At 37.2% G+C, this 72089-nt stretch overlaps 1 protein-coding gene across 2 annotated transcripts; it reads left to right on the forward strand.

Annotated features, from left to right (window-relative positions):
- Nucleotides 1–11092: 11092 nt before the first annotated feature.
- On the forward strand, nt 11093–42273 carry HDAC2 (histone deacetylase 2). 2 transcript variants are annotated; one of them, XM_011970599.1, is made up of 14 exons: nt 11093–11617; nt 22932–23044; nt 24368–24485; nt 26445–26519; nt 26987–27125; nt 29712–29853; nt 33546–33638; nt 33716–33824; nt 36865–37005; nt 37523–37631; nt 38588–38718; nt 39483–39638; nt 41230–41287; nt 41900–42273. In XM_011970599.1, the coding sequence occupies exons 1-14, from the start codon at nt 11566–11568 to the stop codon at nt 41928–41930; spliced, it is 1467 nt and encodes a 488-aa protein (XP_011825989.1). In that variant the 5' UTR covers nt 11093–11565; the 3' UTR covers nt 41931–42273. The 2 variants fall into 2 exon arrangements, with proteins under 2 accessions (XP_011825989.1, XP_011825988.1); XM_011970598.1 differs by lacking the exon at nt 11093–11617 and adding an exon at nt 11755–11989.
- The last annotated feature ends 29816 nt before the right edge of the window (nt 42274–72089 follow it).

Here is a 72089-nt window from a genome sequence, read left to right on the forward strand (position 1 = left end):
AAAAAAAAGAAGAAAAAAAGTCAACTGTTGTTTCTAAGTGGCTCTGGGATAAAGTGCAACATTAGGGTCTTTTTTATTTGCCTTTGTTCTCTTTGCTAACATGACTCACAGGAGGGTGTCACCCCTCATTATCTGCTGCACTGCACGGTGGCAGCAAGAGGCACATGAGACAACTGGGGTCCAACAAATTCACTGGATGTTAATCCCAGGGCTCTCTTGAGAATGCCAATCTTAAGAAGGTTCACAGAGGCCTAAAATTAAGCAGACTGGACACAGAGTGGGAGGGGTGTTACTGCTGGGAGTAAGTGGCTATGATTCAGTAGGCATGGTACTGCCCAGTGTGGCCAACAGAGCATTTCGAAGATGGCTGCAATAATCCTTTCAATCTGTAATGTTTTTCTGAAATGTTGCCTTGACATTGGAGTAGTGGGCTCTATGTCCCCCCATCTTAAATTTGGGTGCACCTTTGTGACTGCTTCATCCAAGAAGGGCTGTAGAGGTAAAGTTATGCGACTTCTGAGGCAAGATCATAAAAATGCCACCTTCTTCAACTCTGTTGGTACATCCATTCTTAGAAGCCATCTAACCATTCTTTGAGGAACACTAAGGAACCACATAGGGAGTCTTAAAGTCTATTACCACAAATAATTTATTTACAAAGCGGTAAATGAAAACTACGCAGTGGAAAAACCTGGTAGACACCACCTTGACCTAGTTTTCAAAGTTAACAAGACCGACAGACAAGGAAAATAGATTAATGCATCTCTTGTCATGGTCACTAAGGACACATCATCACTCCTGTGGTATTTCTGCAGACATCACAGCTAAGTGTAATATATGATCCTGGATTGGATCTAAAATTAGCAGAAAAATTAGCTGTAAAAATATACTGGGATAGTTTGTAGGAATTTTAATACAAACCCTGAATTAGATAAGTTTTATATAGATTTCCTAATTTTGATGACTTTATCTGATTATGTAAGGGAATGTCTTAGTTCTTAGGAAATACACACTGAAATGTTTCCAACCTACATTTAGGAAAAGCAAAAACAAAAACAAAACGTGTGTGTGAATAATTGGCGAATCTGGGGAAATGGTATACAGAAGTTTCTCATACTATTGTTGCAATTATTCTGAAAGTTAAAAATTATATAAAAATTGAAAGCTCTCCCCAACCCTCTAAAAGAAGGTAAGGACTTAAGCATTCATGGGATAGGGCTGGTTTGGACATTGGCAATACTTACTCCTACATGTTTCTCTGGATCTAGCAACGTTCACAGGCTGGCTGTGTTTTAGAAAATAACAGATGATCCTCAGGGAATGGGAATGAACTACAGAGGGATGTTACTGATATTTAGATGGGGTTTGGACCAGCAAGGGTCTCCCTACAGCAGAGGGTGGCCAGTCTGTGCAAGCTCTTCCTTCTGTGACACCTTGTGGCAATGAAGAGCTATTGCGGACCTCAGTGCCATCTGTTCACAGGACAGACCTGCTTTTAATTCTGTCATCTCCTAGAGTTCTTCGACAATTTGAGAGGAAAGATGTTTAGGAAGGGATACAATCCTTCCAGTTAATACGGCATGTGAAACTTCAAACTAGAAATGGGAAAAATAAGAGATGTAACAGTGCTTGTGTCCTTAGTTTATAAAGCAATGCCAATCATATTTCTGTGGCTTTATTGTACAACAATTGTGTCAAAAACTATGCAAGTTCTAAGATATAATGACAAAAGTATGATTGAACAGTTCTCTCCAATGCGAAAAGTGCAACTGCAAAGCAAAGTTGTGTAATAGTGTCTTTGCACATTAATGTGTTCTTGAAAAGCTGAGTAAACTGAACTTTCATAACTGCAACCATATTTTCACTGCACCTTGAGCATTTAGAATAATATTATAGGACGAAATTTTGAAATGTGAAGTCATAGAAACTTTTTATTTATCTAAATATTCAGTATCTGAAAAAAATCATGTTTTGCTAAAGTACAGTATTCCTACAAAGTTAGATGTTTACTTAGTTAGAAGCGAGTGATAAATCATGTAAGCTTAAGAGCTTACATGTTTAAAATTGTGGACCACATAATACGCAATTAGTTTGTATAACTGTTAATTTACTGATAAGAAGAGTGAATTTTTGTATTTTATTTTGAATTTGCATTATGTAATAATAAAAGCTGTTTGGGTTATAAGTAAGAGAGATACATATCAACTAGTTCAAGCAAAAAATGGGAATTTATTGGTCCATATAACTGGGGAGTTTAGAGGCAGTGCTAGCTTTCAGGCATGGCTTAATTCAGGGGCTCAAATGTTTTCTTTCTAGCTAGCTAACTAGCTAGCTCTCCCTCTGTCTATCATCTGTATCTCTTTACTTCCCTCTATATTTTTCTCAGTTCCTCTTTGTACAAACAGGCTTCTCCTTAAGGTCAAGGAAGACAGCCAAAAGCAAATAGAATAAGTTTCTCCAGTTTGCTCTGTCAGCAATGTCTGGGGAAAATATTCTGGCCCAATTTGGATTACAAGCACACGCCTGGAATGGGAGGATGGAGGCTATGTGCTTTACAACCCTACCAGGATCCTGGCCCTGGATGAGTGGCCAAACAGGATGTTAGGAGTTATAGTTCACCCAAAGAACCAGAAGATGAAAGAAAGGAAAAAAAAAGGTAGTAAACAGACAAAAACTATAGTTACCACTGTCCCCTATGCTTCAATAATGTACACTTTTATAATTCTAATGGACATAGAGATAACTATGCAGCAAAAGCTTTTTAAGCTAAATATTGGACCAAGGCATGAAGACGTATTTTAACAGATTTAAAGAAAGCACTATTTGAAACAGCCAAAAGTTTTTTAATCTAACAGGGTTTAGTTAAATCTTAATTTATGCATGAAATGTTTTTGCATGTATTTATACAGAAATGTATTATTGAGAGGTGAAAGGCAAATTTAATACATTATGTATTTATAAGACAGCATATAAACAGTAAGTCCCAATTTTTGTTTTACAACATATATCCTCACCTGCTTACATAGACTTATGTGTATTTCTTTTTTGTTTGTTTTTTTTGAGATGGAGTTTCACTCTTGTTACCCAGACTGGAGTGCAATGGTGCGATCTCGGCTCACTGCAACCTCCGTCTCCCAGGTTCAAGTGATTGTCCTGCCTCAGTCTCCCAAGAAGCTGGCATTACAGGCAGGCGCCACCATGCCCGGCTAATTTTTGTATTTTTAGTACAGATGGGGTTTCACTATGTTGGTGAGGCTTGTCTCAAACTCCTGACCTCAGGTGATCTGCCCGCCTCAGCCTCTCAAAGTGCTGGGATTACAGGCGTGAGCCACTGCGCCCGGCCAACTTATGTGTATTTCAAAAGTAAGGAAGCGTCCGCGACAAAATGATATTAAGGGCTGGGAAGAGATGCATGATAAAAATTTATTTCCTTTTTGTCTGTATTTTCTTATTTTCTATTAAATGACATATAAAACAAAACTCAAATTCCCTACAACTCAAAGTTTTATGCATTCAACCTTAGCTACACATATAATCCGTTCCTGGCCAAGTGTGGTGGCTCACGCCTGTAATCCCAGCACTCTGGGAGGCCAAGGTGGGCAGATCACCTGAGGTCAGGAGTTCAGGACCAGCCTGGGCAACATGGTAAAACCCTGACTCTACTAAAAATACAAAAATTAGCTGGGCGTGGTGGTGAATGCCTGCAGTCCCAGCTACTCGGGAGGCTGAGGCAAGAGAATTGTTTGAACCCGGGAGGCAGACGTTGCAGTGAGCTGAGACCATGCCACTGCACTCCAACCTGGGTAACAGAGCAAGACTCCATCTGAAAAGTAATATAAAAAAAAATAAAAATAAAAATAAACAAATACTAATCCATTCCAAACTATCATGGTGCCTAGTGGCAAAAGGCAGAAGTCAGGTCCCACTAACTTACCCAGTTAACATGAGCGAAATGATTCAATTTATAAGAAAATTTAAGCTAAAAATCTAAGTGGGCTACACTGATGTGCAGAAAATGTTTAGATACCATGCATTAGTCAATGAGTGGATCTCGGCTCATCGATATCAGAATTACTTTGAGAAGTTTGTTAAAATGCCGACTCCCCACATCTCAGTCCAGAACTTCCAATTCAGAAATACAGAAGGTAGGTCAAAGAACTGGCATAATAAATCAATTCCCAGGGGGTTTTTATATACACTGAAGCATGAAAACTCCTGTTTCAGAAATGATAAGGTAGAAACAGTATAAAAGGGAAGTGATCGGTCTGCCAAGAGAGACTTCCCTACATCATTTATGTTACAATCATTATTAATAGCAGAGTTGCTTTGTATAACATTTTGACTATGAACATTAATCAGAAAAGTATAAAGTTGTCATTAAACATTTGAAAAATAGAGTAATTTTATTACATGTAGGGCTCAACATTTTTTTTCCCAGTAAAATACGCTCCAAATTTTTAGGGATTAAAATTCATAAAATTCACAAAATTCTTACTACAGAAACCATCCTAGGATCTCATCTATGTTATTAACAAAAGTCTTGAAAATATGATTGTTCTTGGAAAAAAAAAAAAAGAAAAGGCATGTAAAGAGGGAGGGAGGAAAGAAAGAAAGAAAAACTCATCAGAACTTTGCTGGGCACCGAAAGAGAACTTAGGGAAAGCACTTTTAAAGTCATAAAATTCCATCAAGGGTAGTCTCTAAATGATTTAAAATATAATTTTAATAAACCAAATTTCAATTTACAAATTAACTTATGGGGAATCTACAATTTTAGGGAATACCTACTATCCTAAAATTTTAAGATAATAAAATGAAGAAATAAAATGATCCAATTAAACTTGCTTCAACCCTCTACCTAGCTAATGTGCATTTGCAAGTATATTGTAATGGAAAGCAGTGAGTAATAAAGGAAACAATTAAACGGAAAATTTTTGTTTAGTAGAGTAAATGTGTTAAGCTAAATTCTGGTAAATCTTTATCATAAAGACACTGAATAATTTTCTATTGGGAAGAGCAAAAGTCTTCATTGCTTGCTATAAGTATTTTTAAAGTACCTGGAAATATATTGTAAAGGAAAACAGCAAAATACAAAAATTAAGTGACCTTTTCAGTTATTTCCTTCTTTAGTGTCTATAGTGTCACAAGAGTTGAAAGAAAATTTTTAAGATGGGAGAGCTGCAGTGTACCAAACTGCAGTTATGTAGCTCTCAGTTTATTCTTAAGTGACATAGTACTGATGCTTTTACTACGGTTGCATTAGAAAGGGTTCTCCAGAGAAACAGGACCACTATCAATCCGATGGAGTTTTCTAGTTAAACCTATCCAAAACTTATGTAAAATTTCCTAGGAATTTTCTGTTTCCCACCTATGATCAGAAAGAATCTAGGAGTCATCCTAATTTTGATATTTTATTCATTCAAATTAGGATGACTCCTAGATTCTGTGGGTTTACAGTATAAAAAAATTCTCATTGCTTACAATGCTTTGGCATTACAGTTGCCCTTGAACAAAACAGTTTTGAACCATGTGGGATTGCATTTCAACCAAATGCAGCATTCCCTGGATGTAAAACCCATGTATATGGAGAGCCAGCTTTTTTTATACTGTGGTTCCGTATGATCAACAGTGGGACTTGAGTATGCATGGATTTTGACATATGCAGCAGGTTCGAGAACCAATCCTTCACGTTTACTGAGGTAGGGATGACTACATTTTGTCATGAACTGTAAAGCATTTAAGATTTTACCCTTCTTGCAAGCTAATAATTAATCTGCTGGTTTCATGGATGCTGGCAGAAGTCACAAAAATTCTAGTTAGGAGACAAAGTACTTTATTGCTTATAGCACAGAAAGCAGCATGAGCATCAGCATATTTGTCAGTTCCTCTTGCCCCCAACTCCCACAGGGAATATATAATGAACCCAAATGCCCCCTATACACTTAGCGGGTTGCACTGCAAAAGAGAAACCCAGATCCAAGGGTCCAAACTTCTCGAACAAGCAGCAAACAAGCCAATCTCCCTTACCCTGATATTGAGCAGTTTACACAAGAGTCATTTTACAGTTACCCTGACCCACTTAATTGTCTATGTGTCTAGCTGCAAAAATGCTCAGTCTCAGGAGACAGGTAAAACTTGCAATCTGGCATACTTAGCAAGATTATGCAGGGACACTCAGGACCAAGACAGATCTTCCTCTTCTAACCATCCACCCTTACACGTTCTTGGCAGAACTCAAAATTTCATATGAATATGTGACTCCATTGACCACTGTGATTTAACCTGATGTACAGAGGCTTAATTCCATTTGTCTCAGATAGCACTTAATTAAGGGACTATCAACAATACCCAAGCAGCAGGACAAACTGTTGACGTTAATCATGACACCCAGAGTTCTGAATACCATAAACCAACAGAGTCTACCTTGGAAAGTCAGTGGCTTTCTCCTTAAGACTCTCATTTGACCCTTCTACTTGGTTTGTGGCATTAATCCAGGCATAGCTGGATGTTTTAGGGATGGTTCAGAATCTGACATCTGTTGCAATTCTATCATCTATAACAATTCTGCTCAGTGAGTTGAGTTGGAGCTGACTGCCTTCTAACGCCCAGGTGATATCATTAATCACTTCAGCTGAACTCAGTGACAAACTCACTCTGTCGCCAGGCTGGAGTGTGGTGCTGTGATCACCGCTCACTGCAACCTCCGCCTCCCAGGTTCAAGCAATCCCCCACCTCAGCCTCCTGAGTAGCTGGGACTACAGGTGTGCGCTACCACACCTGGCTAATTTTTTGCATTTTAGTAGAGACGGGGTTTCGCTATGTTGGCCAGGATGGTCTCAATTTCCTGACCTCATGATCCGGCCATCTTGGCCTCCCAAAGTGCTGGGATTACAGGCGTGAGCCACCGCGCCCAGCCTCAGGGACAAATTTCTTACCACTTTTCTAATTATCTGACTCCCATTGTTGGGACAACCAACCACAAAGTGCACACAAATGAGTCTGCTTTGCCGCTGGAAAGTTCCTCCAAGTAACTAGGGTGGCCCTATTTCAGAGAGCTGCCCACAGTCATCTGAGGTCTATGCAGTCTATTCCAGGTTCCTTAAACAATCTGAAATTTTACCCTATTTGCAAGCTAATAAGCTAGCCAGCTACAGTTTCATCATGCTAGTATTAGACTCAAGACTCCTGTGTTAAGGGATAATTTATTACTCATGGCAATAGCAATGACCAGAGCAACAGTATTAATTTTTGTGCTGCTGTTCTGAACCCCAATTCCCATATGCCAACATGAAGATGCCACATAATACTTGTACTGGCAATGGACTGCAGTATAGTATAGTATAGTATAGTATAGTATAGTATAGTATAGTATAGTATAGTATAGTATAGTATTAGTATGGTCCAGTCCAGTCCAGTCTAGTACTTAGAGAACCTGATTCTTTTATAATGGGTAGTAATCATGCTTGTTCTTCTCTCCAGAGGGAGTCATTTTTACTATCTTGGAATGCTGTTCACTACACAAACATCACTGAAAAGATAGTTTCAGACAAAACCAGCACCTCTGTTCTCAAGATATTCAGAAACCCAGAAAATTGTCTCCCAAGGGAAGCCTGTAGTTGGGAGAAATTACGAGAAACCACTAACTTCTAATTCAGATTTTGCATGAGTTCGGATTATATTCAGCTACATATAACAAAATCTCAACTACAGTGGTTTACCTAAACGTGTTTTTCCATTTGTTTCATTTTTTTTTTTTTCCTGCATGTCACCACAGTCCAGGAAGTACACAGTCCAGGTCTGGAACGGCTACATATGAGGTCATCAAGGACCCAGGTCCCTATCCTTCTGCTCCACTATTCTTGTCATGTGGCTTTCCACCCCATGGTCACAACATGCATACGCCACCTCCATCTGTACGGTTCTGGTGGTAGGTGGAGAAGAATAATGACTAGATTTTAAGGAAGGTTAAAAACACTAGGATAGGAGGCCAGGTGAGGAGGCTCCTGTAATTCCAGCACTTTGGGAGGCTGAGGCGGGTGATCACCAGGTCAGGAGTTAGAGACTAGCCTGGTCAACATGGTGAAACCCCACCTCTACTAAAAATACAAAAATTAGCCTGGGGTGGTGGAGGGCGCCTGTAATCCTAGCTACTCCGAAGGCTAAGGCAGGAGAATCTCTTGAACCCGGGAGGAGGAGGTTGCAGTGAGCCGAGATCATGCCATTGGGTTCCACTCTGGGCAACAAGAGTGAAACTCCGTCTTAAAGAAAAAAAAAAAAAAAAAAAAAAAGACCCAAAACACTAAGATAGGAAAGAGGAAGAATTAAGAAAATTAAGATACACATGTAGGGTGATCAGGAGACACTAACAAGTTAATTTTCTCAGATGCAGTGTGAGTATAAAAATTAGAAAATTTGAGCAAGTGGGTGGATTAGATCAAAGTGATAGTTTCGAAGGTCATCTGCAAAGCATTAGTTAACAGTGTAACATGAATGCCTTGAAAGGTTTAATGTAACAGTAATTTAGTAGATAAGTTATAGTTCAAAAATATATTTTTAATGTAAATGGGTAATTTGAAATTTTGTTACACAAATGCACAGTTCAAAAGTACTATAATCTCTCATTGTTAGATGTTGCTATTCCGGTTTATGAATTACAGCTTGTAGTACTGTGTAAAGATAGGCACTATGCTTACAAGATCAGAATTCAGCTTGAGGCTGTTTGAGTTTACGACAACACTCTAGTGTGCCACTGTACTTCTCTACCTTCTGTATCACCGTATGGAACTGCTACACAAAATTAGCACTAAGAAACCTAAATTTCCTTAGAGTAGAAATAAGCTTATATGAATAATTCTCTTACAGGAATTAAAAATTAAACTATCTGCTGCAGTTGTCAGCAGGGTTTAATTTTTAGCATAAGCTGAGGCCATCAGTTTCTTAACAGTCCTATTCTTAAATAATCATTTATGTTTAAGAGATCATTTTACTGGACAATTTCAACGCACTAAATATCTTCAAGATTGAAAAAATAAGCACCTAGAGATGGAGCAGAAACTAAAGAAAAACAATTTAAGGAAAAAGACAGTCCTTAACTATGCATGCATCCTATGAATTATCCATGCTTTCAGTTGGTTTCCTTTTACTGCATGCTGTCTAAAACTCCATATTTAAAAGGGTTTGATACAGAAAAGTTAGAATGTGGTCAATGAAATTTGGAGCTTATCAATGGGTTTCAATAACTGATGCCACTTTTAGCTCTGCTAACATAGTAGAGATTATAGACAGAATTCTCTTGGCCGACTCCTATCATTGGATAAAACTCCTTCTCCCACACCAGTTTCTAAAGGTAATACAACTTGCTTCTATTGGTTTAAATTATTAAATAACAAATAAGTTTCTCAGCCAGTCAAAAGATATGTCCAGGCTCTTCTTACAAGTTCAATGTTAGGTGCTGTGGATGCAAAGAGTAATTAGTAATTGTCACTGTTATTATAGTAATCCTAATAATCCCTTATTCATATAGTTCTTCATTTTTAAAAAGTATTCCATATTAATTTTCTTATTTGAGATTCTCAATACCACTCTCTAAGTAATACTGCCCCATTTTACAGATAAGGCAATTCAAAAAAAGTTGTAGTGACTTGCCCTAAGTCACAGACACTAGAGAAACTATTATATGCAAGATAAACCTGTTCCCTTCACTTATGACACTTTATTCATAGTGGGACATTCAGACAAGTTGTGGGCAACTGCAACACGGTTAAGTGTTGAGCTACAGCATACAAGGTACATGGAATGGAGAACAGTCTTGGCTGGAGAGGGGTCAGGGAAGTCTTCCCAAAGGAAACAAAGTGTCATTTCAGACTTCATTGTGTTTGCCCTGGGAAAGAACATTCACTTCTACTAAATTCACTTATTCTGTTCTCAGAATCTTCCAAGTTGATTTTGTACTTGATAGAGCACAACTTAGAAGGTCAATTAACTTTACCTCTAGGCCAGCGCTTCACTCACCGTAATTTCTCTAGCAACTTCATCAGTCACCTGGGGTCTTGTTAAAAATACAGAGGAGGGGGCAGAGGGAGGGCAGGGGCCACCCTGGACTTTTTCTAAATCTCTTGGGGGTGAGGTTGGGAAAAATTGCTGCTTTAAGCATGAACACTTTCGGGATTTTGAAGTAAAACAGCAAAATAAAAAGGGTATTTTTGGTAGTGGCTCTAAAATTCCAGCATCAATACAGCTTTTTTTTTTTTTTTTTTTTTTTTTTTTTAGAGGGGTGTATTGTGGGGGAGGGGGAATCTTAAATTATATAATCGGGATGGGTGCTATGAAACAGGCTGTTAGCCTCTAGCCCTCACCTGCAAGGTGGCTGGCTTAAGGTAGGTGCTTGATAAATGTGTATTTACTGAACACAGGAACACATATATTCATAACTTCCAAGAGTTTCGAAAGTCTTTCTGCTCCAATCTTCCAGTGTCTAGGCAGCAGCATCGCTGCAGAGTGGAACAGCAAAGGTGCGTGGAGTTTGCAGAATGAGTTCAAACCTCCAGACATATCAGTTAGCAGTAAGAACAAGTTCCTTAATCTGTCTCCATCTATAATGAAGGAGTACAATTACCACTTACCACCTAGAGTTGTTGGGAGCCTTAAATGAGATTATTATAAATAGATTATCAATGAAATATAAATTTAAGTGCTTAGAACTGTATCTTATAAATGAGCTCCACAAATGCTTATTAAAATCCAAGCGGTACCCTCTCCCCTTAACAGCAGTGATAGGTCCCTTTATACCTCATACCCATTACGGGCCAAAACAATAATAATAATAAATAAATGAACAAACGACAAACGAGAAAACTAGGCTACCAGGCACTGGGGCGATGGGCCGCAGCCCGGCGCGGTCGTGGGCCCGGAAGGGGCGCGGGAGTGGGCTCTCCCCGCCGGGCTCCCGGCACGTGGTCGGCTCGGGCGGGAGCTTCGCGGCAGTGGGGGAGGGGAGCAGCGTGGGACGCCGACAAGGGGTCCAGACCGCCAAGGCTACGAGGCGCCGACTGCGCAGGCTCGGGGAGGGGCGCAACCACTGCGCGTAGACCTGAGGGGGGGCGAACGTTCACCCGGCTGCAAGCTCCCTGGATCTACTTGCGCAGCGAAAGCTTGTCTTCTTCCTCATTTTAAGACTGTGTATGGCGCCGCCTCGCGCAGGTTGTTCACCCTCAGAGGGCCTCTAATCTCGAGCCCGAAGCGGACTCCTTCTCCAGCCGTGCCCCTTCCTCCCCCGCGGAGGCCGCAGTGGGCGCGCCCACCTCCCTGCGGCCTCCGGAGGTGGTTTGGTGGCCCCCTCCCCTCTCCAGTGTCGCTAGTTGGTGCCGCTGCCACCCCCGGTTCCGAGCTTTCGGCACCTCAGCCTTCCCGGCGCCCCCTCCTCTCCTCCCACCGACCTGCCCTTCCCCGCGGGACTACCGCCCCCACGTTTCCCTTAGCCCTTTTCTCTCCCGGCCGAGCCGCGGCGGCAGCAGCGGCAGCAGCAGCAGGAGGAGGAGCCCGGAGGCGGCGGTGGCCCGGGAGTCCATGGCGTACAGTCAAGGAGGCGGCAAAAAAAAAGTCTGCTACTACTACGACGGTGAGCTGCGGGGCCGGTGTCCGGGTGGGCGCGCGGGCCGGGCGCTGGGTTCCGTGGACGCCGTCGCGAGTGGGCGCCGGAGCTGAGGGGTGGGAAGGAGGAGGGACCGACATTTGGCCGCATCTTAACCCGTTCCCGGCCCGGCGCGGTTAGAACGAGACCGTCTTCCTCGCGCAGCACCCGCGGCTCCTGCGGGCGGGAATCGGGGGGCCGCCCCGCTTGTCTCCTGCCTCTCCCCCTTCGTCCGTGCCGTCCGCAGCCTCGAAGGTGGCCGCTGCTGGGGACGGCGCCGGCCTACCCCGCCTTGGTGGTGGCGGGGAAGGGGGCGGCCCATTCTCTCCTCTCTCCCTCCCACCATTCGTGGCAGCGCAGGTTTGGGGTGCCCGACGTAGGCTTTCTATCCCCTCGACCCGTCCCCCGCGAGGCAAAATTTTTACCCCGGCCTTGACTCTACACAAAGCCCCGCGGCCGCGAGAGCTCCGCCCCTCCCGTCCCCTTCCCCCCTCCTCGCCAGCTCGCCTCCCCTCCCCTGCGTTGGGTCTGGCCGGAGCGTCTTCTCCTTCCTCGGCTTCCAGTCTTTCCCCGGACCCCTCCTCCCGGGTGGACGCTGGAGAGTAGTTACTGAGGGTGGGGGCTCAAGTCCGGCGTGTGGCTTTATCACACCCATGTTTTGCGTGGGCTCCAACCCTCTCCTTTGTTCGCTGGATTCTTTGAGCGCCTCTTTCTCAGGATTCAAATGGAAGGGCTCCACTTCCTCAATAATAGTTCGGATTTTCCAGTTTCAGGCAGAAAGCCTTCGCAGGAAGTAAGAGGTGGTAGGGAGATGTGGAACTGCTCCTGCTTGTGTTGTAGATCACACTCGATGGGTCCTGGCTCGCCTCTGAGAGAGGTGGTTACCACCCACTTCTTTGTTGCTCTTTGTTCGATCGGGAAATCGACCCTGCTTTGGGGATTTAGAGAGCACTGGTATCTTGCAAAGGCTGTTCCTAGGTGGTGGGCATCCTGGTGTGGGAAAACTTTGAGAAGTGGGAGAAGTGCAGAAGTACTAAATATTCTAATAAGGTAAATTTGAGCTCACCGTGTAGTGAATTACAAAAGTCAGATAATTTTAAGCATTCTATAATTTGGAGTATGAGCAGTAATATTAAATCTTCGAATCCTGTTTCCTTGCTGAATGGAGTAGTAACCTGTTTTACAGATTTCACAAAGGCTTGGTAAATAGTTTCTAGTAGGTTACTCTTGAGAAAAGGGATTCCAAAATTTAATAGAGAACCTATCCTAGGCTCCTTGACCTGAAAGTCCTGATTTGTATGAAGCAATACAAATTTTGGAAGCTGTTTCCTGCATTTGGTGTATTGTAAATCACAGTATCTTAGAGAGGTAAGACCCTAGAGCACCAGCTTAGAATAAATCTGCCTTTAACTTGTAAATGGCCGTACTATCTCTTTTTAGTTAAAAAGGATTAATCTTTTAATGACTCTTACATATAAAATAACGACCTGTGTCATTTGGAGAAAATCTGAAATCTTACAGAATAAATCTGAATTGTCTGATCTGCGATAGCTAGGACAGAATAATAACAGCCCTACTTTTAAAAAATGATTTTTCAGAGGACCAGATATGTGTTATATAAATTGATTTGAAATTATGCCATCGTGGAGGGGTGGAGATGGAAATACATTTTAATTTCAACATGATTTACATTGCATATTTTGGGTTATTCTTGCCTTGTATTCCCTAATCAAATTGGAAAGGAAGTAACCCTGTGTGTAAATTAATTTGTAGAATTACCTTGTTTATGAAGTTTAGAGATTTATCCTTGTCAAGGGTTGGAGTAAAGAGGAAAGGTTTTGGGTAGGGAAAGTGGTACTGAGGTTCTTCTGGAAGCTGTCAGTTGCTGTTGGTAGTGATGGGCTCTAATGAAGGAAGCTGCTTGTAATTTCTTGTCACCACAGTGGAACCCTAGAACCAGGAGGGTACACTTGAGTAGCAGTTTCTGAACAGCTCTCTTGTCCTGGGTCCATTTGTGATAATCTTTGTTGTGTGAATGGGAGCAGGCACTGGTCCCCGGGGAAGGATGCAAGCTTGATAAGTAGAGTGGAAATATTTGTCTTGTGATTGTGACTTAATATAATACTTTATTGTAGCCCGTTCACCTGCTTTACCTGATGGCCAGCAACCAAGTGAATAGCTGATAGTTTGGAAATCTCTGGTGGGTTATTTTGTCTTTTGTCTGTGACTCACTTTTTTTTTTAAAGTGGAGTTCGTAGTTGCTTATATTTCACATAATCTGAATTTTTGTGGGAGGGAGTTAAAATATTTTGCAGAGATTATTAAATTTTATAGGTATTATGCTAATTATTAATATGTGATAGCGTGCCGACCTCATCCAAAAACTTACATTTTTATTACCAGAGAACACTGTTTTGTCAACTTATAAAAGCGGCAATACTAATTCTTTTTTTATTGTGAGAAAAGAATGCAAGGAAAGGAGCTTCTGTACCTATGTGACTTTAAGGTATATAACATGAATTGGATTGGGAATGGGTTATATCTGTAGTAATAGGGTCTGAATTATCTGCTAGCCTAGGTTAGATGGTTTTAACTTCTTGGTAAAGGAAGTAGAAGGAAGAAAGTGAGTGAAAAAGAAAAGGAGGGAAGTAGCAAATTCTATAACCATAGGAATCCTACCTTTAGTCTTCCTGGGGCTGTTAGGCACACTGAGCCTCTTGGCCACACAGAATGTCTGCCACTGAGGCTGTTTGCATCTTAATGAAAGAACTTTTAAAGATCTACATATTGTTCTCTGCACACATTATGTAATCTTCAGGTGACCGTTTAGGTCACTGAAATGTTGGTCCCAAGGGAATCTTCAGACATTGATGGATTAGGTATCCTTAAACCTTTGAAGAAAAGTAAGAGAAGTTATTACTTCTCTGACTGTAGCTATTGACCCATGCCTCCAAATTCCCAAAAACATACTTCTAAATCATGTTCATTCTTTATACACTAGATCATCATCAACAATCTGTAAAATGATACAGCGAATTAGATAGTCACTAAGATCCTTTCTGGGCCTTAAAACGATGTGATTTTTCTCTACTTAAATATAATTAGCAGCCAAGCTGTGTTAGGCTCTAGTTATAGTACTCACATTTTTAATACTTTATCTAGACATGTTTAACTATACTTTGTTTTGAATTAATCTTGAGGCCAAATATATTTAGTGCCTGTTTTTATGGTGTATGCAGTATAATAGGGTTTATATACCTAATTTATGTAACTATACACAAATTGCTCTGTGTTTTAGTTTTTACTACTCTGAGAGGGATGCATAATCAGATTTGGAGACAAGTGGTCCAGAAAAAAACACTCGAAGACTGTATACAGATAAAACTATATAAACATAAAAGTTGTCAAGATTAGGCCAGGTGTGGTGGCTGAAGCCTATAATCTCAGCACTTTGGGAGGCCGAGGCAGGCGAATCACCCGAGGTCAGGAGTTCGAGAAGAGCCTGGCCAACATGGCGAAACCCCGTCTCTACTAAAAATACAAAAACTAGCCGGGTGTGGTAGCAGGCACCAGTAATCCCAGCTACTCGGGAGGCTGAGGCAGGAGAATGGCTTGAATCCAGGAAGTAGAGGTTACAGTGAGCCGAGATAGTGCCACTGCACTCCGGCCTGGGCAACAAGAGCGAAACTCGGTCTCAAAAAAAAAAAAAAAAAATTACCAAGATGATACCTCCCAATGTACTCCTCCTTTAGCAAATTATAGAAATTCTACTTGGCAGTCAACGGTTGTCAGATTTTCTTAGACTTGTATTTAGGAGTGGTCCAAAGTCTTTTGCCGAATAACCTTTAATACAACTGCATAGATTCTTAGCTGTAGTATAAATCTTTATTATCCGTGAAATAGGTAATCATTTCTTTGGAGGCAAATAAGTGCTAAATTAATTACAGCAGCAGTTCATAAATACCAATAATACTAATTGCACAATAAAATGTGACTAAATAAGACTGAAATTTTCCTGTACTTGTCTTTCCCCCAGAAATCTTTTGCCTCTCTTTTCTTTCAAATTTTACCTTATCAGAGATGTTTTCTCCTATTACCTAAGTCCCTGTTACTGCCTTATTTTTCTTCCTTGCGGTTGTACCATATAACTTTTGTCTTTCTCCTCACTGTAACATAAGCTTCATTAGGACAGTCTGTCTGTTTTGCTTGTGTCTGTATCTTTGCCAACTACATTTAAAAACGTAGCTTTTTTTTTTTTTTTTTTAAATTGTGAAGAATAAATGATTAATTCCTTATACCTTTTTTTTTTTTTTTTTTTTTTTTTAAATTGGGGTTGAATAAATGATTAATTCCTTATACCTTTTTTTTTTTTTTTTTTTTTTTTTTGAGATGGAATTTTGCTCTTGTTGCCCAGGCTGGAGTGCAGTGGCGTGATCCCGGCTCACTGCAACCTCCACCCCACTCCCAGGTTCAAGCAAATCTCCTGCCTCGGCCTCCCCAGTAGCTGAGATTATTACAGGCACATGCCACCACGCCTGGCTAATTTTTGTATTTTTTAGTAAATACGGGGTTGTACCACGTTGGCCAGGCTGGTCTCGGACTCCTGACCTAGGTTGATCCACCCGCCTCAGCCTCCCGAAGTGTTGGGATTACAGGCGTGAGCCACTGCGCCCAGCCAATTCCTCATTAGAACACTTTCATATAACGTTCCCTCTAATTCTTGGAACTCCTCTGGACTACATTTAGGTAGGATGGGTGGCATTTTGGCATTTTTTGTATTGTTTAGATGAAAACAGATTCACATTTCTGTTTGGTGCAGTCTACCACTTTTCCTTTTCCACATTGACTCTAGTTTTAATGTCCAAGGAGAGATCAACATCTGGAATCTTTATTTTTCTTTTCTCCTTTTCAAAGAGTTTCCTCTGCTACCAAACAAACAAAAATCCTTAACAAAAACTTTAAATGCTTCTGTTGACAAGTCCTTAAAGGAAAACACTTGGGATTGGAGAAGGCATCTCTTAGGGAATGTTAATAAATTTAAACTTGGAAGAATTCAGATAAGTCTAAGAATTTTTTTTGTACTGATGAGTAAGCCTTATTCCTCTGTATTTCAGTAGCAGTCTGCTTATAGTTACTTGTTCGTTAAGCCAGCTTTGGGTTCAGACATATCAAATAGGCTTAAAGTTCCTACTGTGTGCCAGATAGACAAAAGATTGCTCAAGTCCTAAGAAGGAAATAAAAGACTGCAGGTATAAAGTAAGAGGAGGGCCGGGTGCAGTGGCTCACACCTGTAATCCTAGCAGTTTGGGAGGCCGAGGTGGCAGATCATGAGGTCAGGAGTTCGAGACCAGCCTGGCCAACATGGTGAAACCATGTCTCTACTAAAAATACAAAAAAAGGTTAGCCGGGCATGGTGACGGGTGCCTGTAATCCCAGCTACTTGGGAGGCTGAGGCAGGAAAATCGCTTGAACCTGGGAGGCGGAGAGGTTGCCGTGAGCCGAGATCATGCCATTGCACTCCAGCCTAGGTGGCAAGAGCAAGACTCTGTCTCAAAAAAAAAAAAAAAAAGTAGAAGAGAGGGGACCTTTAATAGGGTAATCAGAAAAGGGAAGGCCTGAAGGAAGAGAATGGGCAAGCCTTAAAAAGAGTTACTACATAAGGTATTACAAATAGTAAAGCCAGATAGTTATTAATAGAACTTGGTGCACTTAATGGGAAGGAAGATGAGGAAAATGTGGAGTCCCATGTTGGGCAGTAAAAGGTGGGACTGCACAAAACTGTGTGGTAAGAAATTTGACTTTACCCAGAGGTGGAAAGCCATTGAAAGTTTTTCAAGTACAATGCAATTATTTCTCTTCAAATAATTGGTAAGGAGTTGTGGACTATAGGCTGGAAGCAAGAATTGAACGCATATTAGTTCATATAAAATGTAATGGTTGCATTTTAGATAGAAATAGACACATTTAAGAGAGATTTGGGCCTCAAACCAATAGAACTTTTTGATGGATTAGAAATGGAGTTGGAGCTGGGGGATGGTGGTAGAGAATAAAGCTAAGTTTCTGGATTGAGCAGTTAGGTGGTATGTGGTACTTACTCACTAAGGTTGGGAGTACTAATAAAGAGCTGTTTTGAACATCTTGTATTTGGGATCCTTATTGAATTCAAGTGAAAAGACTGAGAAGAGAGTTAACCTCTGTGAGTTTATAATCCAGAGAGGAGAGTCTAGACATAGAAATTTGGGATTTCTCAGTTTATATCAGGTGAAGTATTGAGACTGAAAAGATACAGCATAGACAGACAGCTGGTCCCAGGACTTAACTATTGTTCACTGATGAACCCAAACACTTAGAACAATACCTGCTTGGCACATGGTAGGCTCTTGATTTATTAAATGAATGGATGCACTGAAAACCCTTGATCTTTAAAGGTTGATGATGGAGTGGCCTTGGGCTAGGAGTAAAATCCAAGAAAATGGTATTATGGACGCCAAGGCTCCAAATGTCTCAAGGATAAGTGACTTCCTTGAAATATGTATTAAAGATGTGTTAATATGTGTAAAAAATGGATAGTGGGCTACGTAGTCTGGAAGACGAAAATAATACACTTTTTTCTTTCTTCTTGTTTTTTTCTGAGTCTTTTTTTGCAGTCAACTTATCTTTGGGTCTAAAGGTACATTTCACAGTTCCGAAATCCAAAATGAGCTGAAAATTGAAAAAAATTTTGGTAACTCATTTGGAATCAAAATCTTAACCTGAATCAATGTGACGCTATTTATGATCTTTATTCCACTGTGAATACTGTAAATATTCACACTTTTTTGCTGCAGAAATATTTATGTTTGATTATGTCATGCCCCCCAAACTCTAGGCTATTACGTAATATATGGCAGGTGTACCATATCTCTACAAAATCTGAAAAAGTGTAAAATTGGAAACATACCTAATTTTAAGGAATATGGATAAGAGATTGTGGACCTTAGTAGACACTTCCATTCTGTTAGCTTCTTGAAGAGTGAGCAATTTGTAAAAGTTTGCAGATAAATAATTCTTTACAGTAATTTCTTTGCATTGACAAAGTTTGTTGTGTTCAAGGAACCACCTTGAGCTGATTTTTCTGGATATTTATTTTATTGGTAAAGTATTTTTATGTAAAGGTTGAGTATCCTTTATCTGAATTATTGGGACCAGAAGTATTTCAGATTTGGTGACGTTTTACAATATTTGTAATTATTTACCAGTTAGCATCCCTAATTCGAAAATAAAAAATTTGACATGCTCCAGTTAACATTTGCTTGACCATTAAGTTGGTGCTCAAAAAGTTCAGATTTTGGAACGTTTTGGATTTCAGATTTTCAGATTAGGGATAATCAAGCTGTATTTTGACGAAAATCAGTAACATTTAAAATGCCCAAATTATTAATACATTACTGACCATGTAAATGATGAATAAAAATTGTAGGGTCTTAAAACTTGTTAGCTTTTTTATGCTTTATGCAAAAGTGGGCCGGGCACAGTGGCTCATGTCTGTAATTCCAGCACTTTGGGAGGCCGAGGCGGGCAGATCACCTGAGGTCAAGAGTTCGAGACAAGCCTGGCAAATATGGAGAAACCCCGTCTCTACTAAAAACACAAAAATTAGCCAGATGTGGTTGGGGCCCTTGTAATCCCAGTTACTTGGGAGGCTGAGGCAGAGAATCGCTTGAACCCCAGAAGCGGAGGTGGCAGTGAGCCAAGATCGTGTCACTGCACTCCAGCCTGGGCAACAAGAGCGAAACTCCATCTCAAAAAGAAAAAAAAAATGGATGCCTGCAAAGTAGCCATCTAGAGAATTGTGAGATACAGAATTAGTGGGAAAAAGTTGGAGATGGTTATTTTATAACCCCTTTGTATTTTAGAATTCTTTTTTTTTTTTTCTTTGATACAGAGTCTCTCTGTCACCCAGGCTGGAGTGCAGTGGCACAATCTCAGCTCCAGGGTTCAAGTGATTCTCCTGCCTCAGCCTCCTGAGTAGCTGAGACTACAGGCACACGCCACCACACCCGGCTAATTTTTTGTATTTTTAGTGGAGACGGGTTTTCACAGTGTTGGTCAGCATGGTCTTGGTCTCTTGACCTCGTGATCTGCCCGCCTCAGCCTCCCAAAGTGCTGAGATTTCAGGCGTGAACCACCGCTCCCAGCCAGAAGAATTCTTGGTTAACCAAATAATTATCTGTAGCTTGGCTGCCCTGTATACATGTATCATTCAGGTTCTTTGTGTATTCTTTGTGGGACTGGGGTCCCTAAATTTCAACAGAGAAACTTGTTGAAAGCTATGCATATTCGTATACAATTTGAGGACCCTATTAGTAAAAAGTAAATTACTCTGATATATTAGGTACATAGTTTCTTGTGTTGGTTTTCTTTAAATTAACCAAGATCCGAAGCCTTTATTTAAAATATTTATATTTCATATTATGTCTTGTTTTTTTTCAGCCTTCACCCTGCCATTTCTAGTGAATCTATAAGTGCCCTTGGCATTCCGTGTTACTACTTAAGAACATTAGCTGTGAGCTGCCTTGCCGGAGTTTGAATCTAGCTCCTTCACTTGCTAGCTATGTGACATAGGCAGTATTACCTGACTTGTCTGTTTCTCATCGTTCTTTACTATTATACAATAGGAATAATGTAATAATACCCACATCATAAGTTTATTGATAAGATTAAAAGATATGTGAAGTACTTAGAATAGTACCTTCTCGTAAACTCAACAAGTGTTAATTACTGTTTTTTTGGTTTTTTTTTTTCCCAAATACACTTGCTCAGAAATTGCTACTGTAGTCTCCAATTACTGGGGCCTGGGGCTTTTCACTGGATTTTCAGTGTGCGCATAACTAAAGTATTTGATGTTATGACGTAGTAGATGTTAGAGACATTTGATTTGGGTAATTCTTACGCAGAGGCAGATAGATGGAAGTTAGTGTTTAGTTTGTGTCTTTTCTATTTTAGGTGATATTGGAAATTATTATGGACAGGGTCATCCCATGAAACCTCATAGAATCTGCATTTCTAGTGAAAACTAGAATTTATTTATTTTTACTTTAATGATTTCTTTAGTAGCGATAACTAAGAAATGCTTTCCCTTGTATTAACTTAATTACATGATGCTTTATAACACTAGTGGGTTTTCCATATCTAAGAATTGATGAGACCAGGCTGCTTTCAAGGAATTGTATGTGCCTTATATTGTCACCATGTAAGGTAGAGCTTTATGGTAGATTCTTTCTTAATAGGTAGTTTATTTTCTGCATTCATTGCCTCTTAATTATAATTGCAGAGGAATGTTGCAAAGGGCCATGGCTCTGCTTTGCTAAAGTCTATATTGTTTCTTAGCCTTGTTGGCACCTGCATTTGAAAAGGTGGCTTTCCCTTTAAAAGGCCTTGTGTATATGAATTGTTTTGAGAAGAGAGCTGTGTTGAAAATGAAGTTAGGTAAAATTAGAGGTATGATACCAACAAAAGCAAATATTTGTGTTGTTAGAAGCATGGATTTTGTAAAAGCTGATTGCTTATCCTGGACTGTTATCAAATATGTAGAAGAGAGGACAAAAAAGTTTTGGGGTTGTTTCCGTTAAACAAACAAAAGGTGTATTTAGGGAGGACTTTGAAAGATTTAGTGGATAAATCGCATTCTTTATCCTAGCTTTTATTGTAATATATAAATCTATGTTGAAATGATAGACTTTAAACCATTAAAATAGCTTGACTCTCCTGACCCTGTGGGGTATTAGTTCCAAGACCTCCACAGATAGCAAAATTCATGGGTGTTTAAGTTCCTTAAATGAACTGGTATAGTATTTGCATATAACCTATGCATATCCTCCCTTATACTTTAAATCATCTCTAGATTACTCATAATACCTAATACAATGCAAATGCAGTGTAAATAGTTGTTACACTGTATTTAGGGGAAGATGATAAGGAAAAAAAGTCTATACATGTTGCACACCACCATCGATTTTGTAAAAATATTTTCAGTCCTCAGTTGAATCCACAGATACAGAGGGTTGACTTTATATATTTAAAAGACTTCTTGTTATTTACTATTATAAGAAACACTGGAGCTTTACCTAGACGTATTAATTTTTTTTTTTTTTTTTTTTTTTTTGAGACAGAGTCTCGCTCTGTCACCCAGGCTGGAGTGCAGTGGCCGGATCTCAGCTCACTGCAAGCTCCGCCTCCCGGGTTCACGCCATTCTCAGACAGAGTCTCGCTCTGTCACCCAGGCTGGAGTGCAGTGGCCGGATCTCAGCTCACTGCAAGCTCCGCCTCCCGGGTTCACGCCATTCTCAGACCGAAGCCTACCGAGTAGCTGGGACTACAGGCGCCCGCCACCTCGCCCGGCTAGTTTTTTGTATTTTTTTTGGTAGAGACAGGGTTTCACCGTGTTAGTCAGGCTGGTCTCGATCTCCTGACCTCGTGATCCGCCCGTCTCGGCCTCCCAAAGTGCTAGGATTACAGGCGTGAGCCACCGCGCCCGGCCTAGACGTATTAATTTTATTGAAATGTAGTTGATGAAAATCTGTGATTTTGTTGTTATTTTCTCTTTTTTAAATCTTATGCATGAGTTTAAAGACATTGTGATATAAGATGCCATTTAACAAGAATTACAACTTTAACAAGGAATTATATATTTAACAAGGAATGAAAACTTTTTAGTCATGAAGAATGAGACAGTATTTTTATCACCTTGCAAAATGTCATGCTGTGTCTTAGTGGAGCAAAACCTCATTTAGGACCTAAATTTCAGTTACCAAAACTTCCCTGATGGGCCTTAATATGGACACAGTATGTTTTAACATTTAAAACACCATTGGCGTTTTAACATGCAAAACGCCAATGATGAGATTTCTGAGATGCCAGCAATTCATCCAAGAAGCAGTTATTTGCTGAAAACATTTTAAATCATACCAGTAAAACTCAGAGAACTTACCATAAGCATCTGAATTTGCCAGAGAATACTGAAAGCAGGCATCGCTTCAAGGAACAGAAATTTTAAAAACTGGGGATAACTAAAAATCAGAAAAGCTTGCTTTCCTTAATCTACAGATAAATGTAGTGTGTAATAATGGAGTCTTCAGCTGATAAAAGTGTGCATAGCATCTTGGTGGTCTGATACAGTTTGAAAGTTGCAAAATCTAAGTCACTAAGGTTTTAAATACATTTTGTTAAGTAGTAAATGCCTTCTAATGATAGATATGCATAAATTCAAATAATTCATGAAGAGTCTCTTGTCTGTATTTAGTTTGTGTCTTTTCTATTTTAGGTGATATTGGAAATTATTATTATGGACAGGGTCATCCCATGAAGCCTCATAGAATCCGCATGACCCATAACTTGTTGTTAAATTATGGCTTATACAGAAAAATGGAAATATATGTGAGTATTCCTTTTGATACATATTCAGCACTGATTTTTTTTTTTTTTTTTTTTTAGCTACTGTGAAACTTTGTCTATTACTCCCCTTTTGAGGGCATTTAGCAGATGAAAAGATCTGGAAGAAAACAAACTTCTTTTTTTGTTTTATTCTTAGGAGATGAATAAGAATGAGCGCTATAGCCTCTTTTTTCCTTTTCCTTTAACCATTTAAAAAAGTTCTCCCTACCCTAGGCTTTCATGTTTCTAGAGAACAACTCCATATAGCATATTAACTATTTTTATTACAATCATTGGTAACCTGCCTGTGCTGCTGAAAAAACTCTTTTTGTTTTATTCTTAAGAGATGTATAAGAATGGGAACTATAGCTTTTTTTTTTCCATCTTCCTTTAAGCATTTAAAAAAGTTACCCCTACCCTAGACTTTCATGTTTCTGGAGAACAGCTCAGTATAGCAACAACTCAGTGTGGCATATTAACTATTTTTTTTTTTTTTTTTACAATAATTGTTAATCTGACTGTGCTGCTGAAAAGAGTTGACCTGCGGCTGTTACAAAATAATTACACATAAAATTAATCCCACATATATTTACAGGGCATATAATACATATAGAATACTGTGTTAGTGGCCAAGCATAGTACAAATAACACAAGTGCAACAGCTGCCTTAATGTTTTTGTAGATAAAGATGAGGGTATGTGTAAACAAATACAGACACAACAATTAGCTATTTGGGGAGAAAATAAATATTTAAAGCAATTAATGTTAGGCAGTATATGTGAATATGTGAATTTTCAGTTACATGTAGACATTTAGAGAAGGGGGAAATTAGAATAAGATTCAGTCTGGAAGTCTTGTGGAAGAATTGTGTCATATATGAAATTGAGCTCTTCAGAACAAAGAAGATTAGGATAGAAGAAAGGACGAGAGGTCATGAACAAAGATTTAGAGTTGACACTCTCGTTTAGTGAGTGATTTCATTGATGAAATCACTGTATGCTTTATCATGGAAAAGGAGAGAAAGTAGAGTTTATGAACATATGGATTTGACTTTTTACTCAACCTATTTCCACTAAAATAAGGAGTGATTAAATCATAGTTGATATGCCTGTGTAATGCTTTTAAAGGAGTTTGAATTAGTTTTGAAATTGATTACTGTTTTCTAAAACACATGTATAAGTTTGGGTTGGTTTTGGAATTTATATATTTTGTTCCGGTAGACTTAGTTCTTTTGAGGAGACTATTAGGAGAATTTGTATATTTGTTTGATAATACTGATATAACCAGTTGTAATTCCACAGTTCTGACATTTATTTCTCTTCACAGAGGCCCCATAAAGCCACTGCTGAAGAAATGACAAAATATCACAGTGATGAGTATATCAAATTTCTGCGGTCAATAAGACCAGATAACATGTCTGAGTATAGTAAGCAGATGCAGAGATGTACGTTTCTAAGTAAAAAGTATTTTCACATTGATAAATGTAAATTAGTATTTTTAGGAGCTTCGAATGATTGAATATTTTTCCTGTTGGTCTAATATGTTACAATTATTTACTAATTTGAAAAGTCATTGTAACGCTACTAAAGCTACTTAAGAAAAAAAACAAACCTATGTGAAGCTTACTGGTTCATGAAACTGCTGTTTGGATATTGTTCTACTCCTAGTTTGCTCCCCTGATAACTTTGGGTAAATACATATTGGTAGGGAGACCTCACTCCCTTGCTCCCTTGCTTCAAAAAACAAAAACAAGATTACACTTTGATTAGCCTTAGCTTGACATATACCTCTTGTCTTCTCTTTGTGTACTTCAGTTAACCTGGACTATAATACACATCTCTTTTTCTGTGTTGAGATGTTAGTGAAGCTTTTGATTCTACATAATGTTCTGTTGTACAGGTTAAAAATATTTTATTTTGAGAGATTGGTAACAAATTGGCTTGAAGGTAGAATGCAAAAGTCAGCTTAAAATTACTGGAACAGTATCTTAAAGCTTGATATTGAAGATCATTCTCATTAGTGTTTGTATTGATTGACTTCAGTGATGATTATAATACTAAATTAGTGTAGGTGCTAGACATCTCATATTTACAACCTCATATACATTTCTACCGTATCCTGTTTGGTTTGTTATAATGCTACAATATAATTAGAACAGATAGTATTTAATTATTTTTTTTCAATGAAGTTTCCAACTTAGACGCAAAAGAGGCATGGGTAGCCCTTGGGCAAACAACGTAACAGGATTGATTTAAAACCTGCATAATAATGAGTTATATTAAGCTTATGATCCTGGCTGGGTGTGGTGGCTCACGCCTGTAATCCCAGCACTTTGGGAGGCCGAGGTGAGTGGATTACCTGAGGTCAGGAGTTTGAAACCAGGCTGGCCAACATGGCGAAACCCTGTCTCTACTAAAAAAAGTACAAAAAAATTAGCTGGGTGTGGTGGCGTGCACCTGTAATCCTGCTACTCAGGAGGCTGAGATAGGAGAATTGCTTGAACCCCGGAGGTGGAGGTTGCAGTGAGCCGAGCTCACGCTATTGCAGCCTGGGCAAGAGAGTGAGACTCTGTATCCGAAAAAAAAAAAAAAAGATTATGATCTATCTGAGCAGTAAGAAACTAAAATGTATTTCTTATAGTGCTTGTGACTTAAGGATGTACAAAGATATTAATATATAAAACAAGGACCCTTATTCTTGAAGAGGTTACAATTCAAGGGCATAGGGAAAGACTAAGAAAGGGTTATATATGTCTGCCATATCCCCTTCATTCTGTCAATACTGAGGAACTAAATGTGTGATGTTGTGTCATTTATCTGTATATGTTTTTTCCTTGTTGTCTTTAGTATCCTTCTGTATTTTGGCTCCCATGAACCTAGTTAATTCTTACAAGCTTTCAAGATCAAGATTAGCCACGGAAATAGGCAACCAGCTGTTACATCTTTTTGGTTTAGTAACTTCCTGACATGCATTTCAAAGTTACAGATATTAATACGTATTTAAGGAGTTTTAAAGAAAGTAAATCATACAGCAATTGAAGTTACTTTTAGAATGTTAACTTATTGTAATATTAAGGGGAAAGGCCTAGAAAATTTAAGCCTGTGTTTTAATTAAATGAGAACTGTTGTGCATAGACAACTATTGAGTTCTTGTTAATAGACCAGAAATATTCCACAGATACTCCTGATAAGCTTTGATGATGATCTTTCACAGATAACACTGTAATTACCTTGGATAAAACTATAAATATATTTTAAAGTTGTAAACTTTATATTACACTGTGAAGTGTATGTTTGATGATTGCATCAAGCAAAAAAAGTATTTGTAGGAAATAGTTTTTGTAAGAAAAGGCTTTCATTAATTTGCAGAGTGTGTTGAAATTAATGAAATCCATCTTCCACAGTTAATGTTGGAGAAGATTGTCCAGTGTTTGATGGACTGTTTGAGTTTTGTCAACTCTCAACTGGTGGTTCAGTTGGTAAGTGCTAATACAATCAGATTTAAAAGTTGTTCTAAATTTGGTGTGTATCTTCCAGGTTATTTGTGTAAAGCAGGAGTTTTAATGATTGTGACTTTTGATAACAAAAGGAAATCAGTATGTTTATAGTACAGTACAATTTGCTTTCAAACCTCTGTTTTGTTATTGTGACTTAAATACTTTTGTAACTTACATTTTTCACTTACAGACTTCTTTCATCCCCCTTGTCTTCTAGCTATCATTGTTAGTACCACCATCTACATAAACCATTATTTAATCTCAGGGCGCAGCTCTGGGAGAATGTTTTTCTAAGGAGAAACTCCTATTTGTGTCATAGATGATTTCTGTTAAGTTTTATGATTTTAAGCTCTTTCTTATGCATGGCATACACTTGTAGGGTTTTCGTCTGGTTGTACTAATTTTTTATGTTAAATGTTTAAAAAGTCTACCTTGTTTCTACTTCTTAGCTGGAGCCGTGAAGTTAAACCGACAACAGACTGATATGGCTGTTAATTGGGCTGGAGGATTACATCATGCTAAGAAATCAGAAGCATCAGGATTCTGTTATGTTAATGATATTGTGCTTGCCATCCTTGAATTACTAAAGTATGTTAATTTATATTGGTACTTTTTTCAGTGATAAAATGTTTTCATTAAAACACAATAAAAGTCTGTGGCTTAAAAAAATCAGGTAAACCATAGGTTGAAATAGTTAATGGTGAATTTTCTGGAAATTCATTACAAAACAATGAAGAAATGCAGGAAGTTTGCCCAAATTTCAATTATTAAGAGTTAGTGTGTGGCCAGGCACTATGGCCGAGGCCTGTAATCCCTACACTTTGGGAGGCTGAGGTGGGTGGATCTCTTGAGCCCAGGAGTTTGAGACCAGGCTGGGCAACATGGCAAAACCCCATCTCTGCCAAGAAAAAAATTAGCCAGATGTGGTGGCATGCATCTGTAGTCCCAACTACCCAGGAGGTTGAGGTGGGAGTATCTGAGCCCAGGAAGTAGAGTCTGCAGGAAGCCATGTTCCTGCCACTACACTCTAGCCTGGGCAACAGTGTGAGATCCTACCTTAAAAAAAGAATTAGAAGTGTATAAAAGGCCGGGTGCCTGTGGCTCACGCCTGTAATCCCAACACTTTGGGAGGCCAAGGTGGGTGGATCATGAGGTCAGGAGTTCAAGACCAGCCTGACCAGCATGGTGAAACCCCATCCTACTAAAAACACAAAAATTAGCTGGGCATGGTGGCACGTGCCTGTAATCCCAGCTACTCAGGAGGCTGACACAGGAGAGTTGCTTGAACCTGGAGTGAGCCAAGATCGCATCAGTGTACTCCAGCGTGGGCTACAGAGCAAGACTCTGTCTCAAAAAAAAAAAAAAAAAAAATTAGAAGTGTATGTAAATGTCAAAACTCCCATTAAATATCCTTTTTTAAAAGTAGTTTGGCAGTTTTCATTTTAGTTAGTTTCAACTAATAAAAAATGACAATGACCTTGGAAGTTTATGTTCTAGTATTTTGTAAATTGTAAATTGAAGACAAAAATTTGAAACCAGTATTTAAGGAAATTTGTTTACCTGTTGAGTTAGTGTAACTGCCTAACTTCCATATGTGAATGCAGCTTTGTTCTCTACTGATGGATATAAAATTATCTCTGAGTTGCTGCAGGAGTTATTTTTCCTTAGCTGTGGCTGCAGTTTGAGAGAGAGAGATCTGTAGAGGTACTTATGAATGTGGACATTTGCAATGTTATTTTTTGCCATCAGTTATGACACATCTTAGCAGATTCTACTTTATATTGTACTGAGCTGTTTTTTGCTTGTAGTTATTCCATGCATGCTATCCATAGAGGCTGATTTTTCAGTCACTGAAAATTGATACTGACTCCTCAAATAAACAGTAATTGAGCAGGATCAGTGTAACATCTTGTCAGCTCATCAGGAGCAAAGGAAAATCATTTGCAATCATTTGCCTTGTGTTTTAATTGACTGTTGATGTTGGTTCCAGTGTCTTCAACTCTTTGAGCAAGTTCTTGCCCACTCAGCTAATAGTTTTAAACAACTTTAATTTCTCTGGACACAATTTTTTTGGGTGGTGTAATCAAACATGATTTAATAGATTGACTTGGTGCACAGCTTTCCTTGCTTATCTAACACATGAGCCACTCAGAAACTTTACCTTGATCACAGCCTCATTTCTGTTTTTTAAATTTTGTGAAGAAATTTTGCTATAGTATTATATGCTCTTTATATTCTTATGAGAATAGTCTCATGAGTGCTTAGTCTGGAAATATCAATTTACATTGTATTGTTTTATTTAGCACAGCTATGGCACCATTACATAATAAATACAATGCTTTACCATCTAATAACAAAATCTCACTTCATTGTACTTCAGAAGGATGACATGAGAAGTCCATTTTCCCTTTATTTTGACATGAGTATACACTGGTAACAAAATGTCATGATATGGTGATTCATGTGACTCCTAAACTGTGTTTGAGTTACAACTGTGTCATTGTTGTCTGTGGTGTTCCAAGCACCAGTTTGAAGTGATGAGAGTACCACATGTAGCCTCTGTCACAGCTAACCAATTCTGAAGTTCAAATGGAGCCATGGGTAATAAACAATTGAGCATGGCCATCTTTCAGTAAAACTTTTTCTATGGACACTGAAATTTGAATTTTTTAGTTGTCACATGTCAGAAAATACTCTTGTTTCGGTTTTGTTTTTAAGCCGTTTAAAAAATATAAAAACTATTCTTAGTTCAAAGCTGAAAAAAGAGGCAATTGGCCAGATTTGGGCCATGGGCTATAGTTAGCCAATCTCTATTTTATAATATTGAAGATTTACTACAGAGGTGTTTTAATTAAAGTAACAATCTTGAGTATGGTATAATCTTCAGTTTTTCATATATTAGAAATATGTGCTATGTTTTTGAAGCATGTAGAATGGAACAAATTTCACAAAGAGTAAATATGTATTTTTTAACCTACGTAGGGCCATAAGTGGGTATTTAAAGGCCTAAGGCCCAAACCTCAGATATTTGAATAGCCTTTTAGGCCGAATTTAAAAGGTGATTAAACATCCTGGAATGCTAGAGCTCAAAAATAGGTTTCCTGAATTTGTGGTGCTTCTTCCCATCTTATAACCTTTAAAGAAAAAAACAAAAACTTATGGATTTGCTTTCAGGTATCATCAGAGAGTCTTATATATTGATATAGATATTCATCATGGTGATGGTGTTGAAGAAGCTTTTTATACAACAGATCGTGTAATGACGGTATCATTCCATAAATATGGGGAATACTTTCCTGGCACAGGAGACTTGAGGGTAAGACTAAATTCTGTCTTAATAAATACTGTGAGACGAACCTAGGAGATCAGTAACCTTATACTTGAAGTAGAATTTTTCCTGAGTTAATAATTTTAAACTTGTATGCAGAATTGAATTACTTCATATGCAGTAACGTTTGCTAAAATTCACTGTTACTAACTAAGCAAAAATTTAGTGAGAACTTAAGGACTGTTTTTTTTTTTTTTTTTTTTTTTCCTCAGTTGTTTTCTTTGGTTGAATAAATATTTTTGAATATCCACAAAGTACGAAGCCCTTCTCTTGATGTTCAGTTTGAATCTTCAAAACTACCTGATGGTAGCCTATGTTGCTATTGATTATAAGGATCGGTGGAATAAAATAGACTAGGTCTTTTTAGGTTCTTCTGCCCCTGTCTTTTGTGATTGGTCTTGACTTTTAGTAGGTCTAATTTTAATCTTTTTTCCTTAAACTTCTAAAATTGGTAATGTATTTACGTAGAGAAAGAATAGTGTAGCCCTGCCTGCCTGTTACATTAAGTGTATTTCTATTTTATTTCTGTTATCTTTTTCCATTTGATGCTCTTGTCTTTTATGACTGTGAAAACCACTGGTCAAATCCTATTTCTGTAAGCTCATTGAAGGTTTTTTGCCTCACTACACTTTTTTTGAACCTAACTACACATGTTGAAATTTATTCAATAATTTAAACAGCTGTTTTTAGTTCAGCCTGGATTATGTGGGAGATTTGTCTTATATGGCATTGAACAAAGTTCTAAACTATTTTATTAAGGTTATTTTTCACGTCTATGGTATATCGTTACAGTTTAGCAACCAGAATTTAAAGAGTTGCCATAAAGTATTCTTAAGCTGTATGGCTTTTCTTTGTTAGACCACAATGTGATCCTTTCTCAGTAAACTCTTTGAGTAAAAGAGTTACCTTAGTAAAACTTTTCCATACTTACAAATGGGTGGGAGGTCAAATGTTTGGTTTGAGTTTAAATTATTTAGCTTTTAAAATTGCAGATTTGTAATTTCAGTTCCTTGCCAGTAAACTCCTTCAATTTATCCCTTTCCCCACCTGGTCGTACAGACTAGTGGTTCTCAAACAGTGGACCCTAAACTGAGGAGAAAGCAGACCAGCATCACCTGGAAACTTGTTAGAAATACACATTCTTAGGGCCCAGAAACTGGGTGATTCTCCACCTTAAAGTTTGAGAATCACTGCTGTAAACCGATAGAATATATTTGTCAGCAACCATTACATCCTAGTGGAAGTCAAGCAAAAGTCTTCTCTGTTTTAAGCTTAAAGAATAAGACAGTATCTTTGCAGTATGATCCTAGTTTATCTCAGAAGTGGAAAATGGAAGCCTCATGTAATTTCTGACAGGTGAATGTCACTATGGTCTCTTCTCAGTTATTATTCATAATTCTTACAGTTTGAAGTTTTTGAAAATATTAGAGAATGCATGTTTTAGAAGGATTTGAGACTGGTTTTCAACATCTCTTTTTCTTAAGATTTTACAGTCGCTGTATTAAATGATGTTTTAAGGATAACATTTGAATATTTTAAGCATGTCCCCATAATTTTGTGAGAGAATTAAAATCAGTCATTACATTATACGTACAGCTGTATTTGGACTTTCTGTGTAACTCACGTGTATCTTTGGATGTTAATTTAATAAACACTCCTTTTTCTGCCTGCTAATTCATTCTAATGCTGAAAAGAAGGCTACGCTGAGCTTAGCTCATTGTTGAAACTCTGTTTGCTTTAATTCGAGTAGTCTAGTGGAAGAAAGAAAGGTGGCGTAGTAGCAGTTGCAGAATGAGACCTGGAAAAGATAAAGCTTAGTCTAACAAGGGCAGCAGCTCTGAGTTGCCAGCTAGTTAGTGGCAGTTAGGATGAGAAATGCTGACCAACTTTTCTGCATTCTGAAATTTTAGAGTCAAAATATATTTCGTCTGTGTTTTAACTGTGCAGTAGGAGTGTAAGGATTCACTATACTTTGTCTTTTCCATATTTGTATGGCTTATATTTAGTTACTAAATCTTAATAAAAATTTAGACTGCAAGAAAAATTGGGAGAGGAGGTGTGTAATTTTGCTTGCTTTCCCCTCGTTGGATGATGGGTCTCATAACTCTAATATTGAGGGTAAATTTTGCTTTTGTGAAATTGAACTGAAGCTAAGACCATTCCATGAGAGGTTCAGGAAGAACTTGCACAAGTGCTAGTAATCCTAAAAATTCATGGATCTTCAGACATTATAATTTAACACACATAAGAATTAGGCATCCCACACCCCAGCCAGGCACGGTGGCTCGTGCCTGTGATCCCAGCACTTTGGAAGGCTGAGTCAAGTGGATTACCTGAGGTCAGGAGTTCGAGACCAACCTGACCAATATGGTGAAACCCTGTCTCTACTAAATACAAAAAAGAATTAGGTGGGCGTGGTGGCGTGCACCTGTAGTCCCAGCAACTTGGGAAGCTGAGACAGGACAATTGTTTGAACCGAGGAGGCGATCTTGGCTCACTGGAGTGCAGTGAGCCGAGATCACGCCACTACACTCCAGCCTAGGTGACAGAGCAGGACTCCATCAAAAAAAAAAAAAGCACGCTCCTAATCCTTTGGTATTGCAGTTAAAATACTAGTTTGTAGTAATATCTGTACTATACAGTATCTTCTAGGAATACATAACACACACACAAATGCATATGCACACATACAAATGCATAACATATACAAATAAGTATATATAATACGTGTATATATCATTTAAGAGTATATGTAGCTGGAACCTTTGTGTCTTTTGAGAGAGATTAATGCCTGGAGTGATACTCATTCAACCAGTAGAAACAAAATTTATTTGAAGTCCAATTAAAGAACAACTCTGAGGCTGGGCGCCATGGCTCACACCTGTAATCCCAGCACTTTGGGAGGCCGAGGTGGGCGGATCATCTGAGGTCCAGGAGTTTGAGACCAGCCTGACAAACATGGAGAAACCCTGTCTCTACTAAAAATACAAAATTAGTCGGGCATGGTGGCGCATGCCTGTAATCCCAGCTATTCGGGAGGCTGAGGCAGGAGAATTGCTTGAACCTGGGAGGCAGAGGTTGCAGTGAGCCAAGATCGTGTCATTGCACCTCTAGCCTGGGCAGCAAGAGCAAAACTCCGTCTCAAAAAAAAAAAAAGAACAAATCTGGTGCTTTAGTTGGTAGCTGTTAAATCTTCGAGAAAGTCTGGGTCGTTCTTTCATCATAAGTAAACTCATACCAACAGATTGTGAACCACAAGAAGGATTCTGCAGATGATTGTCCTGCAGGGCTTTTTGGCTTCATTTATTTTCCACAGGTTTACTCATAAAGTTGCCTTGCCATCTTACATATTCTGCTTATGATGGATTTTCTGGTTTAAGGTAATAATGTAATTTCATTGCCTTTAACTGCTTGTGTTAAATTTCTTTTCTCTCCAAAATAATCACTACAGATTAATTGAAAATGGTTCTTGTGTGCTTTACAATCAGTTTATAAATATTGGAGCATATACTTATTTGTTCTTTATTATTTCCTTTCTCAATTTGATTGTTCCGGTCTCAACTTCTAAGATGAATTCAAAATTGGATCCTTAATAGTCTTTTAGTCTTTTCAAAATGTAGTAAGCAAATGTCAAACTTTTTGTTATAGAATATTCTCTAAGATCTGTTTATGTATTTTAGGATATTGGTGCTGGAAAAGGCAAATACTATGCTGTCAATTTTCCAATGAGAGATGGTATAGATGATGAGTCATATGGGCAGATATTTAAGCCTGTAAGTATTGTTTTCAAAATTAGAATGGAATTTCAGAATGTTATTGGAGATGCTAACATTTGTTATCTTGTGTGTAGATTATCTCAAAGGTGATGGAGATGTATCAACCTAGTGCTGTGGTATTACAGTGTGGTGCAGACTCATTATCTGGTGATAGACTGGGTTGTTTCAATCTAACAGTGAAAGGTAAGCAATTCAAAGGGTGGTATTCCCAGAAAAAAATGGTTTTTCTTCCACCTAAGAACTTCCCATAAAAGTTCTCATTGTAATTTCTTGCCTGCTGTTTTAACACTATACTCTGCATTTTTCCTGGGGTTTTGTCTGTTGTATATATGACTAGAGTTATTCTTGTTACATTGTGGCAGATTTATATGTACCATTTATACATGACTAGTTTTTTAGTTTATTGTAGTTTGAACCCAAGGCAGCTATTTTCGAATGTTTTTGTTGACTCAGTGTCAATAAAACATGCATACTTTATTACTTAATTGGATTATTCTCATTAAGGAAGAAGAGGGTTTAGCTCTCCTCACCACTTTGCCCACAGCATACTTGTAACCCTTCCCACATCTCTATGTTTTACAAATCAGAATTTGGTTGTGACATTTAGTGTTTACAGCAGCATCTTTAAACACTTTTCAGCTTATCCAAGTTTTCTTTGCCGCGTAATTGTTCCTAAGTTTCACATTTGCTTAGTTTTCTCTCCACTTATTGCTAAACTACTGGTGTCTCAGTATCTCCATATGTTCAGATCCATTGAGTATTCTATCACTTTTACCTTCTTGAAAAACAGCCTTCTCATCTGTTCATGTCTGGATGACTATCTTTGGTAGACCTGGCGGGACATACAGCTGTTCTCTGCTTTTTTTCTGTTGTATTGGTTCTCCCTGGTGGCTCTATTCTCTGTCGTTAATTTTTTTCTCATGTTTTGGTGGAGCGCCTTCTCAAGTAGCTTCCTGATAAAAAGTGTGTGGGAGATTAGGAGTGCTGCAGTACATACTAAATTTTGATCACGTGTTAAAGTCAGCATATGATGGAAGTCTAGGCCAAAGCAAAATATCACCATTCTGGAATGAACTTCTAGGGTGTAAGAATAAATCTGAAATTTAATAAGATCTTAACATTTATTTGTTGGTTAGAAATGATTTTTATCATGAGTGTTTGTGTATGATTTTAGAGGGTTTTTTCCATGTGAACTTTTAGGTAGCAAGTTGATACTCTGCTTTGTATTCTCTAAGATGTAGAGAATTCTCAGATAGAACTTTCTCCAGAACAACTGCTGGTCTTAATGGAATTGGATAACTAAATACAGATATTAAAAGCTTCTTTACTTAATGTTACGATTGCTACTATACCAGCTGTATTAGAATTATGGTATAGTCTGTTATTCTACATTAAGTTAAATGATATTAAATTAATTGTCCCTTTGTAGGTCAGCAGTGGTTGAACAGCATGTAACTTAATGTGTTAATAACCATCTTTTGCCTCAAAATGTTTATAAACTTTTTTTTTTTTTTTTTTTTTTTTTTGAGACGGAGTCTCGCTCTGTCGCCCAGGCTGGAGTGCAGTGGCCGGATCTCAGCTCATTGCAAGCTACGCCTCCCGTGTTCACGCCATTCTCCTGCCTCAGCCTCCCGAGTAGCTGGGACTACAGGCGCCCACCACCTCGTCCGGCTAGTTTTTTGTATTTTTTTAGTAGAGACGGGGTTTCATCGTGTCAGCCAGGATGGTCTCGATCTCCTGACCTCGTGATCCGCCCGTCTCGGCCTCCCAAAGTGCTGGGATTACAGGCTTGAGCCACCGCGCCCGGCCCCCTAATGTACTCTTAAGAGTGTGTATTAACTATCAGTTTTCCTGTTAGACATGAAAGTCCTTAATGTTTTTGTACTTAATAGTTTTTATAATCATTTCATTCTTAGAGAAAAATTAACGTCGTATTTCAGCTAATAGTGTTTCAGTTGTATAAAGCATGTAAGGATATTTGTAATTCCCAAGTCTTAAACTTCATTCTGAGTTTCTCTACTGCCAGCTTTGATTCAGCTTTTTCAGATCTGCTGAAGTTAGTTATCTCTTGTCCATCTCCTTGCTCCCATCAGCTATGTTCTTGCTCTTGTATTCTCTCCCATTCTTCATTTTTATGAATTTTGGCCTTTAAAAAAATCCCTTTCCAGTCATTTTTGTCAAGTTTTGGAATGAAGGAAAAGTAAACATCTCTTTGTTTAGCCAGCTATCTTTACTTGGAAGCCTGTAAGTTAACTTTTTGTATGTTTGTTTTGTCTTTAAAAATATCCAAATGGTTTTTATCTGTTATAAGAAACTTTTCTAGCAGCAGTAATAAAAATTGGGTGCTAGAATTATGTAAATCACATAGGGCAACTATTGAAGAATGCTTCATGAAAATTCCCACAGTATACAGTTACATGAAGAGAACAGATAAACTTTGTAAAATTAACTCTGAATTGAAAAGAAATGTAGAAAAACGATTTTCTTATTTAAAGATTGAGTTATTGCCTAACTGGTAATATTCCTCAAGGAGAACTTACTGGTAACTTATAAATGATTATTGAATTAAGACATTTATGCACAGAAAATATTTACTTTTATGTTAGGTTTACTATTAATATTATATTTAAATTTCTACACATAGAAGTTGAAATTTTTGAAAATAGTAATAGATATTTTTAACTCTTAAGTTATGAAAATTACTCAGTACCACTACCTAAAGTTAACTCAGGGTTAAACTATGTTGTTTAGCTTTCCGTAATTATTTTACACATGTCCATAAGGAAAGAAGTGGTAATAAAAATTAATTTAGATTATACATAATGTTTTATTGTAACCTGATTAATTTCACCATGTAACCCTACATGAACATCTTTCTGTGTTAATAAAATAGGTGTATGTTCATATTATAGTCTTAATATAATTGTGTACTTGACTTCCATCAGGGACATTTTTAAAAAGTGTTTAAATAAAAGTGTTTTAAAAAGTGTAAAATAGTGTTTAAAAACTTTTAAATAGCTAATCTTAATTTTTTAATGTATTGTGTGAAACGTGTTTGGAAAGGAGTTTTAGACTCGAACTTTTTTACATTTTTATTTGTTTTTTAAATATTTGGAAAACCATTTTGGTTGAATAACATTTGCACTTACTATCTTTTTAAAATTTATTTTTCAAACTGTTGCAGTATGCAGATTTTGTTGTTACCCAAATCTTCTTGTCTTAGGTCATGCTAAATGTGTAGAAGTTGTAAAAACTTTTAACTTACCATTACTGATGCTTGGTGGAGGTGGATACACAATCCGTAATGTTGCTCGATGTTGGACATATGAGACTGCAGTTGCCCTTGATTGTGAGATTCCCAATGGTAAGTGTTCTTATTATGATATCTTTATTGTATGAACTGTCAGTACAGATGCTCCTCCACTTATGTTGCAATTAGGTCCTGATAAACCCATCATAAGTTGAAAGTATGATAAGTAGAAGATTGATACAATACACCTAACATGACTTAGCCCAGCCTACTTTGAACATGCTCAGAACAGTTAGGTTAGGCTGCAGTTGGACAAAATAATCTAATACTGAGCCTGTTTTGTAAAATAAAATGTTGAATATCTCATGTAATTTATTGAATACAAGACATTGAAGTTGTGACAAAAAAGCCAGAAAACTGTAAGTCAAGCCGTTGAAAGTCAGAGACTATATATCAAAATGGATGGATGGATGATTAGAGTAAGTGCCATTCTTTAGGAGAACATTCACTTTATGTTCACTTTTAAACCTTTTCTTTGGAACTATTTAACCACCTAAATCTGGATTCTGTGCATGGATTTTTGTGAAAACTCATCTTGTAATGTGTAACTCTATTCTATTGTTTTCAATAGAGTTGCCGTATAATGATTACTTTGAGTATTTTGGACCAGACTTCAAACTGCATATTAGTCCTTCAAACATGACAAACCAGAACACTCCAGAATATATGGAAAAGATAAAGTAAGAAATCGTTGAATTGTTTTGATAAACATTTTATCTTGACAAAGATTTAGGATGCTTTAGAGGGCCAAGTATGATGGGTCCTTTTAACTTTATTAGACATTTCTCTTGTTTCTTTCTAAAGGATTTAAAACATTAAGTTACTGATTATTCTTTTTTTTTTTTTTTTAATTTTAAATTTTTTTTGTCAGGATGGGTGTCTCGAACTCCTGGCTTCAAGTGATCCTGTCACCTCTGCCTCTCAAAAGTGCTGAGCTTACAGGCATGAGCCACCATGTTCAGCCATTTAATTTCTTCAGTTAATGGAAATAATATTTTTTTATTAGTTGAAAAGTATTTGAAAATTGCAAGGCGCACTATAAGTTATTTTCATTGTCTGAAACATTTTGTTAAGGCTTTGTCTCCACAAGCAAAGTAGAGACATTATAGTACATAGCATGGGTTTGAGTCACCTCTGTACCACAAACAAGCTGTATGATGTTTGATAAGTTCACCTGCCTTTGTGCTTATGTTTTCCCCTCATGGAAATGGGGGACTAAAATAATGCCTCCTTGGCCAGTCAAGGTGGTTCATGCTTATAAACCTTAATGCTTTGGAAGTCAAAGATGGGAGGATAGCTTTAGACCAGGAGTTTGTGACCAGCCTGGGCAGTATAGGTGAGATCTTGTCTGCAAAAAATTTAAAAATTTGCCAGGTATAGTGGCGTACAGTTGTTGTCCTAATGCAGAGGCTGAGGCAGGAGGATTGCCAGGAGTTTGAGGCTGCAGTGAGGTGTTTGAGGCTGCAGTGAGCTATGATCTTGCCACTGCACTCTAGTCTGGGCAACAGAGAGAGACCTTTTAATTTATAGGTTTAGCTAGACCAAAGATGAAATTTTTTGCTAAATATTTTCTCTTGCATGTAAGAACTGCAAAGAAATTGAATTTTGTCTAATAAACTTTGCGTGTGTAATTTAGACAGCGTTTATTTGAAAATTTGCGCATGTTACCTCATGCACCTGGTGTCCAGATGCAAGCTATTCCAGAAGATGCTGTTCACGAAGACAGTGGAGATGAAGATGGAGAAGATCCAGACAAGAGAATTTCTAGTAAGATAATGCCTTTGTTTTTCCAGTTTGTCAAAATGATACTTCAAATTGAAGGTTTTAGTGGCCTAAGAACTTCACTGTTAAGTCATGTTCACGAGCACACTATTATTATTGTCATTTTTGCCACTTTCAGAGATTTACCTTCCTGATCTCAAAACCTGATTTGGGTGTCAGCAGTTTCAGTTTGTATGGCTGGATATACATACATGATTGAAAGTTATCAAAAGCTAGCCACTTCAGTATATTTGGCAATTAATAAGACATCTCATTTATCTGAAGTAGGGTGAACCAAATAACTAAACATCTGTTTGATTTTGCAACTTCTCATTACACTTAATATGATGGTTAGATTGTAGCATAATGGTACATGTAGTGGTATAGACTGTCTAACATATTTGGTATTGGTACTTTTTTGGGTCTACTTCACTTCTCAGCTCTGAAATAAAATGCTACTTTTTAAGTAATGATATTATTCCTATCCCCATTAGAAAAACACACTTTTTTCCTTCAGAGTTTCAGCATTTTTAAAAGAAAAAGAAATTCCCCCAATTTTTATTATGTGTTTTTGAGCCATTTCTTCATACATGAAAGCAAAGTTCAATATTAAGTAAACCATTCATTCCATTCAAATTTTAAAATCATTAGGCATCTGTTATCCTTTACCTTTAAATGTGGTAACTGCTGGTGCATTTGTATGAGTATGCTATAATGATTATAAAACCTATGACTGTTTTTGTCAAAATTTATTAAAATCTTTTGTGCAGTTCGAGCATCAGACAAGCGGATAGCTTGTGATGAAGAATTCTCAGATTCTGAGGATGAAGGAGAAGGAGGTCGAAGAAATGTGGCTGATCATAAGAAAGGAGCAAAGAAAGCTAGAATTGAAGAAGATAAGAAAGAAACAGAGGACAAAAAAGCAGGTCAGATTTGTTTCTTGGTAGTTGTTTGAATTGTAAATTTTAAAAATTGAGCTACATTGTAATGTTTATGGGATCCTAAAGTCAGTTTCACAAGTATCAAAGGAGGAACTATGCTAGGTAGATGACTCTCTTTTTTCTTACATACAAGTGGTGCTTAGCTCTCAAAGCTTTTATATAAATGTTATTGTTCCTGTTTGCTTTAATAATATAGGAAACTTTATCTTCTTGATAACGTAGGTTTAAAATAGTAAACATTGTACTGTGATAGAGATTGAGTAAGAAAGAAGACAAAGTAATTATGAATCTATTTGTATTGCATGGTCAGAACTGAACTTCTAAGGTAACTTTTAACTACCTAAAGCTTATTTAATGGGAGAAAACACAAAGAAGAGTTACATACCCTTAGACCAGTTTTGCCATTTTGAAAAAGGTCAAATAATGGATTTTGTTCAGAAATTGAAGAAAACATTAAAAGCTCTGAGGAAAGCTAGGAGGGGATTTGGGATGTGGGTTAGGGAGGAGTTAATACGTTGATACATTGCCTTACCTTAAAACGCTGTGTTAGCTTTAGGCAATTGAATTTGCTACCTGAATCTGTTACCTTTCATCTGACTTCCCAGAACACTTACACATGCCTCTGCCATTTTATTTAACACATATTATAGCACCTCACAGGATTTTGTCTCCCTGCTAGATTGAGCTGCTCATGGCTAGGGAACACAATATCTTAAATATTTGTATTCTCAGCGCTTGATGCATTTCCTAATGCAGGTAATGGTGATGAGCACACGTTTTAGTTAACCTGTTAATTTTGATCCTGTAGCGTGTGAAAAACTGATTTAGAGGTACTGATCCAATTTTTCCTGTATCTATCAAATTGAAGTTGTGTGAATAAGCTGGCTCTTTTTTTTTTTTTTTTTTTAAACTAGAGAGTTCGTAATTTGTAACATCTGACACATCTAGTTCTATTCTTTTACTTGTGAATTCACTCCTCAATAGGCTACATACAGTTCTCTATCTACCATTTTATAATTTTAACTTCACAGTGTATTATAATGATGGCTTCAGTCTATATTTGTATACTGATTGACATCCAAAAATTCAAGCCATGACTGAGGTAAGGACTTAACTTTAGCTGTAGGATTTTTCTAACTTTTTTTCTTTTCTTTCATTTTCACTATGTCGTCGTCTTGTCTATTTTTGGTGTTCTCATTTTTAAAAGCTTTATCTTTTCTGTGCTTAAAAAATAAACCCTCTATTTGGTGATGGGGCTCTTCTGATAGGGCCTTGCAGTTGTTAAACTTCTTCAGCCTACAGAAAAATGAAATACTCTTTTTAAATCTATAGATCAAAACCTAGAGTTAGGGCCACCTTTTCTCTTCCTCCCCACCCCAATCCGGTGACTGTTCATAGCTTGTACTGCCATCGTTTAGGAAACACCCAACACAAAGCTTATTTAGACCCTAATTCATTAATACTAAGATTGCATGATACTTTTTTATATTTTAAAAATAAAGTATATTTTGAAATAATATATATACATTTTGTATTTCAAAATAGGTTTTAATCTTTTCCCAATCTTTATTTTTAGACGTTAAGGAAGAAGATAAATCCAAGGACAACAGTGGTGAAAAAACAGATACCAAAGGGTAAATGATGTTCCTTATTGAGTACTTTTTACATACTATAAAAATGCTAAACATGTTTATTGGTGTGTGTGTGTACACACTTCAGAAATACTAGACTGAACCTTAGAACATCATTATGAGGTACTCTGAATTTTAGTTTGTATTGGTACATAAGACAACATATGCCATCTTACCTATTGGTTTATCAATATAAACTAAGTCAGTTTGTATTTTTGTACATCATTTATCTGAGATCCTTTTTTGCTATTGTCTTTTATATGTGCACTTAATGGTTTTCATGGTGTTCTTATTTCTGTGTACATGATTTTTTTAGTGTTGTGAGATAGGTACGTTTAAGAAACAATTTTAAGTAAAAACAGTTGAGGATTTTATTGTCAGAAAGCATGTAAAAGTTTGAGCATACATAATTTTGTGCCAGCCTTTACAGGATAACTTGGAATGATTATAAAATCACTAGAAAGATTAAGGCATTAATTATCCAGAAACACTTAAGACATTATCAATTAATGTGTTTGTTAGCATGAGCCTACAGGACCTGATCAATAGAGTAGGTCAGTGCATTGAAATCAAGATTGTGCCATTGTTAATATTTCACATTGCCTCTTTTAACAGAACCAAATCAGAACAGCTCAGCAACCCCTGAATTTGACAGTCTCACCAATTTCAGAAAATCATTAAAAAGAAAATATTGAAAGGAAAATGTTTTCTTTTTGAAGACTTCTGGCTTCATTTTATACTACTTTGGCATGGACTGTATTTATTTTCAAATGGCTTTTTCGTTTTTGTTTTTCTTGGCAAGTTTTATTGTGAGTTTTTCTAATTATGAAGCAAAATTTCTTTTCTCCACCATGCTTTATGTGATAGTATTTAAAATTGATGTGAGTTATTATGTCAAAAAAACTGATCTATTAAAGAAGTAATTGGCCTTTCTGAGCTGATTTTTCCATCTTTTGTAATTATCTTTATTAAAAAATTGTACTTGGATTGTCTTTTGTCTGTTTATTACTACAACATGAAATCTTGTTTCAACGGCTAATGACATCATTTCTTTAGACTTACAATACACTCTAGATGAAAGATAATAATTACAGCTCGAAAGATATCTTATTTTTTGTTTCTTTGGGAAGAGTATTTATAGTAATTATTATTTATTTTTGCAATAGAAATTCTACCACCTTGCCCTCTATAACTTAGCCATTTAGTATCAGTGAAGATTAACATCCCATTACAATTTATGAAATAATAATACAGACTCTACAATTGAGATGTAGGAGTTCTTTGAGCTGACCCAAAGATCCTCAAAAATTGAAATGGAAATTCTGAATTGAAAGAAGAAACAGACCAGAACTTGTGTTGACCAGACTTGCCTGTTTAGTATATTGCTGGGTTAAAATGGAACCTGCTATTGAGACAAAACCTGTTTCTTTTACTGCATTTACATGGCATCCAGGTTCCATTATTAGTTACATGACATCCAGGTTTCTAAGTCAAGGAAGTAAACACAAATGATTTATCATTCAACAACTACTTACTGTGTGTCTGCCCGTTTTAAGACTGTGGGAGTGTAACTGAATAATGGAAAAATGCTTTCACTCAGAGCTTAAATCCTAGTGCCAGGAAGCAGACAAGTGAGGGTAATTCCTGCTCCTAAGATGTGCAAAGAAGACAAAACATTGCAGGAACTTGCCAAAATCAGTAAAATCTCCTTTTTTGTCAGGCCCAAATTGATTCTTTTGAGATAAAATATTAAGAGAAAATATTTCTCTACAGCTCTGTTAAATATTTCAGACATTCACAATAGCACGTAGACTTTTGTAATGAACAGCTGTGCACCCACCCAGATTTAACAAATATTTTACTTTTGCTATATTTGCTTCAGTGTTTTTTTCTTAAAATACACCTAAATTGAAGCTCTCTTCGTGTACTTTTGTCATTTGTAATCCCAGCCTTAAGAAGTAATCACTATTGTGATTATTTTATCCATGTTTTTGTGCATGTTTTACCCATGTTTTTGTACTTTAGCTACATATTTGTTATCAACCTGTAAACCTTTATGACATTAGGAACTAAGGAACTTAGTCCCTTGGTTAGGAGGATAGTTAAATGTATTTAGTGTTGGTGAAACAGATGGTATTACATTTAGACAATTCTGTAACTTTCCTTTTTTTCTTATTATTTTTCCATAGCTTATTGGGGTACAGATGGTGTTTGGTTACATGAGTAAGTTCTTTAGTGGTGATTTGTGGGATTTTGGTGCACCCATCACCCGAGCACTGCACCCTATTTGTAGTCTTTTATCCCTCGCCCTCCTCCCACCGTGCCTCCTGTCCACCATGATGATCCTCAGTTTCAAATAAGAAAATACCATTTCCCAGGCGTCAGATGTTCCGGCATCCTCCCTATGGATCTCCCAGTACCTGCAGCTCACAGGACAGTGGGGGCTGTGGTAGAGTCACCTAGGAGATCCCGGAGGAGATGGACAGTAAAGATGGGAACTGAGCTCAGTACTCAGGTGCTGGGAGACAAAGGCCCTTTGCTTTTTTTCGTCCAATATTCTCATCTACCCCTGTTGAGACGTGTTAAGTGTAGTTCATTTTGACTGCTATGTATTCCATTGTGTGAACATACTGAAATTGTACACTTAAATACTATACTGAATCTCCTTGGGTGTATTTAAGAGTTTTTGTTTTTTAAGTAGTTTGTTATATACAACTAACACCTCAAGAGAATTAAAGCAATTTCAGCAAGGTGATTTGGTACAGCATTAATATCCAGAAATCAGTAACAGTGACCAAATCTGTTAGAAGAACAAAGACCCCCATTTGTAATAACAAAAATTTCTAGAAATAATTTATAAAGACGCTATGGTTCTAGTGTCTAGTAAGGTCAGTGTAACATAGTAGGATGTCAAAATACCCTAATACTTTAAAAAATTCATGTAGGATAAAAATGATATTTGAAATTGGCAAGGACAGACATTATTTTGTAAGTGGAATTAGGATAACAACTGATAACCAAATGGAAAAAAAAAAAAGGAGTTTTCTGCCCTCCACTAGAAGATTTAAATAGGAAAAGATAAAACTACCCAAAACCTAAACTCTTCAAGCAAATGGATTGGAGAAGGCCTAAGTGTGACACCAAACTCAACTATAAAAGAAATGATATATTTGATAACAAAAATTAATTCAGTGGACCAACAAAAACTTAGAAGCCAAGTCAAGAAAAATGACAAGAGACAGTGGGAGGCAGATTTGTAACACATTCCAGGTCAAAAGGCTCATATGTAAAGATAGTAGAGGAACACAATGTATAAGGATGTGAACTGGGAAACAGTTTGTAAATATGAAAAGATCTTTAACCTCAGTAAATAAAAAGCTATAGAGAGACTTACTTTTTAACCTCGTTTTTTAAACATATTTTGTTTATTTATTTATTTATTTTGAGACAGTCTCACTCTGTCACCCAGGCTGGTGTGCAGTGGCGCAGTCTCGGCTCACTGCAACCTCCACCTCCTGGGTTGAAACCATTCTCCTGCCTCAGCCTCCTGAGTAGCTGGGATTACAGGCACCTGCCACCATGCCTGGCTAATTTTTTTGTGTCTTTAGTACAGGAGTTCACTGTGTTGGCCAGGCTGGTCTCGAACTCCTGACCTCGTGATCCACCCGCCTTGGCCTCCCAAAGTGCTGGGATTACAGGCGTGAGCTGCCGCGCCTGGCCATTTATTTTTTTTAGAGGAAGGATCTCGGTCACCCAGGATGGAGTGTGGTAGCATGATCGTATCTCACTACATCTTAGAACTTCTGGGCTTAGGGTATTCTCCCACCTCAGCCTCCCAAGTAGCTGGGACTACAAGTGTGCACCATCACACCTAGCTGATTTTTAAATTTTGTTTTGGAGAGACGGTGTTTCCCTGTGTTGTCCAGGCTGGTCACAAACTCCTAGGCTCAAGCGATTCTCCTGATTCAGGCATAAGCCACTGTACCTGACCTAAACCTATCATGTTACAGACTTAGAAAGCAACTATTGGCAAGTGTTTGAGGAAACTCATGTCAGGTTTGGTAAACTAAGACATTAACTCAAAAGTTATTTAATTCATTTAATGAAGGTGCCACGTTGTCTCAGTTGTCTATGGCATGGGTGGACACTGTTCTACGTCAGCATTGGTACTCTAAGCTAGTTACATCTAAGCTTTGCCCTTCTACCAGAGCTACTAGCATTCTGTCAATGGGTGATTATTTGAAGTTTTTACATTGAAGTTAGTGACCTGCATCTTCTGTTTTTTTATGGTTTTGATACAGCAATACTGCTGAAGTTTTTTTGATAACTGGGATTGGTAATATTTGTTATTCACATTGTGATATAAATGATAGGGGCTTTTGAAAACAAGTAGTAATCCTTTCAATAACTTAGGGTCTCTTCACTATAATCTTAGGAAAATTACTAACTTCTGTGCCTCAGTTGCTTTGTAACTTAAAATGAGGAAAATAATAGTCCCTACTTCATAGGTTTGTTGTGAGGATTGAGTTAATAACATAGTTAATGCTCAGTAAGGGTTAGCTGCTTTTTTTTTTTTTTTTTTTTTTTTTTTTTTTTCTTAAACAGAGCTCACTGTGTTGCCCAGGTTGGAGTGCAGTGGCATGATCTCAGCTCACTGCAACCTCTGCTTCCTAGGTTCAGGTGATTCTCATGCCTTAACCTCCCAAGCAGCTGGGATTACAAGCGTGCACCATCACACCTGGCTAATTTTTGTATGTTTAGTAGAGACGGGTTCCCACCATATTGACCAGGCTGGTCTTGAACTCCTTACCTCAAATGATCCACCCGCCTCGGCCCCACAAAGTGCTGGGATTACAGGCATGAGCCACCGCGCCTGGCTTGCTGTTGTTATGAGGTAAAGGTAGGTAGTTGGGTAAGAGTGGTGCCAGGGGAAGTTCTAAATTTTCGAGTGTTCCTTTAGATGCCAGATGGGTTGTATCTGAGCCTTTTGTTGCAGTTTGAGGCCTACTAGCGTCAGACTGCTAGGTCGTGGTGGATAGAGAAGCAATCTTTTTGAGACCTGATTTTAGCAAGGATACGAATAATATTTGACGACTTTGGGGGGATTTAATGCCTCTGTAATGTACTCAAGGATAATCTCAAGAAAAATGGTATTAAATAGATTACAGAAAAATAGAACTATCATTATTGTTATTGGCTATTTACATGAGCAATGTGGAGAAATGTTCAGGATCACAGCATTTAGCAATTTCTCAATTGCTGCATTTCCTCACTCTACCACAAGATGGCAGATACTGCATTTAAAAATTTTTCTGTGTGTTTTACAGTCACTTGGTGGCCCATGTAACAAGCAGAGCAACATGTATTACCAGGTTCTTTTTGAATGCAATATTGGATTAAAAACTATTTGAATTAAACTACAGTTAAGTATACTGTTTAAGGTTTTTCTATAAGAATTATAACACTAATTTCTAAGTTTTACATCTGCAAAACACAGTAGAGTATATCTGGTAGTCATTGACTAATTGTGACTTTGCTGATCAGACAAAATGGAACTAATATTAGAGCCAGAATAATTTCTGTTTTGACTGGTGGTAAGAATCGGTTAGTATACAGAATGAGAAAAAATTGAAATTTACTTCTAAGAATTATAGCTTAAAACAGTGAATATTCAGGGGCATTGGGTGCTTGTTCCACGACTACTGTTTACTAAACTAAGTACCTAACTCCTTTGGTCTTTGAACACTGCAGAGTTATGATTAGGATTATTATGAAAAATTCTTTTTTAGTAGAATAAACAGCCGGTTAAGGACAGAAGACACCTTGATTAGATTCTGTTATTTGCTCTTTTTATTAAGGTTGTTTTACTCTAAATGTTAAAGAAATGTATAATATTTCTAAAGTAAAATGAGTAGCAGGATTCTGAATAGGAAATTTTTTTGGCCAGACCCATTTTGCAACCAGTGGTTTATACTTAGGAGTGAGTTGAACAAAGAAGCTCTAATCTGTTTTTGTGTTGTGGATTTTTGATTCTATTGATAAATCAGTAGCTTCCAGCTTCTCTCGTATCCTCTACTAGTCATCTTTTTGGTTTCTTCAGAAGTAAACATCCAGGGTCACTTCCATGCACTTGCCACATACTTAATAGGATGGTGTACAGGTTAAACTTTTAAAGGAAAGTACAGACAGGCAATTCCTAAAGTAAAAGAGAACACAGTATCAAAACTGGTTGTACTTAACAAATACCAACAAAAAGTCATTACACTTCTGGCAACAAATAATGTTTGATTTAAAAGGCCAAGAATTTCCCCTTTTGCTTTTATTTTTTTAGTATGCTATGTCCTTAAGTGAGAAATGCACTTCAAAAATTTTCTTATTCTGAAGTCTAGCCAGAATGTTTGAAGTTGTGTTGCCTTTGACTAGACTAGGTGAAATTAAGGTGCTCAAGAGGGCACTGTTGTGCCCTGTTGTGCCCGTGGTAGATAATAGCCCTCCAAGCGTAAGGATGGGAGATCTGTTCACCAGTATTTCCAAAGTCATATTCTTAAAAAGGCTAGATTTCTAATTTCCATAGAATCTAGGTATGTTCTTTTCAACTCAGCATCTGATAAGAAAGTTTGGGCAAGTAGATGTGAAAAATTTACCCTAAATACCATTTTCCAAGAAAGAATATAATTCAAAGTCCAAATTATTACTAGCTGTCATCTTCCCCAACAATCACATAAGCATTGTTATTGTCACACACATTTATTTGTATAATTCAGTGTTCATATGTAGTAGGCTTAGGCATAATTCCTGTGCTATTCCCTTTTGATGCCAAACACCCTTTTGTAATCTGTTTTGTCTGAAATCCAAATTATTATGTCTTAAAGTAAATGACAAAGCACTGGGCTTTCTTAACGTAATGACTCTTCTGCCATCCTATTTCTAGAGTTAGGCAGAAAATTCTGTAAATCTATCTTATTTTCAGTCTGTTTGCGACTTTGGTGGGCAATAAATCTGATTCTCCAGAAAAACACATCTGTACCCAATAGGTAAGAAAGGTAAACAAGCCTCGTCTTAAATTGTTTGTGCTTCTGACCTGACCTCAAAACACCATCGTCATCTAGAGCAGCAACATGTAAAGAACAATGCACTGGAAGTCGCATATACGGGTCTAGCACCAGCCTTTACATTATACAACTTTGCTTTGGGCAAGTCATTTAAATTTCTGTGCTTCAGTTTACTAAATCTATGAAACTGACTAGGTAACAGCTGACATGCTTTTCCACCACTCCCTGTTTTTTACTTGTGTCTGATGTCACAAATTGATCATTCCTTTCTGGCCTTGAGATCCATATCAACCCAGATAGCCATTAACCCAGATAGTAAGAGTTGGCATTAAAGATAAAATGTTTTTGCCTTTCCTGTCCTGCAAGCTCTTTAAAGTCCAAAATATATATGCCTTTATGTCTTTATGTATAATAGGTGTGCAATATCTTTCTTGGTTGTTGAATAGGATAGGCTTATTAGACATTCCTTTTAATGTCAACTTTTTTTCTCATATTTAAACATTTGCCCATAGAAATTCATTTTTAAAAAGTTTTAAATCAGTTGATTATACCAAGCATTACTATTAAAAAAAATCAAAGTCAGAGACCATGTAAAGTTAAATATAATCCTTAATAATAACAGGATTGGAATAAGGGATAAAAGAGAACTCTCTATATATATATGTACACACACACACACACACACATATATATACACACACACACGTATGTGTGTGTGTGTGTGTGTATACATTCTAGAGAATCCACACTCATGAGTCACTGGATGGCAGAGAAGTCCTCAGAGCATTGCATGGGTATAACTTGTTGAAAATTCACTCTCAAACGTTTGCTGGATCTCTGCCCTCTAGAGTGTTAGGGAAAGCTGTTCATGGAAAGTTGTCTCACAGGAGGAACTCTTATCATGAAACTCCCTGAGCTGGTGCAAGGGAAGCTATCTAGTGCTGCCAATCATTATACACAGCAGCGGTCAGATCCTAGAGAACTGGCTGGAGATGTAGGAGTAAGGAGCTAAAGAAGCCATGTGTGTTTCAGGGACCTGATGAGAAGAGCACACCTGAAAGTGAGAAAAGAAGCTTCTTCCTCCACTAGCAAAGCAGCTTGACATCATGCCAAGTGGCAAAACAGAAATATTTAAAGGGTTCAACTCCAATACTGCAGTGCAAACAATAGAGGAGATACTTGAAGTTGAGAGGCAATAAAGTGTTAACTAGCCTATTCCCCTTTCCAAAGGACTTTGGCGTTACCTTTTGTGTGCAATGAAATAGTGTGTCCGCTATTATCTCTGGCCTGGGCTTAGCTAGACCTGAGTCTCTTGCTTTGCCCTCCATTCCCTAAAAGTGAATCCATTCTTCCTTCCTGCACAACTATCAACATCTTTCCGAGCCATTATCACCACTATTCTAAGGGTGAATTTGTTGACTTTTACCATAAAGAACAGAGGGAACTCTAAAACAAAATGTGATTTTGAACAGTGAAGTCAGATGATATTCAGGCAAATTGTGTGTACTTATTCTCAGGGAGGCTATATAGGGCAATATAAAGACCATTGAAACTAGGCTCTATCACTTATTTGTGACCTTGGACAAGTTTCCTACACCTCGGTTTCCTCATCTATAAAATGGTGAAAATATCAACTTCAGATAGCTATGTAGTTAAATGAGATATGAGTTTATCTCTGATCTTTCCCACAGCTTCACTAGTATATTAAAAGGAGGTAAAAATCCAGAAGGAAAATGGAAGAGGAAACCACAGCAGAGAAGGAAAATGACCACTTAGGAAAGTTAACCAGCAAGTGGTGACTAAAACCACCTGCAAAGGGAAAAGCTAGGTAGCAATCGGTTCCCAGGCCAGAACTCCAGAAAGGTCTAGAAATGTGAGGCATCATAGAAAACCAGTGCAGACTGGAGTTGAAAATAGGAAGACTGACTCATGTCATTAAGAGGAGTATTTAGACCCCCGGATACTCTCCCCTACACTGAGAAGCCTAACGAGCACCCTCCTCCACACTAATAAAAAAGGTGTACCCTCTGCTGAAGTTGAATCAGATTGGCTCTAGACTCAGAGACACAGGAAATGAGGCATCACACTGAGAAAAATAATAGTCTTCATGTTGAACTGTGACACCCCATTGAATCTCAATATGGATCTCTTTGTGTTTATCCTTGGATTTTGTTGCTCCTTAGATTTGTAGATTCTCGTATTTCGTCAAATTTGAGAAGTTCTTAGAAAAGATCAACAAAATTGACAAACCACTAGTCTAAGAAAAACATTATGTAAATAACTAAAATCAGAAATGGAAATGGAGATATTACTGCCAACATTACTGAAATAAAGATTATGAGTACTATGAAGAATTGTATACCAACAATTCAATAGCCTAGATGAAATGGAGAAATTCCTAGAAACACAGAAATTACCAAAACTGGCTCAACAGCAGATGGAAAATTTCTATGGACCTGTAACAAATAATGGGATTAAATCAGTAACCACAAACCTCCCAACGAAGAAAAGTCTGGGACCAAATTCACTGATGATTTCTACCAAACATTTAAAGAATTAACACCAATCCTTTTAAAACTTCTGAAAAATAGAAAGGAATATTCTTAACTATGCAGCTTTCCCGAGACCAACGGCAGTCAAAAGCACCACAAGAAACAAAAACAAAAGCAAAACCCCAAACATCCCTGCCAAAAAAAACCCTACAGACCAACATCTATTATGAATATAGATGTAAACCCCCAACAAAATACTAGCAAACTGAGCCCAACGGCATGTTAAAAGGATTATAAATCACAACTAAGTTTATCTCAGGAATACAGGATAAGTTAAATATAAGATAATCAATCAATGTAATATTCAGCATTACTAGACCAAAGAAAAAAAAAAAAAAAACACACAACCATTTGAAGTGACACAGAAAGGACATTTAATAAAATCCAGCACCCTTTCATGATATATTTTTAAATTCTCAGAAAACTAACAATAAAAGGGAACTTCTTCAACATTATAAGGAACATTTATGAAAAACCCATAATTAACATCCTCAATGGTGAAAAACTGAGGTTTCCCTTAGATCAAGAAAAGAGAAGGATGTTAGCTTTCATCATCACTATCCAACATTGTATTAGAATTATAGCAGAGCAATTAGACAAGAAAAAGAAATAAAAGTCAATTAAATTGGGAAGAAACAAGTGAAACTATCTTGATTTGCAGATTACACAATCTTATATGCAGAAAATCTCAATCCAAAAGAAAACTACCAAAGTTAATTAATTCAGTAAAGTTGCAGGGTGCAAGATCGGCACATGAAAATCAGTTGGTTACTATATACCTAACAATCTGAAAAGGAAATTAAGAAAACAATTTTGTGTACAATAGTGCTCAAAAGAATAAGATAACTAGAAATAAATCTAACCAAGAGGTGAAAGACTTAATACACTGAAAATTACAAAGCACTGCTGAAAAAAATTAAAGATCTAAAAAAATGGTAAAGCCTAAATAATGCTAGGCTCATAAATTAGAAGATTTATAATTAAAATGGCAATACTACCCAAAGCAACCTACAGATTCAGTGCAATGCCTGTCAAAATTCCAGTATCAGAAATGGATTAAGATTATAAAGAATACTGTAATATTTGCAGTCTTTCCTAGATAAACCAAAGCTGAGCAAGTTCATCACCACCAGACCTATCTTACAAGAAATACTAAAGGGAGCTCTTCAGTCTGAAAGGGGGGTAAAAAACCACTAACACACAAAAATAAAACAATTGAAGATAAAAAAAAAAAACCCACTGATGGAAATTCAGTATATTGACAAACCCAGAATACTTTAATACTGTAACTATGGTGTGTAATCCACTCATAACTCTAGTATGAAGCCCAAAGGACAAATCTTTCAAAAATAAAAATAGTTACAGCAACTTAGAAAGAGATATGCAATATAAACATATGTAAATTGAGACAGTCAACATTTGGTGGGGGATGAAGTTTACATTTAGAGTTTAAATTTTTTTCTTTATTTTTATTTTACTTGCGATCTATGATAAGTTGTCATCTTTAAAAAATAACTGTATATCTATACATTGTTTCTTATAAGTATCATGTAACCACAATATAATATAATCACTAAAAATGAAACCAATAAATTAAAACATACTACCAGAGAAAAATCACTTAACCACAAAGGAAAATAGTAAAAAAAAAAAAAAAGGAAAGGAAAAGAGGAGATAGAAAACAAACAGAAAACAAGCAACTAAATGGCAGAAGTAAGTTCTTATTTATCAATGATAACACTAAATGTAAATACACTCAGTTCTCCAAATAAAAGGCACAGAGCGGCTCAATGGATAAAGAAACAAGACCTAACTATATGCTGACCACAGGAAGCTCACCTTACCTATAAAGACACAGACTACAAGTAAATGGGTGGAAAAAGATATTCCATGCAGCTGGAAACCAAGAAAGAAGAGGAGTAGCTACATGTATACAAGATAAAATAGACCACCAACGAAAGACTGTAAAAAGAGACAAAGAAATGCACTATATAATGATACAGGGATAAATTCAGCAAAAGGATATAACAATTATAAGAATCTATGTGCCCAACACCAGGATCTAAAGCGAGAGATAGACTGCAATACAATAATAGTAGGGAACCGGCTGGGCGCGGTGGCTCAAGCCTGTAATCCCAGCACTTTGGGAGGCCGAGACGGGTGGATCACGAGGTCAGGAGATCGAGACCATCCTGGCTAACCCGGTGAAACCCCGTCTCTACTAAAAAATACAAAAAACTAGCCGGGCGTGGTGGCAGGCGCCTGTAGTCCCAGCTACTCGGGAGGCTGAGGCAGGAGAATGGTGTGAACTCGGGAGGCGGAGCTTGCTGTGAGCCGAGATTGCGCCACTGCACTCCAACCTGGGCGAAAGAGCGAGACTCCCTCTCAAAAAAAAAAAAAAAAAAAAAGAAAAGAAAAGAAAAAAAAAAGTAGGGAACTTTCAAAATCCTCCTCTCAGTAATGGACTGATCATCCAGACAGAAAATCAACAAAGAAACACTAGAGTTAAAATACACGCTAAAATGAATAGACCTAACTGACATTTACAGAACATTTCTTCCAACTGCTGCAGAATACACACTTGTTTTATCAGCAGGTGGAATATTGTGCAGAGTAAACCGTATCTTAGGCCACAGTACACTTCTCAAAAAATTCAAAAAAGTAGAAATCGTATCAATATTTTTTCTGACCACAATGGAATAAAACTAGAAATCAGTAACCAGAGAAACCTTGGAAAATACACAAACAAATGAAAATTAAATTATATACTCTTGTATAACCAAAGGGTGAATAAAGATATTAAGAAAAAAATTAAAAATTTCTTGAAACAAATGAAAATTGAAATGCAACATACCCAAATCTATGGGATACAGCAAAAGCAGTACTAAGAAGGAAGTTTACAATACTTCCCAAAGCAATTTACAAATTCAATGCAATTCCTAGTAAAATACCAATGATACTCCTCACAGAAATAAACAAATCTGAAACTTATATGGAACCATAAAAGATCCCAAATAGCCAAAGCAATCCTTAGCAAAAAGAACAAAGCTGGAAGCATCACATTACCTGACATCAAAATATACTACAAAACTAAAGTAACCAAATCAGCATGGTACTGGCATGAAAACAAACACAGACCAATAGAACAGAATAGAAAATTCAGATATAAACCCATCATTTACTGCCAAATAATTTTCAACAAAATTGCCAAGAACATACTACGGGGAAAGGACAGCCTCTTTAATAAACTGTGCTGGGAAAACGAAATAACCATATGCAGAAGAATGAAACTAGACTCCTATCTCTAATGATTTACAAAAACCAAATCAATATAGAGTAAAAAATTAAATTGAGCTGGGCGCAGTGGCTCACGCCTGTAATTCCAGCACTTTGGGAGGCTGAGGTGGGTGGATCACCTGAGGTCAGGAGTTCGAGACCAGTCTGTGTAACATAGTGGAACCCCATCTCTACTAAAAATTAGCTGGGCGTGGTGGTGGCTGCCTATAATCCTAGCTATCAGGGAGGCTGAGGCAGAAGAATCGCTTGAACCCCGGAGGCAGAGGTTGCAGTGAGTCGAGATCACACCATTGCACTCCAGCCTGGGCAACAAGAGTGAAACTCCATCTCAAAAAAAATGAACCTCTCTTCATTCCCTCTTCCCTTCTGATTTGATCTTGACAAATTATATAAATGTATTAAATTATCACATGTACCATGAAATATGTATATTATATATCAATTTGTAAAACATTAAAAATATCTTTAAGAACGTATAGTTTGTTAATTATTTTAAATACTTATTATTCCATAAAAGTTATAATGTATATCTATATTCTTGACATGGAAATATATTTACATATATATTAATTAGTGAGGGACAGCAGATTATATAACAAACATATAATGTGACTACATTGTTGTTCAGGTGATAACAAAAAAACAAATACATACACCGAAAATAAATTTGACAACATTTAATCTATTAATAATACTTCCCCAAATTCTTTGAGCATAGAATTCTTTCTTGTTTTCGCAACTGCTAATAAAATTGGGACCTAGTATCTGCAGAGCAGATTATGAAAGATTTGAGCTTAAATGGTGATCCAGACTCTATATATGTGTATCAACATAAATAGAGTCTAGAGGGTTAACAATCAAAATATTAACAGTGATTTTTTTTCTGTATGATGTGATTAATATGTTTTTAAATTTCTTCTATTTATTTCTCAATTTATCTTCAATGAAAACATAAATTACTTTGATAGTTTCTTAAAACAACTCATTGACTGCAAAATGTGATTAACTTTCTACCACTGAAATATTGTTAACATTTTCTAATTTCCAGATAAGAGGAAAGTTGGAGATGAACAATTTACACAAAGAAGCAAACTTTGAGATTCTCTGTATTTTTGTCTTTTTTTAATCCAACTAGAATACTGAAGAGATCAAAAAATATAACTATAAAGTACTTGCTGACAGTGTACAACCTGCCTGATGGAGACCTACCACAGAAAAAAAGGAAATATTAGATTACAGACCTGTCTCTTGGAGAGATTCCAAGGGAGTCTAGGGACTGCACGTACTAGCTGGTCAAACTGAATTTCACTCAAGAAAAGCTGAAAAGTCCGTAACAAAGCACTGGATCACCATTTAAGTTCATGTCTCTCATAATCTGCTTTGCAGATACTAGTTCCATGGTATATTAGCAGTTGATAAAACAAGAAAATAGCTCCATGCTCAAAGATTTTGGGGAAGTATTAGATTAAATGTTGACAAGTTCATTTTCAGTAACACCTTCACAGATACTTGAATGTGCAGGAGTGACTGGTGATCTCTTAAAGTGAGGTATCACGTTCACAGTTCTCTAACCTATTGACCACACAACACATTTTCTCCACGGAGCACCTCAAAGGACAACACTAGTGACTTCAACTAATGCTAACTAAAGAGCTAGGTAGGTCCAATCAATGAGGTACCCTGCAGAAAGACATCCTAAGGCTGAGCAAATGGCCTGCAAGTGGCAGAAAGGATTCAATGTGGACCAACAGATAATATAAGAATATAAAGTCACAATACCAACTTCAGTAGTATTCGTTCTTCTCTAAAAATACTTTGTTTTTGAAGTGATACATGATTATTGTAAAAAAAAAAAAAAAAAAAGTAGTGTAGAAATGTACAAAGAAAAAGTAAAACTCGCCTTGGATGCCATCATAGGTAATTGTTAGTAGAACTCAGAAAACAATTTTAAGGACTTTCTATACCTACTCCATATGTATTTATGTATTCATTTTTACAGGATTACATTCTACACATGGTGTTCTTTAACCTATGGTTTTTTAACGCATTTGTTTTAAAATATTTTCCATGTCAATAAATACAGATCTACCATTCTCTAAAGGTTGCATAGTTTTCCTTTATGTGGATGTGCTATAATTTGCTGAGCATTTAAATCCCCCTTGATGGGCATTTATGGTCTTTCCAACGTATTGACAATGTAATAGTGTCAATTATCCATTCATTGAGACTTTTCCATTGGTTTCCATGGATGAAGGCTTACCTAGATCTCCTCCTAAGTTTTTAAAAATTGATCTTCTTCTTTTGTTTTTCTCTAAATTATTGATGTTCTCCAAGGTTCTGCTATTAGCCTCTAGTGAGTTTGTCTGTTCTCATGGACTCACATATTATTTCTCAGTACATGATTTTAAAACTCGTATCTTTAATCCCAATATGTAGCCCCCCGGAACCTCTCACATGTGTTCCAGTACTGTATTTCCAACTACATTCTGCACGTATTTACTCGGATAGCCTGCCATCGCTTCAAGTTCAATGTGGTCAATACTAACTTCATGAGCTTTTACTCTAAACTGACTCTCTTTCCCCACTACAATATGTGTGTCAATAACCTAGTTACCTTCCCATCTTTGAGTATCTTTCTCCTTGGTTTCCTGTATTCAGTCCATTATTTATTTGTTTTTTCTTTTATAATATCTCTCAAATATGTCCATTTAAAATCACTGAACATCTATTATATACTAGGTGTTATAAACTGAACGTTTTTGTCCCCTCCCATAAAATTCTTAAGTTGAAATTTTAATCTCCAATGTGATAGTATTAGGAGGAGCCTTTGGGAGATAATTATGTCATGAGGGTGGAGCCCTCATGAATGAGATTAGTGCCTGTATGAAAGGGACTGCAGATTGCTTTCTTGCCCTTTTTCTGTTAGGTGAAGATACAGTGAGAAGATGATCATGTATAAACCAATAGTGGGCACACATCTAACACCAAATCTCTTCATGCTTTTATCTTAGACTTCCTAGCCTTCAGAACTATGAAAAATAATGTCTGTTGTTTAACACAGTCTATGGTGTTCTGTTGTAGCAATTTAAACTGATTAAAACACTAAGCATTTAAAAACTTTTATAATTCAGTCTTTAGAACAATTACATATGCTGATTTCATGCCCATTTTATAAGTAGAGAAAGTGAGGTTTAAGGAATTTGGGTACCTTGCTTGAGGTCACAGAGTTTATGAGTTGTTGGGCTGGGATTCAACCCCAATTTTTCTGATTTTTGAAGTCCATGCTTTTCCCAGTAGCACATGGTTTTTTTTTTTTTTTTTTCCACTGAATTTTACTGTAGTTATCTTCTTCATTTCACCTATGCATGATACCCAGAGCCTCTGAGTTTGTCCTCCCCCCTTCCAATCTCTTACTGCTTCAATCAACCCTTCTCAATGTATCTCTCCTGCCAGGTTAATTTAGCTTAAACATGTATATCCCAAAGATATAGGTCCACAAAAGCTTTTTGTTGAAACTGGCAGGAGAGAGAGTGGTGAGTTTCCAGTGGCTTCACAGAACTTCAATTTTTCTGCTGCCAGTAACATTTTCAAAAACAAACAAAAAAGGAAGTTATAAATAATCAGAAGAGGACAAAACAGTTAAAATCTTCAAGAGTACTTGAATGAGACCTCAAGTCAGGTGAAATCTAGAGAGGAATAAGATGTGGAGAAGGGACAAGCCCATGGTCCAGATGTTGCCTCCTTTCCCCTCTGCTCCTTCCTATGCATCAAGAGGAGGGTCCCTCTGCACAGCACAAGAGACCGGGTCTGGGAAACCTACCAGCAATCCACAATGGAAACTGGAAAAGGAAACTGATGTTTTGATTAAGTGAATATTTGAAATTATTTCATTCCAAAGAAAAATATCCCAATGAAAGTGCCAAGCATTCAATATTCACAAACAGAAAACAGATGCAACATGTGTTCAGTTTGAAACTGACTTGGGAATAACTCTCATGAAGCTTGAGTGAGTACATATTTAAACAATATAATTCATAATAGCTTTGGAGAGGTTTCATAGAGGAGACAGAGGGGTACTATACACACATTTAGCTATCCCTAGAGTATGTGCATGAACCAAATGTAATAAATATATGTCTGCTGCTTAGCTTTGCAATTTCCACATACTTTTTAAATGATGGAATCACTTACCATATAAAAAACTAAAATATTTTTTAGCAATATATATACTGGTAATGTTTTTAGAACCAAATTATCAAAATAATTAACCAGTGGAAAATATTTTTTTTCTACTTCCCTAGTTCAATCCTTTCCTGAAAAAATTTTCTACTTCCTGATTTGGAAAATGAATTTGGAGCCAAGATTTACTTTCTCTTAGAAGGAAACCTTCAACAAAGCTTTCTCATCCTTTGATCTTCTTAGAAAAATGAGGCTTACTACTCTTCAGAAAACAAAATTCTTTGATAATTCATTTTTCAGTAACTTAAAAGTGTGTTTGGAGTGCAAAAATAAAATCATGGCTTTAAAGTGGTAACGGAATGGCTAAATTTTAGCTAATCTTTCATCCAAGTGGATCAAAATGTTTTAACAGGCCTGTAAAATGCTTCCACGTGTTTCTAAGCAGAAAGCTGAGGATGGATACTAAATTGTGACATTTTACAGTTTATACTGTCATCAGCATTTTGTATGTATTTTTTACTGTTGCTGTTGTTCTTTGTTTCCACAAATGAGGTTTTTCACATTTTGAATGTGTTGTTTTAGCAACCATTCCCACATTCAAAACAAATTCACATAGAATCTATTCAACAAACATAATTGAGTGCTTGCTATGTACAAAACACTGCACTGTGCTGTTAGGAAATTTTCCATGTGACTTAAACTTTCATATTGGTTTATTTACATGTTAATTTTATTGACTAATTTTTTGAAACAAATTTTCAATGTGATTTTCTTTATTCTAGTTCCTCACTATCCCACCGTGCAATTGACCATGTACCTCTGAAGTCTCAATTAATATATATATATTAAGCATTCAATAAAATAAAAAGTATGAATTCTGTTAAAAATGTGATGTAAGATTAAATATTAAGTGAAATTGGAAATACATAGTTACAGTATGTGGTCTAAGACTGCTGCAATATAAACAGATATGTGAACACTAAGGTATCATGGTAGATTATATCATTGGCCCTGATTCCTCTGCCCCACTCTCCCTCCCCTGCATCTACACTCTACCACGCCACTTTGCAATGCTTTCCCATGGTAGGCACAGCATAATTCTCTACCTTAGGCTTACTCATGTGAATTGCTTAAACCAATAGAATGAGACAGAAGTGACAGTGTGCTAGCTCCAAGATTAGGCCTCAAGAAATTTTTCATGCTTCCACTTTCTCTCTTGTGTTCTTGCCATCCATGAGAAGGATATGCCAGAGCTTGAAGGTCACAAGTGCTTGAAGAGAAAATTTAGACATTTGGAGATGAGTTGCCCCAGCAAAAGTACCCTAGACAAATCTAGCCTAGAGCAGATCTCTTAGTCAACCTACAATTTGAGCCCAGTTGATAGCAGCTTGTGAGTTTGCTAGGGCTGCCATAACAAAGTATCAGAGACTATGTAAGTTAAAACAACAGACATTTATTTCCAAACAGTTCTGCAGGCTGGAGATTTAAGATCAAGGCATCAGCAGGTCTGGTTTCTTCTGAGGCCTCTCTCTGTGGTCTGTAGATGGTTGTCTTTATTTCACATGGTGTTTTCTATATGCTCAGGTTTGTGTCCAAATCTCCTCTTTTTATAAGGATACCAATCTTATTGGATTAGGGCCCACCCTTATGACCTCACTTTACCTTAATTACCTCTTTAAAGACCCCATCTCTGAATACAATCACATTCTGAGGTACTGGGGATTTGGATTTCAATATATGAATTTTTGAGGGCCATAATTCAGTCTATAATATCAGCAAAGCTCAACCTAAGTCAGTCAATACTTAGTCTTCAGGTGTCACACAGATTCATGGGCCATAATAATAAATTAGTACTTTAAGGCTTTGTTATAAAACATTAGCTAACTTATACAGATAGTATGAAAAGGTATTTAAATAATTATTGGATGATGAGATTTTTAGTAATTAAGAATTTTTTAAGATTATTGCTACATATTATTTTAAGCTAGCTAAATTTATTTCAGAATGTAAAGTAATACATTTTTATTACTATAAAAACAGAAAATATAGTAATATATAAAATATAGAAACAAATATCACTTATCATCTGCCTCCCATCTCATCCATGGAAACTTGTGTTGAATATCTTCCAATTATTTCCTATTTACAAACACACACAACCATACACATTTTTACACATATACTCATTCATGTTTTTTTTTTTACAAAAGGCATTATATTAAACATATTTTAAACTGCTTCTATTTTTTAAATAAGTTTTTTGCCCAAAGATAACGTTCTGTGTAAATAAATATAGAGCAACATTGTCTCTTTAATGACTGCAGAGTATGCCATTTTACCATAATTTACTAACTTTTTAATAATTATTATTTAGATTGCATTAATTTTTCAGAATTTTCTTGTTTTTTCTATTTTTTTTTTAAAGATGAAATAGATTTCTTACTAAAATGCTTTGAGGTTTGGAGTTGAAAGAAATAACACATGCAGAGACTACTACCGTCTCTTGTTTCCTGTACATTTCAACTTCAGCCAGCTTTACACAAATAGCTTTAACAAAGCCTAAAGATGATAATATATTTGGCCTTGGTGCAAAGTTCAGTGAATTGAAATGAGGATGACGATAACAGCAGAACTGGTGATCTCATTTTATTAAACATTGATTCAATCAACATCTATGAGTTACCTACAATATCTTTGAGTTGCCTACAAAACATATGACACTGTCTTACCAGTGACAGAAATGAAGTAGACACATGTGGTTTGAAATCTCCTCCTGCCTAGCAGGGGGAGCAGAGCGGGATGTTCCTGGGTGATCCTAAGGACTCTCCACCTTCAATCCACAAGGTTGCATATGAGATTATGCAAGAAGCTCAATGTAAATGGTCAGAAGAAACATTTGCTTTTCAAGGTTTTCTAATTTTATAATGGATGACATTAAAATACCTTTTCTTAAGAGCACTAATTTTCTTTTTGTGTTTTCTTTTTGAATAAGAGAAAGATAAAACTCTCGTTTTCCTAGTAACAGGATATGTTTAGCAACTCTGAGCCTCCTAGGCAAGTATTTTCTGAGAAGTCTTTGGTGTAGTCTCTGTCCCTTCAACTTGGACCAGTCACCTGTCAATTGCAGCTCTGGTTTCTTTCCTGCTTTCTGCCATCTCATCTCTGTCCGTGTGGCCACAACAGGAAGTCAGTGCTGATCACACGAGGACAACCTCTACTTCTAAGCCCACCCAAACCAAGGCTGGCTGCATGGCTGCTGCCATTTGTTCTATAGTTTTGAGACCCCACCTTCGTTGTGATTTTGTGCCAGAGAATCTTTGCCTCTGGATAATGCAGTGAAGACATTCTTGTGTCATTTCACTTCCAGAATGCAAGGCCACCCATTGTGTTAAGTAATGAACTAAACAGAGGTATTCTTCTCTGCAAAATTGGAAACCTCATGGAAGGAAACAATATTTTTATCTGAGCACACACTGTCTGAATTCAGATCAGTGTGATCCATAAATTGTACAAACTCCATGCCAACCTACTTTCTTCACTTCCATCAGTAAATTTAGAAAGCACAGATTAGTGCAGCTATATTGAGTTTTTATTTCATTTAATGCTTTTAGCAATGCTAAGTGTTTTCAATATTAGGTTTCTAGGAAACCAATACTCATGCTGACAGATAATGTAAATGACAAGCATACTTACCACATACTTACCTCTGGATATACACTCAGTTGATCTGAGGTGCAGAAGAGTGAGACTGGGGACCAGCAGGTAAACATATTTTCAATCAAAATGACAAAGGTCTGAGTCATGGAGTAGGATCAGATTTTATATTGAAATGTTTGTTAACAGATGAAATATAGAAAGTTGTAGATAATATTAGTGTCATAATAACAATAATAGCAACAACAACAATCATAACCCAACCACAACGAATTATTGTATGCCTCCTGTTGCCTGATACTATGTTAAATACTTTATCTATATTAACTTGTTTCTTCTCCACAACAATATCACAAAAGCAAACACTATTACTGTTATTATTATCAGTATTATTTCCACTTTTTAGAAGATTGAGGCACAAAGCTATTACGTGATTTAGGTTATTAAGTGACAGAGTTGAGATTTTTACCAGGCTTTTAATTACTGCATTATACTATTTACATGCATTTATCTTTCATTGTGCTTTGCTGTACTGTCAAGCTATTATCACTTTTATAATAAAATAATGACTATAAACATTTATTTAACAGGAAGGGTGGATTTTTGGCTCAAGACTCCTTATTTGAAGAGGATCACCATTGGAGGGAGCTAAGACCCAGCACTGCCAGCGGGGGCTTTTAATACCCATTACAGCTCTTGCCACATTTCCATTTTTGATTCCTTCTAAACTAATAATGAAACAGGATTTCTAAGGAGTTGCTTTAAGACTTTTACACAGAGCTTTCTGTTGACAAAATGCATTGCATGCACAGAGTGCACCCTCTATAATGTAGGCCCTGGGTTGTCCGGTATGGTGTGCTCACCACAGGTAAGAAGAGATCCAGCTTCACCATCCATACCTTCTACATAAGTAACCCCCGACCTTTTTCCTAGGCCCATGCCTAAGGCTCCCTTTCCTCCTTCCCTCATCTTCTCTTGGCTCATTCTAGGGGTGTTACTGGTACTAGCTGTGCATACACCTCTGCATTCACCCTCCTCGAGAGTGGTGTCACTTTCAATCCACAGGTAACAAATGCAGCAATGCAGGCAGCCAGGGAACTGGAGGCAGAGGACAAAAGACACATTGCTACTCTCTTACCTGATCTATCAGGTCAGCAGAAAATACCTTCTTGGGAGCAAAGCAAGATCACCAACCAGTCGGGAGGGAGGGTGCAGTTTCTGCGGCAGCTGAAGAAACTTCAGAGTGATGAACGAACTTGACATTTCCTACTGAAGCCATGTCCACACTCATCTGTATCCACATTTGCTTTTCCAAGTTGTGAATCGAAGAGTTTGGTGTAAGCGTTGCATGTCCCAGTAATTAAATCCATCTCAGCCTCCTCATTAAGGCCAGTGAAGTCTGTGATAACTGGTATTTGACTGTAGACCAATCTTTCAAAATGCATTGTAATTTGTCCTTCTGTGAATCCAGGCAGCGACTGACTAGAAGTAGAAACTCTATGTCAATAACCCCATGTTTTAACAGTAACCAATGCCTCACCTGCTAAGGGCCAAGAGTGCACACTAGGATGGGCTTGGCTGCCAGACACCAGAGCTACTACACAATTCACTGAATGAAGATGCGAATTCTAAAGCCACAGGCACTGCTCCTGGCCTGGATCTGTGCACATATCTAAAGTCACATGTTGGGCCTTGGAAATTTTAAAATTCCCTAAAGGAAATTCTCCACAGAAATCAACTATTCTGAGAGTTGTTTTTATTGTCCTTTTTTTTTTTTTTTTTTGAGGCAGGGTCACATTCTATTGTCCAGGCTGGAGTGCAGTGGCACAATCTTGTCTCACTGCAGCCTCAACCTCCTGGGCTCAAGTGATCCTCCCACCTCAGCTTCCCAAGTAGCTGGGACTACAGGCACATGCCACTACACCCGGCTAATTTTTGTATTTTTTTGTTGAGCTGGATTTCACCATCTTGCCCAGGCTAGTCTTGAACTCCTGAGCTCAAGAGATCCAGCCAACTCGGCTTCTCAAAGTGTTGGGATTATAGGTGTGAACCACTGAGCCCAGTCTAAGAATTGTTAACAATTGCTTCCTCAATTAAATGTGCAAACTGTTTTTCTATTGATTTATAATACAAACCATTATTTTAATATGGGACTTTATTGTTTTTACTCAATACTTTGAATGTAGTACATAATACGTTCACATTGTCTAAAAATTAAAAAAAAAAGACGTATATAAACTTTCTTTCCTATTTTGCTTTCCCAACTCTTCCTTACCACCATGGCTAACTGTGTTTTTTAGTTCCCTGTATTGTTGCAGAGAGTTTTAATGTGTAGAAAAGTAAATACAAATACATATGCACATAAACACATAATCTTTAAGAACAAATAAGGTAGAATTCATTCATTCACTCACTCATTCATTAGTCAACAAAAGGTGGCATCATCATGTGGCTAAGAGTATGGACTTTAAAGTCAAGTAGACCCAGGTTTGGAGTCTGGCCCTATCCCTTACTAGTTGTACAACCTCAGTCAAGCTACGAAGCCTGTCTGTGGCTTCATTTACTCAACAGCAAAATGAGGGTAAGAATATCTACTTACAGGTACGTGACGGTAGAATGCAAGCAAAAATTTGAAGCACTAATCACAGTGACTACCACATAATTGGCCTCGGAATGTTACTAATTATAGTCACTAAATATTTACAGGTGCCTATTATATACTATGTACTTCAAACATGTAAGTCACAATTTCTGACCTTAAGGAGCTTGCAAAAATAACAAGGAAGACGTATGTCATTTCAAAATTTTAAAAAAATTCTTAGAAAAGCACAGTTAAGAAAACAAAAAGACAAGCCATAGAGTTGTAGAAAATGTTTGCAAAACATCTGACAAAGGACTTGTAACCAGATTTGTAGTAAACCCTTATAACTTACTAAGACAAACAACACAATTGAAAAGAAGGTAAAACACTTAAACAGGTATTTCACCAAGGAAAGATATAGTAATAGTTAATAGACACTGTGAAAAGAAGCTCAACACAATTAGTCAGTAGGGAAATGCAAATTCAGACCAAACAATACACAACTACACACCCCCTAGTATGGCTAAAATTAAAAAGACTGACCAATATTAAGTGTTAGGGTGTAGAGCAACTGGAACTCTCAGATGTTGCTGATGAAATATAGTCTGGCATTTTCATATGATCCAGCAATCCCACTGCTGGGTATTTACTGAAGAAAAATGAAAACATAAGTTTATACAAAGACTTGTATGCAAATGTTCATAGTAACACTGTTCATAGAAGCAAAAGAGAAACAATGCAAATGTCCATTGATTGGAAATTCAATATATTGTAATAAATTTTTATAAAAGGAATACACCGCTGATACAGACAACAACTTCGATGATCCTGAGAAATGTTATGCTAATTGAAAGAGACCATATAAAAAGACTACCTACTGTAATTGATTTCACCTATATAAAATTTCAGAAAGGACAAAACTATAGCAACAAAAAGAAAATCAGTGCTTGTCTGTGGCCAGAATTTAGACAGAGTTGACTGCAAAGGGGCATCAGGAAAGTTTTTGAGATGATGAAAATGTCCTACATCTTGATTGTGGTGTTGATGATATGACTGTATGATATAACAGATATAATCAAGTTAGGAAGAAGTCATATTGGATTAGGGAGTGTCCTAAATCCATTGACTGGTGTCCTCATAAGGAGAAAATGATTTGGAACAGAGAAGACACACTCAGAGGGGACTATGGCCATGTAGAGACAGAGGCAGAGATTGAAATGATGCAGCTAGCTACATTGCCACCAACCACAAAAGCTAGAAGAGACAAGGAAGAATTTGTCCTTAGAGCCTTTGGAGGGAGTACGGTCCTACCAATACTTTGATATTAGGCTTTTAGCCTCCAGAACTGTAAGACAATAACTTTCTATTGTTTTAAGCCACTTGGTTTATGATAATTTGTTATAGCAGCTCTAGTACACTAATACAGTAGTTGTACTGAATTATATTCTCAGTAGCATTGTATGAATATTTCTTTTCATTTGTAACTCATCAATAATTGGTATTATCAAACTTTTTACTTTTTGTAATTAAGACCATACACAATTGGTCAGGAATAAATTATTAGACCAATGGAAAAGAGGACTCAAAAATCGACTGTACATTTATGAACATTTGACTTATTATAAGAATGTACTTCATAGCAAAGGGAAAAGTAGATGGACTTTTCACTAAATATTGCTGAAACAATTATATATCCTTATGGGAAAAATGTAATTGGACCTCAATCTTACTCTATGCTCAAAAATCAATTCCACATGAATTAAAAACTTAAGCAAGAAAGGCAAAACTATAAATCTTTGAAAAAAGAAGAAAATAATATCTTCGTATCTTAGGGTAAGCAAGAAAAAGGTTAACAAATTGTAGTACGTTAAAATTGTTTCAGTCTTCTGCTTCCAACCAAGATGGTATAATATAGTGCCAGATTTACCCTCTCCCCCAAACCGACTAAAAACTAGGCAAATATATGAAACAATAGTTATCAGACATCGGGCTGCGCCGAAGAGTGATCCATGGGAGACAGGAAAAACAGAATGAGGGCAGCGTTACTGTTATAGACTGAATTGTATTCCTCTATAGTTAGTATGTTGAAGCCTTAGCCCCCAGTACCTCAGAATGTGATGGTATTTGGAGACAGGGCCTTTAAAAAGATGATTAAGTTAAAATGAGGCCACTAAGGTGGGCCCTAGTCTGGCCTGGCCGATGTCCTTATAAGAAGAGAAATTTGGATAAATAAGGAGATTCCAGGGGTGCACACCCACATATAGATAAATGATCATGTCAGGACACAGTAAGAAGGTGGCCATCTACAAGCCAAGAAGGGAGACCTTAGCAGAAACAAAACCTTACATCTTAATCTTGGCCATCTAGCCTTCAGAACTGTGAGAAAATACATTTCTGTTGTTAAAGCTGTGGTTTTAATACCCAATCTATGGGTATCTTGTTATGGCCACCCCAGCAAATTAATACACCTATGATTGCTCCAGCTTACTTTCTGGAGACAGTTTGCAGGCCACAGTGCACGGAAGGAGAAATCCAGATGCAACCCAGTGGTCTTTCTGAGCTGAGGAGGTGGAGCTGGGAGTCTCAGAAGATCAAAATGGCTTGACTTCATAGAACAGAGTACTGGAGAGGACAGAGCTATACAGAGAGAGAGAATTTCAGATATCTGTAGCTAAGTCTTCAACTATATACTGATCAGCATATACATGTAACTTAATGGGTGAGGTTGGAGAAAGAGCCATCCAAAAGTATCAGAGGAAACAGTACTTGGATCTCAAATAGGGCTGGAAGTAGTTTGTATTTTTATCAGTCAGATTACAAAACCCTATAATTAATGTAGCAACAGGTAGAGTTCTCAGAAGGGCATCGCCTATAGTTGGAAAAAATCAACTCTAGACTAATGGCTGCTTTGATCTCATATAACAAAACTTAAAAGGAGGTCAGGAGAAGGTCAAGCTGTTTCTATAAATTACCTGACTTTTGGAACAAAGCTTAAGATTTTTTATAGATATACAAAAATCTAGCCTCTAACAAGGTAAAATTCACAATGTCTGGCAAATAAGACAATGAAAAAATAAGACAATTTTCTTCTTATTTTGCATCCAAAATAAGGAGAAAAAAAATCTAGTCAGTAGAGACGGATCCATAAATTACACAAGTGGTAAATTAGGTGTGTAAATAGGGACATTAAAATAGTAATAACTATATTCCACATGTTTAAGAAGATAGAAAATGGCTTTTTCAATTCAACAAGTGAAAAAAAAGTAGAAGAAAGATTGAGCATGTTGTATGATGACATTAAAGACATAAAAAAGATCCAAACATAACTTCAACAGATGAAAAATACGATGTCTAGGATATATAATAATGGATAGAACTAAAATCAGATCAAATACTGCAGTAAAAAGATTAGTGAACTTGAAGACATAGGAATCAAAACTATTCAAAATGTGACAAAGAGAGAAAGACTGAAAAAAGATGAAGAGAGCATTATTAAACTGTGGGATAGCATTAAGTAGCCTAATACTGTGGTTTGGCTTTGAGTCCCCAACCAAATCTAATCTTGAATTATAATACCCATATGTCAAGGGAGAGACCTAGTGGGAGGTGACTGGATCATGGGGGTGGTTTTCCCCATGCTGTTCTTGTGACACTGAGTGAATTCTCACGAGATCTTATGGTTTTATAAATGGTAGTTATTCCTGAGCTCTCACAAGCTCTCTCTTTCCTGCCACCATGTGAAGGTGTCTTTGCTTCCCCTTCATATTCTGCCACAATTGCAAGTTTCCTGAGGCCTCTGCAGCCATGCAGAACAGTGAAAAGAATATCTTTTCTTTACAAATTACCCAGTCTCAGACAGTTCTTTACAGCAGTGTGAAAATGAACTAATACAGCTAATAAACCTGCAATAATAGCTTCTGAAGGAGGAGCGTGAGGGTAGAAAAAATAATGAAGGAAATATAATAACAACTGAAAAAATTTAAAATGTGATGAAAACTATGGGCCTACAGATTCAGGAAGCTCAAAGAATCCCTAGCACAAGAAACCTGAAGAAAATATTACAAGAAATATAATGATCAAATTGCTTGAAACCAGTGAGAAAGATAAAAATCTTAAGAGCAGCTAGAAAGAATATACATTATGTACAGAGAAACAAATATTATATAAAAATGACACCAGATACCTCATTAGAAGCAACGGAAACCAAGAGATAGTGAGGCAGCATCTTTAAAATATTGAAAGAAAAAGACTACCCAGCTAAAATTCTATATCCAGTAAAAATAGCTTTCCAAAGCAAAAGGCTACATACTTTTTCAGATGGTAAATTTAATCTGTCTGTTTCTTTAAAAACTAAAAACAAAAACAAACAGAACAGAGAAAGTATAGCACATATATCCAAAAAATCCCTGGTATTCAAAATATATAAATATTAGTATAAATCAATAAGCAAAATGGTCAGAAGACCTAAATATGTATGTTACAAAAGAAGAAATCAAATGGCTAATAAATACATAAAAGGTACAAAAATCTTTTGGTAGCCAGAGAATTACAAATTACAACCATACCATTAAATACCTATCTTATTGGCTAACCAATGAAAAGCTCACATCTCACCTTTTCTTCTATGATTTATAAGGAGAGAGTGAGGGCAATATTATTTATTTATTTATTTATTTATTTATTTATTTATTTATTTATTTATTTTTTTTGAGATGGAGTCTCACTCTCTCGCCCAGGCTGGAGTGCAGGGACCAAATCTCAGCTCACTGCAAGCTCCACCTCCTGGGTTCACGCCATTCTCCTGCCTCAGCCTTCCGAGTAGCTGGGACTACAGGCGCCTGCCACCATGCCCGGCTAGTTTTTTGTATTTTCTAGTAGAGACGGGGTTTCACCGTGTTAGTCAGGATGGTCTCGATTTCCTGACCTCGTGATTCGCCGGTCTTGGCCTCCCAAAGTGCTGGGATTACAGCCTTGAGCCACCGGGCCCGGCCAATATTATTTTAAATACATTTCTATTCAGTAAAAATAGATTCTTATTTCTCTCCCTGATACAGTGATAACAATGTATTGAAATGATTGAGGCAGTTTGTATAAAAACAGCTACAAATTGGTTTTCTTATTGAGTTTTCAGAAGTCTTAAATTAGAACCAATGAGTCAGAATATTATATAGATTAAATTATGTTAAGTTTTATTAATAATGTTAGCAATCATGGAACTAGAATAACCAAAGGAATATTCTTAATCTGGTAATTAAATTTGAAAGAATTGTTATAGAAATACTTTTGTATTTTTTTAGCTAATTAATTTATGAGACTAGAAAAGATTGTGGTTTCATTGTGTGAGTTTATTTTACCAAAAGTAACTGTTACTGTTTGAATGAAAAAAATTTCTCATTTAGAGTAAGAACTATATATGACTTATTTCTTTGTCCCTTGTGCTTCTGGGAGTGCCTGGGAAATAGAAGGTTGCTCACAAATTTTTTTGGACAGACTTTTGATGTTCTAAGATTTTTTTTGTAAACTTTAGGAAAGGTTAAACTAAATTCCTATTAGAGAATTTGTTTCTCTCCTCTTTCCCTTACATTATCCAGTATGTTTATCAACATTGATCAACATATATAATTAAATGCTTGTCTTCAAAATTCAAATAAGTGAAGCTATAAAGTCTAGCATGTGTTCATTTAAGCTGAGATTAACTTTAGAAACCCCAAGTAAGAACAATTCTACTCAGCAAGATGGAAAACTAATGATCAATGTCATAAGGTATGAAGTTGTATTAGACCATTCTTGCATTGGTATAAAGAAATACCTGAGACTGGGTAATTTATGAGAAAAGAGTTTTAATTGGCTCATGGTTCTGCAGGCTGTACAGGAAGCATAGCACAAGCACCTGCTTCTGGGGAGGTCTCAGGAAGCTTCCAATCTTGGTGGAAGGTGAAGGGGAGCAGGCGTCTTACATGGCAGCAGCACAGGCTAGAGAGAGGGGGAGCGTGTAGGTGCCATACAGTTTTTTTTTTTTTTTTTTTTAGATGAAGTCTCGCTCTGTCGCCCAGGCTGGAGCACGATCTGGGCTCACTGCAAGCTCTGCCTCCCGGGTTCACGCCATTCTCCTGCCTCAGCCTCCTGAGTAGCTGGGACTGCAGGCGCCCACCACCACGCCCGGCTAATTTTTTGTATTTTTAGTAGAGGTGGGGTTTTACTATGTTAGCCAGGATGGTCTCGATCTCTGGACCTCGTGATTTGCCCGCCTCGGTCTCCCAAAGTGCTGGGATTACAGGCGTGAGCCATCGCGCCGGGCCAGTGCCATCCACTTCTAAATGACCATATCTCAGGAGAACTCACACACTATCAAGAGGACAGTACTAAGGGGATAATGCTAAACCCTTCATGAGAAATCTGCCTGCATGACCCAATCATCTTTCACCAGGCTCCCCGCTCTAACATTGGGGATTACATTTCAACATGAGATTTGGAGGGGACACATATTCAAACAGTATCAAAGTTGATTGCTTTTCAGTGGAACCACCCATGAAATGCCAACTAGAAAGATGGAAAGAAAGGTGATCAAATTACTTTCTACAACTTTTAAAAAAATGTGAATAAGAGCTTTTGAAACAAGGTTCAAATCAAATACAGTAAGCATTTATGGAACATCTACCATGTGACAGAAGCTGTGTAAGTTATAGCTCTGGTTTGATTCTTACAATCGCAACGATGCATCTGTCCTAAATTAGTGATATGGTGTGGCTGTGTCCCTACCCAAATCTCATCTTGAATTGTATGCCCGTAATCTCCACGTGTTGTGGGAGGGACCTAGTGGGAGATAACTTGAATCACAGGGGTGGTTTCCCATGCTGTTCTTGTGGTAGTGAATACGCCTCACGAGATGTGATGGTTTTATCAAGGGTTTCCACTTTTGTATCTTCGTTTGCTCTTGCTGCTGCCATTTAAGAAGTGTCTTTCACCTCCTGCCTTGATTCTGAGGCCTTCCCAGCCGTGTGGAACTGTAAGTGCAATTAAACCTCTTTTTCTTCCCAGTCTCAGGTATGTCTTTATCAGCAGTGTGAAATACAGTAAATTGGTACCAGTAGAGTGGGGCGCTGCTTAAAAGCTACCTGAAAATGTGAAAGTGACTTTGGAACTGAGTAACAGGCAGAGGTTGGAACAGTTTGGAGGGCTCAGAAGAAGACAGGAAAATGTGGGAAAGTTTGGAACCTCCTAGATACTTGTTGAATGGCTTTGACCAACAGCCTGATGGCAATATGGACAATAAGGTCCAGGCTGAGATGGTCTCAGATGGAGATCAGGAACTTGTTGGGAACTGGAGCAAAGGTGACTCCTGTTATATTTTAGCAAAGAGACTGGCAGCATTTTGCCACTGCCCTAGAGATTTGTGAAACTTTGAACTTGAGAGAGATGGTTTAGGGTATCTGGCAGAAGAAATTTCTAAATAGCAAAGTATTCAAGAGGTGACTTGGGTGCTATTGAAG

The sequence above is a fragment of the Mandrillus leucophaeus genome, unplaced genomic scaffold (genome assembly GCF_000951045.1).
Source record: "Mandrillus leucophaeus isolate KB7577 unplaced genomic scaffold, Mleu.le_1.0 Scaffold96, whole genome shotgun sequence".
Taxonomy (NCBI): domain Eukaryota; kingdom Metazoa; phylum Chordata; class Mammalia; order Primates; family Cercopithecidae; genus Mandrillus; species Mandrillus leucophaeus.

Excerpts from the sequence above, each read along its gene's own strand:
- HDAC2 (XM_011970599.1), top strand. The coding sequence starts at position 11,566 with ATGGCGTACAGTCAAGGAGGCGGCAAAAAAAAAGTCTGCTACTACTAC. Across the intron at positions 11,618-22,931 it reads AGTCTGCTACTACTACGACG|GTGATATTGGAAATTATTAT; the intron begins GTGAGCTGCGGG and ends TTTCTATTTTAG. Across the intron at positions 33,639-33,715 it reads ATGGGCAGATATTTAAGCCT|ATTATCTCAAAGGTGATGGA; the intron begins GTAAGTATTGTT and ends TCTTGTGTGTAG.